The 72089-nt window shown below is 38.2% G+C and overlaps 2 protein-coding genes and 2 pseudogenes across 2 annotated transcripts; 2 read left to right on the top strand and 2 right to left on the bottom strand.

Moving 5' to 3' along the window:
* Positions 1-27015: 27015 nt before the first annotated feature.
* LOC119514149 lies at positions 27016-28783 on the bottom strand (annotated as a pseudogene).
* Positions 28784-46908: 18125 nt separating this feature from the next.
* Positions 46909-47835, bottom strand: LOC119514286 (annotated as a pseudogene).
* Positions 47836-55616: 7781 nt separating this feature from the next.
* LOC119514453 (histone H3.3A-like) lies at positions 55617-56140 on the top strand. Its single transcript, XM_037810220.1, has one exon. The coding sequence runs from the start codon at positions 55692-55694 to the stop codon at positions 56100-56102; it is 411 nt and encodes a 136-aa protein (XP_037666148.1). The 5' UTR covers positions 55617-55691; the 3' UTR covers positions 56103-56140.
* A 10097-nt stretch (positions 56141-66237) lies between these two features.
* Positions 66238-67197, top strand: LOC119514646 (olfactory receptor 1P1-like). Its single transcript, XM_037810457.1, has one exon. The coding sequence runs from the start codon at positions 66244-66246 to the stop codon at positions 67195-67197; it is 954 nt and encodes a 317-aa protein (XP_037666385.1). The 5' UTR covers positions 66238-66243.
* Positions 67198-72089: the final 4892 nt, after the last annotated feature.

The raw sequence follows: 72089 nt of genomic DNA, 5'->3' as shown, positions 1-72089 counted from the left end.
AAGGAATTAAGCTGGAGTTGCCCAAAAGAGGAGAGGGGAGATGGGAATAGTGCCCCTGGGAGACAGCTGGAGTTCCAAGGATTGGGAGAGTGGAGGGAGGTGTAGCTCAATTGGCAGCACTCCTTATGGTAACTCAGACCCCAGAGGCTGGAATTCAGATTCCAGTTTCAGTCAGCCATGCCCCTGACAGCCTCAGAGTCTGCAGAGAATTAAAGGTACCTCATCTCCTTATACTGGTGGGGAAAATGTGGGCTGACAAGTGCCACCTGCTGGATGGGATAGGAAAAGCACATAGTCCAGAGGCCTCACAGGAGGGTCTCATTCTAAGTGAAACTCCATACACTCCTCCTGAGACCTGGGACTCTCTAGACTGGGAAAACCCAACTGGAGTTGACCATATCTGAGCAGAGCCTCTCACAAAAAGCCTGCATAGAGGCAGGGCAAGAAACAGAAAAACAAGAGGTGAAAAATTCTGATAAACTAAATAGAACCTAAGTTAGATGTCTAGAATAAGTTGAACCAAACAACAAAGGTTAGAGAACAAAGCCAACCAACAAGAAAACTCTTGGCAAAAGAGTGGAAATGAGTTCCAGAAAAACCTAATCAAGAAAATCAAGGCCTAGACAACTTAAGATAATGAGCCACCATTATCCAAAAAACAGAAAATGACAAGTGTTGGAGAGGATGTGGAGAAAGTGGCACACTTATTCATTGTTGATGGGAATGCAGAATGGTGCAACCAGTCTGGAAGACGGTGTGGAGCTTCCTCAGGAAGCTAAATATAGATTTGCCATATGACCCAACTATTCCATTGCTAGGTATACATTCAGAGGAACTGAAACTTAGGATACAAACAGACATTTGTAAACCAATGTTTATTGCAGCATTGTTCATGATTGTCAAGAGATGGAAACAGCTCAAATGTCCATCAATGGATGAGTGGATAAACAAACTGTGCTATATACACATGATGGACTATTATGCAGCTGTAAGACAGAACAAAGACAGGGATCATATAATAATGTGGATGAACCTTGAGGACCTTATGTTGAGTGAAGTTAGCCAGAAACAAAAGGACAGATTCTGTGTGGTCTCACTAATATGAACAGATATTAATGATCAAACTTTGGGAGTTAAAAGCTGACAACACAGGTGACCAGGAAATAGAGGGTAGAGATCAGTCATTTCATGCTGAAGGACTACAGAATGTTTAGCAGGATTGATTGCATAGATCCAGAAATAGATAACATAATACTGTGTGATGGTAGTACAGTATTGTAAGTACACTGAACAAAGATGTCTGTGAGTAAAGCTGAAAGATGTGGGATAGGAGAATGTATGACACCAGAAGTAAAGATAGATGATAAAGACTGGGGCTATATAACTTGGCAAAAACTGGAGTGGCCAATGATTTTTATGAAATATGCAAATATAAAAATGTTTTTGCATGTGGGAAAGCAAATGAATGTCAAACATGTAGAGTGTTGAAAAAGGGACGGTATTTGGGAAAAAAACATAATCAAAGCAAACTGGAGTCTATGGTCAACAGTAACATTGTATATTGTAATATACCTCCATTAAATGTAACAAAGGCAATATGCCAATACCCCTGACAGGCTCAGAATCTGCAGAGTATTAAAGGCACCTCACCTCCTTACACTGGTGGGGAAACTGTGGGCTGGCAAGTGCCACCTGCTGGATGGGATAGGAAAAGCTCAGAGTCCAGAGGCCTCACAGGAGGGTCTCATTCTAAGTGAAACTCCATACACTCCTCCTGAGACCTGGGACTCTCTAGACTGGGAAAACTCGACTGGAGTTGACCATATCTGAGCAGAGCCTCTCACAAAAAGCCTACATAGAGGCAGGGCAAGAAACAGAAAAACAAGAGGTGAAAAATTCTGATCAACTAAATAGAACCTAAGTTAGATGCCTAAAATAAGTTGAACTGAACAACAAAGGTTAGAGAACAAAGCCAATCAACAAGAAAACTCTAGGCAAAAGAGTGGAAATGAGTTCCAGAAAAAACTAATCAAGAAAATCAGAGGCCTAGACAAGATAATGAGAGGGAGATATAGGGTAGGAATATGGGATTCTTGGTAGTGGTCTTATTTTCTGTCTTTACTATTGTATTGTATTGTATGACATGTATTTTTCTTTTTATCACCTTTTTATTATTGCTAAAAAGTTTTTCCTGTAGTAATCAATATGTTCAAGTGCTGATTGTGGTGATAAATGCACAACTTTATGATGATACCATGAACAACTGATTGTGCACTGTGGATAAATGTATGGTATGTGAATATAACTCTATAAAATTGTAGGAAAAATATATAGGATTAAAAGTGTCAGGGAAAACATGGTGAGAGGGATGTACCTATCTACTGTTGCTGAGCAGGTAGAATGGTGTAGCCTTTCTGAAAGTCAGTGTGATGGTTCCACAAAAAGTTAAGTATGTGGGAACCCTAAAGTTCTGCAACCTCATTATGGGGTATGTCATTTGAAGATCTGAGAGCAGAGACATGAATGGACATTTGCAAACTGGTGTTCATGGAGGCAGCAATCATGATTTGCAATGGGTGGAGGTGACCTAAAGGTACATAGAGTGAAGAACAGAATGGTGAACTGTGGCTTATGCATACAATGGAATATTGAGCAACTATGAGAAGGAGTGAATCTGTGAGACATACAAAGAGGTGAATGGATCCTGTACACAGTATTTGAGGGAAGTATGCCAGAAATAAAGGCAAGCACTATAATGCCTCACCAATATGGACTAACTACAATGTGTAAACTCAGAACTGAATCTTAGAACATAGCCTAATGTGGACTTGATTATTGTAATCAAGTCCCTAGATTGTAAGCTCTTGCAGTAGCCAACTATATTCCTGAATTGTAATGCCTATCCCTAAACTTTGAGATGCTGATCCCTTAGTGTATGACCTGATTGGTCTCTAGAAGAATGCGTATCTCTGAGACATCTGAAACTCGGAGCTAGAGCTCGGCAGATATGAATGTCAGTATTAGTGCATATAGCAACTGTTAAAAAAAAAGCTGAAAAAGAGCCCAGACTTCAATTGCAGATCTGGTTAAGACTGAGACCAAGGGAAGAGATGTCTATTTGGTGCAGGATCTATATTTTCTAAACAGTATAACTCTACAGTTTGTTCAAACACCACAATTGCATGGAGCTTTGAATAGGAAGTTAGATACAGTGGGTTGGTATAGGTTAGGGTGAAGTAGTGACACATCCCAAAGTAATTTGTGCAGAGAATAAAAAACATATTTACTGCCCCCCCTACAAGGAGCTGGGAGAAGGTGCAGAAGTGTTGGACTTCTTCACCTGGACTGGTGTTGATGTTGTCACAAACATTGGGACTGGCAGTTTGATGTGCCAATCCCTCTATCATGGGACTTGCCCTCGTGGGACTCGTTACTACAAAGGAGAGGCTAAACTTGCATATAATTGTGCCTGAGTCTCCTCCTGAGTACCTCTTTGTTGCTCAGATGTAGCTCTCTCTCTCTCTCTCTCACTGAGCCACCTCAGCAGGTGAACTCACTGCCCTCCCCCACTACGTGGGACCTGACTCCCAGGGGTGTAAATCTCCCTGGCAATGCAGGATATGACTCCCAGGGATGAATCTGGACCCAGTTTCATGGGATTGAGAATATCTTCTTGACCAAAAGGGGGATTCAAAATGATATGAAATACTTTCAGTGGCTGAGAGATTTCAAGTGGAGTTGAGGGGTCACTCTGGTGGACATTCTTATGCACTATGTAGATAACACCTCTTAGGTTTTAATGTATTGGAATAGCTAGAAGCAAATACCTGAAACTACCAAACTCCTGCCAAATAGTCTGGACTCCTGAAGATGATTGTATAATAATGTAGATTACAAGGGTGACAGTGTGATTGTGAAGGCCTTGTTTATCACACTCCCTTTGTCTAGTGTGTGGATGGATGGGTAGAAAAGTGGGAACAAAAACTAAATGACAAATAGGATGGGATGGGGGATGGTTTGGCTGTTCTTTTTAACTTTTATTTTTTATTCTTATTCTGATTCTTTCTGATGTAAGGAAAATGTTCAGAAATAGATTGTGGTGATGAATGCATAACTATATGATCGCACTGTGAACAGTTGGTTGTATACCATGGATGATTGTATGGTATGTAAATATATTTCAATAAAACTGAATTTAAAAAAGATAATGAGCCATACTAGGAGACATGAAAATATGGACCAAAGGAAAAAACTAATAGTTCAAATGAGATCCAGGAGTTGAGTAAACTAATGTTCAATCATATTGAATGAACTGAGGAAAGTTATGGCAAAAGAAATGAAGGATGTAAAAAAAGCCCTGGATGACCATAAAAAAGAATTCATAAACTTGAAAAAACAAGTGGCAGAACCTATGGAAATGAAGGGCACAATGGAGGAGATGAAAAACACAGTGGAGGGACACAACAGTATATTTAAAAAGGCAGAAGAAAGGATCAGTGAAGTTTAAGACAAGATATTTGAATTCATTTAGACAAAAGAACAGATGGTGAAAAAACTGGGAAAATGCCAGCAGGGTCTTAGGAAGCTGAGTGACAACATGAAATGAACAAATATATGTGATATGGATAACCCAGAAGGAGAAGAGAAGGGAAAAGGGGAAGAAAGAATAATAGAAGAAATATTCACTGAAAATTTCCAAACTCTTATGAAAGAGAGAAAATTACAGATTCAAGGAGTACAGTGTACCCCAAACAGAATATTTCCCAATAAACCTACTCCAAGACACTCACTGATCAGATGGTCCAAGGTCAAAGACAAAGAGTGAATTCTGAAAGCAGCAAGAGAAAAGCAATCCATCACATACTAGGAACGCTCCATAAGACTATGTACAGATTTCTCTGCAGAAACCATGGAGGCAAGAAGACAGTGGCATGATATATTTAAGATACTGAAAGAGAAAAGCTGCCAACCAAGAATTCTATATCCATCAAAACTGTCCTTCAAAAATGAGACTGAGATTAAAATATTTTCAGACAAAAAGACACTGAGAGAGTTTGTGAATAAAAGACCAACACTACAAGAAATGCTAAAGGGAGTGCTACAGGCTGATAGGAAAATACAGGAAAGAGAGGGTGGAGAAGAGTATAAAAACGAAGACTATCATGGGGTAAAAGGAGAGAGAGGAAATAATAAGGTATGACATATAAAATCCAAAAGACAAAAAGGTAGACAGAAGTACTGCCTTTAGAGTAATAACACTAAATGTTAATGGATTAAGCTCCCCAATAAAAAGACACTGAGTGGCAGAATGGATTAAAAACCAGGATCCATCTGTATGCTGTCTACAAGAAACTCACTTTAGACACAAGGACAAAAATAGCTGAAAGTGAAAGGTTGGAAAAAGATATTTCATGCAAGCAGAAATTAGAAAAAGGTGGGAGTAGCTGTAATAAAGCTATAATATTGGCTATATTAATATCAGAGAAATTAGACTTCAAAAGTAAAACAAGGAAAAGAGACAAAGAAGGACAGTATTAATAAAAGGGTCAATTCATCCAGAAAACATTACAATCATAAATATTTATGCATCAAGCCAGAATGCCCCAAAATACATGAGGCAAACACTGAGAACACTGAAAGAAGAAGTACATACCACTAGAATAGTAATTGTAGACTTCAATACAGTGCTTTCATCAGTGGATAGAACACCTAGACAGAGAATCAATAAAGAAACAGAAATGTTGAAATGTATGATAAAAGAACTGAATTTGACAGATATTTATGGAACACAACACCCCACAAGAGCAGGATATGCTTTTTTCTCAAGTGCTCATGGAACATTCTCTAGGATAAACCACATGTTGAGTCACAAAGCAAGTCTCAACAAATTTAAAAATGTTGATATTATACAAAACACTTTCGCAGCCCATAATGGAATGAAGTTGGAAATAAATAACAGGCAGAGGTCTGTAAAATTTGCAAATATATGGAGGCTAAACAACACCCTCCTGGAAATTCAGTGGGTAAAGGAAGGAATTGGAAAAGAAATTAGTAAATTCCTTGAGGCAAATGACAATAAAAACACAACATATCAAAACTTATGAGATGCTCAAAGGTGGTGCTGAGAGGGAAATTAATTGCACATAATGCCTATATTAAAAGAGAAGAGAGAGCAAAAATTGAGGAATTACCTATTCACCCAGAGGAACTAGAGAAAAAAACAGCTATCTAGCACCAAAGCAAGCAGAAGGGAAGAAATTACAAAGATTAGAGCAGAAATAAATGAAATTGAGAACAGGAAAACAATGGAGAGAATCAACAACACCAGAAGTTGGTTCCTTGAGAAAATCAATAAAATTGATGGACTGCAAGCTCAGCTAACAAAAAAAGAAAGAGAGCAGAAATGTGAAAGGAGACATGACTACTGATCCTGCAGAAATAAAGCAGATAATGAGAAGATACTATGAGCAACCACATGCTAACAAACTGGACAACTTAGATGAAATGGACAATTTTCTAGAAAAACATAAACAACCTACATTGATTTGAGAAGAAATAGATGACCTCAACAAACCAATCACAAGTAAAGAGATTGAGTCAGTCACCAAAAAGCTCCCCAAATTGAAAAGCCCAGGACCAGAAGGCTTCACATGTGAATTCTACCAAGCATTCGAAAAAGAATTAGTACAAATACAGTTCAAAGTCTTCAAAAAAATTGAAGAAGAGGGAAAGCTACCTAACTCATTCTAGAAAGCCAACATTACCCTAATAACAAAATCAGATAAAGATACTACAAAAAAAAAGAAAATTATAGACAAATCTTTTAATGAATACACATGCAAAAATCATCAGCAAAATACTCGAAAAATAAATCCAGTGACACAGTAAAGGAATTATACACCATGACCAGGTGGGATTTATTCCAGGTATGCAAGGCTGGTTCCACAAAAGAAAATCAATTAATGTAATATACCACATCAATAAATCAAAGCAGAAGAACCACGTGATCATCTCAATCAATGAAGTAAAGTCATTTGACAAAATTCAACATCCTTTCTTGATGAAAACACTTCAAAGGATAGGAATAGAAGGGAACTTTCTCAATATGATAAAGGCAACATACAAAAAACCCACAGCTAACATCATACTCCATGAGGAAAGACTGAAAGCTTTCCCTCTAAGATCAGGAACAAGACAGGAATGTCCACTGTCACCATTGTTATTCAACATTGTGCTGGAAGTTCTAATAGAGCAATTATGCAGCAAAAAGAAATAAAGGCAGTCCAAACAGGAACATAAAGGAAGTGTCTCCTGGGAGCGTTTATGTGTGTCTTTCTCCCACCACAAGACTAGCCACCCCTTAGGCTCTCCTGGGAATTTCTCAGAATCATTTAATATCCCTCAAATTCCCTAATACTTCCTTCCTTTGATGCTGAGGTTTGGAGATGATAATGTGGACGTTGAAATGACTGGAGAAGGAGGTCTAGGATTTCCAAAGTGAAGAAGTAGCCAACGGAGGAGGCGGGGCAAGATGGTGGAGTGGTGAGGAACAGAATTTCGTCTCTCCCCTAGAGCAGCTGGCAATTACCCAAGAACTATATGAAACAGTGTTTTTGGGGTCTCCAGTAACCAGTCACACATTGGACACAAGTTTGGAATTGGAGGAAAAGCTGAGATAACAGCGAACATTGTAAGTTCCCCGTACCAGGGGTCTGGCGCCCCTCCCCACCCAGACCTCACAGACTGTCTTGCTGCTGGCTCCCTGAAAGGGGGGGGGGTGTGTGGAAAAACCAAAAAACAGCAGTCTGCTGAGGGCAAGAAGGGAGGCTTAACCAAGCCTCCACTGCAGAATTAATTAACAAATTAATTAACTAACTTTGGGAGCTGGGGTGCTAAAGAAGGGCTGGGCTCCAAGAAGTGGGGTCACTTAAAAGCAGGCACCCATTCCCAGACTCCAAAAAAGCCACTTTTTTTTTTTCCCTTACATTTTGTCCCTTCTGGCTTCTCACTGATCCCTTATCTTTTTGCATTTCAATAGCCCCCAGCAGGGGTGGAACTGAAGCAGTTGGAGAGTAATTATCAGACAATAGCCCAAAGCATATCTTTAAATGCTCTATTCTGACACTGATAAAACTTCCAGGCTGGGGAAAGACATTTAAAAGAGACTCTTTTTTTTTTTTTCCTTTTTTCTTTTTCTTGATTTCTTTTCTACTTTTTTTTTTTTAATCTAAAAGTAATATATGTGGTTATTTTCTATTGGAAAGCCCAGGTTGAGGGACTAGGCTGGGCTTGAGGGGAGACAGAATATCCACAGTGTCTTTGAATTCCGTATTCACTACTGAAGGCCTCCAGCACCATCTTTAATTAGCAACTCAGGCTGACCAAGGAATCTACCTGGAGAGGCCCCAAAGAGGAGAGAGGAGAAGTGAATAGTGCCCCTGAGAGACAACTGGAGTTCTGAGGATTGGGAGAGTGGAGGGAGGCCCAGCTCAACTGGCAATCCTCCTTCTGGGAATTCAGATTCCAGCTTCAGTCAGCCATGCCCCTGACAGGATCAGAGTCAACAGGAGAACTAAAGGCTCCACACCTCCTTACACTGGTGGGGGAGCTGCAGGCTGGCCAGCGCCACCTGCTGGACAGGAGAGGAAAAGCACCAATTCTAAAGGCCTCATAGGAGGGTCTAATTCTCAGGAAAACTCCATACCCTCCCAATGAGACCTGGGCCTCACTAGACTGGGAAAATCTGACTAGGGTCGACCATATCTGAGGAGACCCCCTCACAAAAAGGTTACATGGAGGCAGAGCAAGAAACAGAAAAAACAAGAGGGGAAAAATTCCGATCAACTAAATAGAACCTAAGTTAGAGAGAGGTCTAGAATAAGTTGAACTGAATAACAGAGGCCAGAAAACACAGCCAACCAACAAGAAAACCACTAGGTAAGAGACAGAAAACAAGCTCCAAAATAAACTAATCAAGAGAATCAGATGCCTAGACAACTTAAGATAACAAGCCATACCAGGAAACATGAAAACATGGACCAGTCAAAGGAACAAACTAATAGCTCAGCTGAGACACAGGAGTGGAGGCAACTAATGCTAAACAAATTTGATGAAATGAAGGAAGATACAGCAAAAGAGCTGAAGGATATAAAGAAGACACTGGCTGACCATAAAGAAGAATTCATAAACTTAAAAAAACAAATGGCAGAACTCATGGGAATGAAGGCCACAATGGAGGAGATGAAAAACACAATGGAGGGACACAACAGTAGATTTGAACAGGCAGAAGAAAGGATCAGTGAACTGGAAGACAGGTCATTCGAATTCATACACACAAAAGAACAGATGGTGAAAAAAATGGAAAAATATGAGCAGGGTCTTAGGGAGCTGAGTGACAACATGAAACGCACAAATATACATGTTATGGGTATCCCAGAAGGAGAAGAGAGGGGAAAGGGGGCAGAAAGAGTAATAGAAGACATATTCACTGAAAATTTCCCAACTCTTGTAAAAGACAGAAAATTAGAGATTCAAGAAGTACAACGTACCCCAAATAGAATAGATCCCAATAGACCTACTCCAGGACACTTACTGGTCAGATTGTCCAATGTCAAAGACAAAGAGAGGATTCTGAAAGCAGCAAGAGAAAAGCAATCCATCACATACAAGGGAAAGTCAATAAGACTATGTACAGATTTCTCTGCAGAAACCATGGAGGCAAGAAGACAGTGGCATGATATATTTAAGATACTGAAAGAGAAAAAACTGCCAACCAAGAATTCTATATCCAGCAAAACTTTCCTTCAAAAATGAGGGAGAGATTAAAACATTTTCAGACAAACAGACACTGAAAGAGTTTGTGAATAAGAGACCGGCACTACAAGAAATACTAAAGGGAGCGCTACAGGCTGATACGAAAAGACAGGAGAGAGAGAGAGTTGGAGAAGAGTGCAGAAATGAAGATTATCAGGAAAGGTAAAAGGAGAGGAAAAAATAAGATATGACATATAAATTCCAAAAAACAAAATGGTAGTAGAAAGTACTGCCCTTAAAGTAATAACACTAAATGTAAATGGATTAAACTCCCCAATAAAAAGACACAGACTGGCAGAATGGATTAAAAAACAGGACCCATCTATATGCTGTCTACAAGAAACTCACTTTAGACACAAGGACAAACATAGACTGAAAGTGAAAGGTTGGAAAAAGATATTTCATGCAAACAACAACCAGAAAAAAAGTGGGAGTAGCTATATTAATATCAGACAAGTTAGACTTCAACAGCAAAACAATTAAAAGAGACAAAGAAGGACACTATATATTAATAAAAGGATCAATTCATCAAGAAAGCATAACAGTCATAAATATTTATGCACCAAACCAGAATGCTCCAAAATTCATGAGGCAAACACTGTGATCACTGAAAGGAGAAACAGATACCTCTACAATAATAGTTGGAGACTTCAATACACCGCTCTCATCAATGGATAGAACATCTAGACAGAGGATCACTAAAGAAACAGAGATGTTGAATTGTATGATAAATGAACTAGACTTGACAGACATTTATAGAACACTACATCCAACAACAGCAGGATACACTTTTTTCTCAAGTGCTCATGGAACATTCTCTAGGACAGACCACATGTTGGGTCACAAAGCAAGTCTCAACAAATTTAAAAGTATTGATATTATACAAAACACTTTCTCAGACCACAATGGAATTAAGCTGGAAATAAATAAAAGGCAGAAGGTCATAAAATTCACAAACATATGGAGACTAAACAACACCCTCTTAGAAAACCAGTGGGTAAAGGAAGAAATTACAAGAGAAATTAGTAAATACCTTGAGGCAAATGACAATGGAAACACAACTTATCAAAACTTATGGGATGCAGCAAAGGCGGTGCTGAGAGGGAAATTTATTGCCCTAAATGCCTATATTAAAAGAGAAGAGAAAGCAAAAATTGAAGAGTTAACTGCTCACCTGGAGGAATTAGAGAAAGAACAGCAAACTAACCCCAAAGCAAGCAGAAGGGAAGAAATAACAAAGATTAGAGCAGAAATAAATGCAATTGAGAAAAGGAAAACAATAGAAAGAATCAACAAAACCAGAAGTTGGTTCTTTGAGAAAATCAATAAAATCGATGGACCACTGGCTAGGCTAACAAAAAAAAAGAGAGAGCAGATGCAAATAAATGCAATCAGAAATGGGAAAGGAAATATATCTACCGACCCTGCAGAAATTAAGGAGATAATGAGAAGATACTATGAGCAACTATATGCTAATAAACTAGACAACTTAGATGTACTGGACAACTTGCTAGAAAAGCATAAACAACCAACATTAACTCAAGAAGAAATAGATGACCTCAACAAACCAATAACAAGTAAAGAGATTGAGTCAGTCATCAAAAAGCTCCCAAAAAGGAAAAGCCCAGGACCAGATGGTTTCACATGTGAATTCTACCAAGCATTCAAGAATGAATTAGTACCAATCCTGCTCAAACTTTTCAAAAAAATTGAAGAAGAGGGAAAGCTACCTAACTCTTTCTATGAAGCCAACATCACCCTAATACCAAAACCAGACAAAGATACTACAAAAAAAGAAAATTATAGACCAATTTCTTTAATGAATATAGACGCAAAAATCCTCAACAAAATACTCACAAACTGAATCCAGCAGCACATTAAAAGAATTATACACCACGACCAGGTAGGATTTATTCCAGGGATGCAAGGATGGTTCAACACAAGAAAATCAATTAATGTAATACACCACATCAGGAAATCAAAGCAGAAGAACCACATGATCATCTCAATTGATGCAGAAAAGGCATTTGACAAAATTCAACATCCTTTCCTGATGAAAACACTTCAAAGGATAGGAATACAAGGGAACTTTTTCAATATGATAAAGGCAATATATGAAAAACCCACAGCTAACATCACACTCAATGGGAAGAGACTGAAAGCTTTTCCTCTAAGATCAGGAACAAGACAGGGATGCCCACTATCACCATTGCTATTCAACATTGTGCTGGAAGTTCTAGCTAGAGCAATTAGGCAAGAAAAAGAAATAAAAGACATCCAAATTGGAGAGGAAGAAGTAAAACTTTCACTATTTGCAGATGACATGATTCTATATGTAGGAAATCCAGAAAAATCTACAGCAAAGCTACTAGAACTAGTCAATGAATACAGCAAAGTAGCAGGCTACAAGATCAACATGCAAAAATCTGTAGTGTTCCTATACACAAGTAATGTGCAACAAGAGGAGGAAATGAAGAAAAAAATCCCATTTACAATAGCAACCAAAAGAATCAAGTAGTTAGGAATAAACTTAACCAAGGACACAAAAGACCTTTACATAGAAAACTATAAGGAACTGCTAAAAGAAATTGAACAAGACCTGAAAAAATGGAAGAACATACCATGTTCATGGATTGGAAGACTAAATATAGTTAAGATGGCAATTTTACCTAAACTGATTTACAGATTCAATGCAATACCAATTCAAATCCCAACAACTTACTTTACAGAAATAGAAAAACCAATAACTAAATTTATTTGGAAGGGTAAGGTTCCCCGAATAGCCAAAAATGTCTTGAGAAAGAGGAGTGAAGTGGGAGGTCTCACACTACCTGACTTTGAAGCATATTACAAACCTACAGTGCTCAAAACAGCATGGTACTGGCATAAGGACAGATATACTGATCAATGGAATCGAATTGAGTGTTCAGAAGTAGACCCTCACATCTATGGACAACTGATCTTTGATAAGGCAGTCAAACCGAAGGAACTGGGAAAGAGCAGCCTGTTCAATAAATGGTGTTTGGAGAACTGGATATCCATTTCCAAAAGAATGAAAGAGGATGTCCATCTCACACCTTATACCAAAATTAACTCAAAGTGGATCAAAGACCTAAACATTAGCACCAAGACCATAAAACTCTTAGAAGAAAATGTAGGGCAATATCTTAAAGATCTTGTGAAAGGAGGTGGTTTCTTAGACCACACACCCAAGGCATGAGCAACCAAAGAACAAATAGACAAATGGGATCTCCTCAAAATTAAACACTTTTGTACATCAAAGGACTTTGTCAGAAAAGTAAAAAGGCAACCTACACAATGGGAGATGATATTTGGAAACCACATATTAGATAAGGGTTTAATATCCCGAATACATAAAGGAATCCTGCATCTCAATAACAGAAAGACAAACAATCCAATTAAAAAATGGGCAAAAGACATGAACAGACATTTTTCTGAGGAGGAAATACAAATGGCTCAAAAGTATATGAAAAAATGCTCAACTTCACTGGCTATTAAGGAAATGCAAATCAAAACCACAATGAGATATCATCTCACACCTACCAGAATGGCCATTATCCAAAAAACAGAAAATGACAAGTGCTGGAGAGGATGTGGAGAAAGAGGCACACTTATTCATTGTTGGTGGGAATGTAGAATGGTGCAACCACTCTGGAAGACAGTATGGATGTTCCTCAGGAAGCTAAATATAGATTTGCCATATGACCCAGCTATTCCATTGCTGGGTATATACTCAGAGGAACTGAAACTTAAGACACAATCAGACATTTGTAAACCAATGTTTATTGCAGCATTATTCACAATTGCCAAGAGATGGAAACAGCCCAAATGTCCATCAAACGATGAGTGGATAAACAAACTGTGGTATATACACATGATGGAATATTATGCAGCTGTAAGACAGAACAAAGACATGGATCATGTAATAATGTGGATGAACCTTGAGGACATTATGTTGAGTGAAGTTAGCCAGAAACAAAAGGACAGATTCTGTATGGTCTCACTAATATGAACAGACATTAATGAACAAACTTTGGGAGTTAAAAGCTGACAACACAGGCGACCAGGAGATAGAAAGAGGGCAGAGATCAGCCATTTGATGCTGAAGGACTACAGAATGTTTAGGATTGATTGCATAGATCCAGAAATAGATAGCATAATGCTGTGTGATGGTAGCACGGTATTGTAAGTACACTGAACAGATGTCTGTGAGTAAAGCTGAAAGAGGTGGGATAGGAGAATGTATGACACCAGAGGTAAAGATAGATGATAAAGACTGGGACTGTATAACGTGGCAAAAACTGGAGTGGCCAATGACTGTTACTAAATATGCAAATATAAAAATGTTTTTGCATGTGGGAAAGCAAATGAATGTCAACCATGTAGAGAGTTGAAAAGGGGATGGTATTCAGGAAAAAACATAATCAAAGCAAATTGGAGTCTATGGTCAACAGTAACATTGTAATATACCTCCATTAAATGTAACAAAGGCAATACACCAATGCTAAATGTATATGAGAAGGGGATATAGGGGAGTAATATGGGATTCTTGGTAGTGGTGTTATTTGCTGTCTTTAGTAATATATTGTATTGTATGACATGTTATTTTTCTTTTTAGCATTTTTTCTTATTGCTAAAAAAAAACAATTTTTCTTGTAGTAATCAGTATGTTCAAATCCTGATTGTGGTGATAAATGTACAACTTTATGATGATACCATGAACAACTGATTGTACACTGTGGATAAATGTATGGTATGTGAATATAACTCTATAAAATTGTAGGAAAATATTAAAAAAAAGAAATAAAGGCATCCAAATTGGAGAGGAAGAAGTAAAAATTTCACTGTTTGCAGATGATATGATTCAATATTTAGAAAAATCCAGAAAAATCTACAACAAAGCTGCTAGAACTAGTCAATGAATATAGCAAAGAGGCATGCTACAAGATCAACATGCAAAAATATGTAATGTTCATATACACAAGTAATGTGCAAGAGTAGGAAATCAAGAAAAAATTCCATTTACAATAACAACCAAAAGAATCAAGTATTTAGGAATAAACTTAACCAAGGCCACAAAAGACCTTAACACAGTAAAAGTGCTAAAAGAAATTGAGCAGGACCTAAAAAAATGGAAGAAGATACCATGTTCATGGATTGGAAGACTAAATATAGTTAAGATGTCAATTCTACCTAAACTGATTTACAGATTCAATGCAATACTAATTAAAACAGAAACAACTTACTTTGTAGAAATAGAAAAACCAATAACCAATTTTTTGGAAGGGCAAGGTGCCCCAAATACCCAAAAATATCTTGAGAAAGAAGAAAGAAATAGGAGGTACCACACTACCTGACTTTGAAACATATTACAAAGCTACAGTGGTCAAAGCAGCATGGTACTGGCATAAGGACAGACATGCTGAGCAATGGAATCAAATTGAGTGCTCAGAAATAGACCCTCACATCTATGGACAGTTGATTTTGATAAGGCAGTCAAGCCAAAGCAAGTGGGACAGAGCAGCCTTTTCAAAAAATGATGTTGGAAAACTGGAGATCCAGTTCCAAAAGAAAGAGGGCTTCTACCTCACACGTTATACAAAAATTAATTCAATTTGGATCAGAGATCTAAGCATTAGCACTAAGACCATAAGGCTCTTAGAAGAAAATGTAGGACAATATCTTAAAGAACTTGTGATAGGAGGTGGTTTCCTAGACCTCACACCCAAGGCACAAGGAAACCAAATAACAAATAGACAAATGGTATCTCCTCAAAATTAAACACTTTTGTAAATCAAAGGACTTTGTCAGAAAAGTAAAAAGGCAGCCTATGCAATGGAAGATGGTATTTGGAAACCACATATCAGATAGGGGTTTAATAACTCATATATATATATATATATATATATATATATATATATATATATATATATATATATAAAGGGATCCTACAACTCAACAGAAAGACAAACAATCCAATTAAAAATAGGCAAAAGACATGGACAGACACTTATCTGAAGAGGAAATACAAATTGTGCAAAAACATGAAAAAATGCTCAACTTCACTGGCTATTAGGGAAATGCAAATCAAAACCACAATGATATATCATCTCACACTTACCAAAAAGGCCATTATCCAAAAATCAGAAAAATACAAGTGCTGGAAAAGATATGGAGAATCAGGCACACTCATTCACTGGTGGGAATGTAGAATGGTTCAACCACTCTGGAAGATAGTTTGGAGGTTCCTCAGGAAGCTAAGCATAGATTTGCCATGTGACCAAGCTATTCCATTGCTAGGTATATACTCAGAGGAACTGAAAGTTAAGACATGATTGGACATTTTTAACCCAATGTTTATTGCAGCATTTTTCACAATTGCCAAGAGGTGGAAACAGCCCAAGTGTCCATCAATGGATGAGTGGATAAACAAACTGTGGTATACGTGCATGATGGAATATTATGCAGCTGTAAGACAGAGTGTTCTAGTTTGCTAATGCTGCAGAATGCAAAACACCAGAGATGGATTGGCTTTTATAAAAAGGGAGTTTATTTGGCTACACAGTTACAGTCTTAAGGCCATAAAGTTTCCAAGGTAACACATCAGTAATTGGCTACCTTCACTGGAGGATGGCCAATAGTGTCCAGAAAACCTTTGTTAGCTGGAAAGGCATGTGACTGGCATCTGTTCCAAAGTTCTGGTTTCAAAATGGCTTTCTCCCAGGACATTCCTCTCTAGCAAGCTTGCTCCTCTTCAAAACATCACTCACAGCTGCACTGAGTTCCTTCTCTTTGATTCAGCTCATTTATATGGCTCCACTGATCAAGTCCCACCCTAAATGGGTGGGGCCATGTCTCCATGGGAATATCTCATCAGAGTCATCACCCACAGCTGGGTGGGGCACATTCCAAGCAAATCTAATCAGCACCAAAACATCTGCCCCACAAGGCTATATCAAAGACAATGGTGTTTGGAGGGACACAATACATTCAAACTGGCAAACAGAGCAAAGATGTGGAACATATTATAATGTGGATGAACCTTGAGCACATTATGCTGAGTGAAGTTAGCCAGAAACAAAGGGACAAATACTGTATGCTCTCCCTAATATGAACTAAAATTAATGAGCAAACTTAGAGTTAAAAGCTGATAACATAGGATACAAGGAGATAGGAAGAGGGTAGAGGTTGGGCATTTGATGCTGAATGACTATAGAATGTTCAACAGGACTGTTTGTATAGATCCAGAAATGGGTAGCATAATACTGTAAACATAATATTGTAAGTACACTGAACAAAGCTGTCTGTTAGTAAAGCTGAAAGAGGTGGGATAAGGGAATGTGTGACATCAGAGGCAAAGATAGGTGATAAAAACTGGGACCAAATAACTTGGCAAAACTGGAGTGGCCAATTACTGTTACTAAATTTACAAATATAAAAATGTTTTTACATGTTGAAGAACAAATTAATGACAACTATGCAGAGTGTCTGGAACATTGGGTATCTGTGTGACACCTGAAACTCAGAGCTGGAGCTTGGCAGATATGAATGTCAGTATTAGAACATACAGCAAGTGTTTAAAAAGAAAAGCTGAAAAAGAGTCCAGACTTCAAGTAGAGATATGAAGGAAGCAGATCTGGTTAAGAGTATGGCAAATCAGGCCAAAGGGTAAATGTTGAAACTGTGTTTTGAAACTTCAACTTCCATGTGAGACCAAGGGAAGAGATGTTTATTTGGTGCAGGATCCATATTTTCTAAACAATATAACTTCTACTGTCAGTTTGTTCAAACACTACAATTATATGGAACTTTGAATAGGAAGTGAGATATGGTAGGATTGTATAGGGGAGAGTCAAATAGTGACACATCCCAAAGTAATTTGGGCAGAGAATAAAAATATGTATGCAGGCCTCCCTGAGGAACTGGGGTGAAATGCAGAAGTCTTGGACTTCATCCCCTGGATTGTTGCTGATGTTATCACAAACATTTAGAACTGACAGCTTGGTATGCCAAGCCCTCTGTTGGGGCTTGCCCTTATGAAGTTCACTACTGCAAAGGAGCATTTAAACCTGCTTATAATTGGACCTAAGAGTCTCCCCTGAGTGCCTCTTTGTTGCTCAGATGTGGCCCTCTCTCTCTAGCTAAGCCAACTCAGCAGGTGAACTCACTGCCTTACCCCCTATATGGGACCTGACTCCCAGGGGTATGAATCTCCCTGGCAATGTAGGATATGACTCCCAGGGATGAATCTGCAGCTGGCATCATGGGATCAAGAACATGCTCTTGACAAAATGGGATACAAAATGAAATGAAATAAAGTTTCAGAGGCTGAGAGATTTCAAATGGAGTTGAGAGGTCACTCTGGTGGACATTCTTATGCTCTATATAGATAACATCCCCTAGGTTTTAATGTATTGGAATAGCTAGAAAGAAATACCTGAAACTCAGACTCCAACCCAGTAGCCTTGAATCTTGAAGATGACTGTATAACAATGTAGCTTACAAGGGGTGACAGTGTGATTGAGAAAGCCTTGTGGATCACACTCCCTTTATCTAGTGTATGGATGGATGAGTAGAAAAAAGAGGACAAAATCTAAATGAAAACTAGGGTGGGAGGAATGATTTGGGTTTTCTTTTATAGTTTTTTATTCTGATTCTGATTCTTTCTGGTGTAAGGAAAATGTTCAAAAATAGATTGGGGTGATGAATGCATAACTATATGACGGTACTGTGAACAGTTGATTGTACACATGGATGATTGAATGGTATGTGAATACATCTCAATAAAACTGAATTTAATTTTAAAAAGTTTATCAGGATGAACAATTGTTTTTGGATGAGCAGGAATTTGGGGGGAAGCATTAGTTACTTGGCATTCCTTGCAATTGGCTACAACAGATCTGACTTTTTCAATCATATTAGGCCAGCAGTATTTATTTTTTTTAATTCAGGTGGCTTCCCATCCTCCATGAATAGTTCCAAATGTATTGTGAAACTTTTGGGCCGATTTTACTCTTTCCATAATTGAAGGAATAATCTGTTCCCCTTTATCTCACTTAATAATAACATTACTATTTTTCCAAAAGATAAATTTTTTTTACAGGATATCCCTTAGGGTCAGGACTCTTTGAGTCCAAGACTTGTTCCAGCTCCTCATCCAGGCTTGGTAAGCTTTTTACCTTTAGTATGAATAAAAGTACCTTGTTTCTCAAAATAAATTTTCAGTGGCTCAGAGATTTCAAATGGAGTTGAGAGGTCACTCTGGTAGACATTCTTACGCATTATATAGATAACATGTTGTAGGTTTTAATGTATTGGAATAGCTAGAAGTAAATAACTGGAACCTTGAAACTCCAACCCAGTAGTTTAGACTCTTGAAGATGATTGTGTAACAATGTACCTTACAAGGAGTGACAGTGTGATTGTGAAAATCTTGTGGCTTGTACTCCCTTTAGCTAGTGTATGGATGGAAGAGTAGAAAAATGGGGACAAAAACTGAATGAAAAATAGAGTGGGGTGGGGGGAATGATTTGGATGTTCTTTTTTACTTTTATTTCTTATTCTTATTCTGATTCTTTCTGATGTAAGGAAGATGTTCAAAACTAGATTGGGGTGATGAATTCATGACTATATTGGTAGTGTGAACAGTTGATTGTACATCATGGATGATTTTATGATATGTGAATATATTTCAATAAAACTGAATTAAAAAAAATGTACTTTGTTTCTGGTGCCCTGGTTCTTGTAACCATGTGGATACTGTGCTTATTTTGCTTACAATTAGCAATAACTTCCCATTTACCTGCATGTTGCAGAGAGTTTTTTTTTTAATATTAACAAACACATATTATTAACAAACCCATTGGATATGCAAATATCCAATTATTCCTTAAAAGTTTTTAGCTAAGTACATGCAGTCTGTAACTATTAAAATTGGCTCTTTGTCCATCATTGTTTTTTTGACAGCAAATTCTAGGGCACTTATTTCAGAATATTGCACAGTACAATCCCCTAAGGGAAATCTCCATTGTTAAGTAATGGAGATATTAGGGCCAAATTTACTTTTCACTATTCCCATACCAGTGGAATGTGTTTTTTGAGGATTAGGATTTTTAATAGCTGAACCATCAATATAATATACTGCTGTATATGTAGTTAAATCACATTTTGGGAGTACTTGTATTTTATTTAGCAGAGGCTGCATGTAGAAGTTTCAGGGCTGCAACAGTCTGTGACAAGCAGGGAATATCCAACTCCTGGGGACTTTGGCAAGGAAAATTTTTAAGAGCATATGCACCCATGGGCTGTTCTCCCCTCAGCTTCTACCTAGCTTGTTCCAGGGAACACAGCATTAAAATGCAGCCTGAGAGAGGATCTAAGATGGTGGCAAAGAGAGGAGTGGATGCTAAGTAGTCCACTTGGAACAGCTAAAAAAAAAAAACAGAAACAACTAGTAAATAATCTGTAATAACTGCAGGGGGACAAACATGACCATCCACTCATCATACACCAACCAGAGTTGGGAGGAATGCCCAAGATCACAGCATAAACTCTGTAAGTAAAAACTGTGGATCAAGTCAGGAGAACCATCCTCCCACAGCCTGAGCTGCAAAGCCTCATGGTGCCAGAGAGAAGCTCTCTCCCAGCAAGTGAATATAGCTCAGCTGAGCTCCAACTGTAGTTTTAATTAGCAAATGTGAACCACTCACTATGATGTATGAATCCCCAACAAGCAGACAAAGGCTTTGGGTGATGACTGACCTTGGAGAACTGCAGGACCACCTTGGGCTAGCTCTGAAGGGGACTTTCTTTTCCTTTTTTGGCTCAGTGGAAATAGCCTCAGCCATTTTCAGTTCCCAGTGCTGTGACCCAGACAAGGGTAGAGATAGCATAGGCAGAGAGAGACCATTGAGATGATAATGATGTCCCCTTAGGGGGTCTATCTTCTCTATGAGGAAAGGGGTGGGGCCCAGCTCTACTACCTGCCTTTCATTCAGAACCACAGAGCCTGGGGAAAAACAGCCACATCTCCTTACACCAGCCAAGAATTACAGGTTAACAGGTGCCACCTGCTGGGCAGAAAAGCACAGTGACCTGAGACATCACAGGGTGTATCAGTTTTCTAAGACATACCCTCAGGGAAACTGGAGACTGAATATTTCTTCTTTCTGGGAACTCAGCCCATTCTGGTCTGGGAAAACCTGATTGGGGTAACCAAGGGAACCATGCCTACACAAAAGAAAACTGCAACTTACACTAAGAAAAATGAAGTTATGGCCCAGTCAAAGGAACAAACTTACACTGCAACTGTGATACAGGAATTGAAACAACTAATAATAAGTCAATTCAAAAAGTTTAGGGAAGATATGTTGAAACAGCTGAGCCATATAATGAAAACACAGGAAGTACATAAGTAGAAATTGAAAGCTTGAAAAACCAACGGGCAGAATCCATGGAAATAAAAGTCACAACACAGGAGATGAAAGACACACTGGAAACATACAATGGCAGATCTCAAGAGGCAGAAGAAAACATTCAAGAACCGGAAAACAAGGCACCTGAAAGCCTGCACACAATAGAACAGATAGAGAAAAGAATGGAAAAACACAAGCAAAGTCTCCAGGAACTTAAAGATAAAATGAAAAGCAAGAATTTACAAGTCATTGGCATCCCAGAAGGAGAAGAGAAGGGAAAAGGGGCAGAAGCAATAATAGAGGAAATAATCAATGAAAATTTCCCATCTCTTATCAAAGACATAAAATTATGGATCCAAGAAGTTCAGTGTACCCCAAACAGAATAGATCTGAATAGACCTACACCAGGACACTTAATTATTAGATTATCAAACAGCAAAGACAGAGAATCCTGAAAGCAGCAAGACAAAAGTGGTCAATCACATATAAAAGAAGCTTGATAAGACTATGTGTGGATCTCTCAATAGAAACCATGGAGGCAAGAATGAAGTGGTGTGATATATTTAAGATACTGAAAGAGAAGAACCACCAACCAAGAATCCTATAGGCAAAACTATCCTTCAGATATGGGGGACAGCATAAAATATTCTCTGACAAACAGACAATGACAGAGTTTGTGAACAAGATACCTGCTCTACAGAAAGCTCTAAAGGAAGCACTAAAGATAGAAAGGAAAAGACAAGAGTGAGAGGTTTGGAGCACAATTTTGGGAGATGGTAGCACAGCAATGTAAGTTCACTGAACAAAGATGACTATGAATACGATTGAAAGAGGAAGACTGGGACCATGTGGGACACCAGAACAAAAGACGAATGATAAAGACTGGGACTGTGTAATTCAGGGAAACCTAGGGTGCTCAATGATTGTAATAAAAGGTACAAATATGTTTTTACATAAGGTAGCACAAATGAACGTCAACATTGCAAGGTGTTAAAAATAGAGTGTGATTGGGGAGAAAATACAATCAATGCAAACCAGAGGCTAGATTTAACAGAAACATTGTACTATGCTTCCTATAATGTAACAAAGGCAATATACCAAACCTAAATGCATATGGGGAGGGGGGTGGGGAATAGGGGAAGGGTATGGGACTCTTGGCATTGGTGATGTTGTCTCTTTATTCCACTTTAGGTTAATGCTATCTTTCCTTTTGTCACTTTCTAGCTATCAAATTTTGTTTTGTTTTTGTTTTTCTCTCTTTCCCTTTTCTTTTTCTTTTGCCTCTTTGCCTTCTTTGACTCTTCCTCTGCCTTTGTGGAAGAAATAGAGATGTCCTTATATAGAGAGTGACAGCAGTGCTCAATACATAAACACATGACTATATGGGGAACCAATGATTGTTTACTTAGGATGGAATGTATACTGTGTGAACAAAACCATCTCAAAAGAAATGGGTTGATGAAGAAATCTTCAGGGCACTATATTGAGTGAAATAAGACAGACACATAAAGGCAGATAGTGCAGGGTCTCACTGATATGAACTAATTATAATATGCAAACTCATAGACATGAAATATAAGTTACCAGGATATAGAAATGAGGCTAAAGAATAAGGAGTGGTTGCTTATTATGAGCAGAATGTTTAACTAGGGTGAACTTAAACATTTGGAAATGGACAGAGTTGATGGTAGCATGTAATGAGAATAACTAACAGTAGTGAAAGGTGTGTGAAGGTGATGGAAAGGGTAAGCTCAGAGTCACACATGTCACCAGAAGGAAAGTTGGAGGTTAAAAAATGGGAATGTATAAAACAGTGAATCTCGTGGTGGACAATGTCCATGATTAACTATACAAATATTAGAAATCTCCCTCATAAACTAGAACAAATGTATGTCACTAGAACTAGAAGTTAATAATATAGAGGCATATAGGGAAAAAATATATGCCTATTGCAAACTATATGCTACAGTTAATAGTATTTTAACATTCTTTCATCCGCGGTAACAAATGTATATATCAAAACTATGAATCAATAATGGAGGAGGGCATGGTTAGGGGTATGGGAGGATCTGAATTTCCTTTTTTTGTCTTTATTTCTTTTCTGGAGTAGGGAAAATGTTCTAAAAATTGAAAAAAAATAGATTGGGGTGATGAATGCACAATTCTATGATGGTACTGTGAATAATTGATTGTACACCATGGATGACTGTGTGGTATGTGAATGTATCTCAATAAAACTGAATAAAGAAATGCAGCCTGAGCTCTTTCTTACTTGTCTGATCCTGCATGCTGCACCGCTTTGAAAACTTGCAGTTATTCATGAACACAAGTCTGGCACAGAGGTTCTTTGGAGTCTGTAGATGACCTCGCTTCCCAGGGACAGTGGCTCTCCTGGTGGCATTGGTCAGCTTGGACCCTGAAGTGGCTGGATGGTGATTGGTCTCAGCCACCCCAACTCCAGTGATTGTTTCCTCCTCCACTACAAGGTGAAGGGGGCCCACTGGGCAGCCACTGCTCCTGCTTGCCCAAGTCCACTAATCTGCATGAGCAAAGTTTAAAATCCTCAATATACTATGTAATTGTTTCAAGGGTTTGGGAGCTGAGGTATTTAGAAGTTTTTCTCTAAACTCTGCAGTTAAAACATGACCTTCCTTAGTAATATTAAAACCAGGAAATGTAACTTCTTTGCCATCTCTGATTTTTTAAAGAAACAATATTCCCACTCTTTAATAAGATTTTAAGCACTTCTAGTGTAATTAAATGTTGTTTTTCAGTTACATTGGAAAAATATGTATCATCCACATAAAGTATTACAGCTGGTATTTCTTTTAATATATCCACTACATCAGCAGCAATAATGCTGGACTATTAGTGAAATCTTGAGGTAACCTTGTTCACATAATTGTTTTCCTTCCCATGTTTAGAGAGCCTAGAACTGTTAATAATATCACTTTTATATTCCCCAAGTGGCAATTTAATAGTAAGTTCCACTTCACAATTTGTTCATTGAATACAAGGCACAACCTTAGCAGCTATTAAAGCATAATCTACTTCTATGGGGATGACTTGTCCTACAACCTTATGTCCACCCACTTTATAGGTTAAATAGCACATAGGCATTTTTTTGTTTGTTTGTTTACCATGAGTAGTTTGTATTTCCTCATAGTCTACAGGATCATCATCATTTAAAAATTGTTTTGGAAAACAAGAAACCTCTGCCTTGGAGTCATAATGTCCTTTAAATACTTTGCCCCTGTGCTGGACCTGATGTCCCATCACAAGGTGAGATAGGAGAGGGAGGTGAATATGCTTGCTGCACCAACTATACAGTCCTATTATTTTCTCCTGACCTTTGGGTCTGTGAATTACTTTGAGCACTTCTGGCTTTTGATGGTCTTGTCATGGTTGTTGTTGTTCTTGATGTTCTCATTGTCTATAGGGATTTGGAAAGCTTTTCTCTGGTTTTTCAAACCTTCAAGGATGATTTACATTGTGTCTCAGATTATATGTCTCAGTTGTATGGGAGGATCTTCTTCATGATTCTGAAGTTGTTGATATTTTTGGACTTGTTATCCTTCTTGCTCATGTTGTCACCTATTACCTCCAAAGTTCCCTCTATTTCTAGGAATAGGGGGAGCTTGTGGAGATTGTGGAGGATTTTGCGATGGATGAGAGGATCTGAAGTCTTCTCTATTTTGAGTCCCTGTTTGTTGTTGTCTTCTACTGCCGCCCTGTTTATTAGGACATTGTTGAGACCCTTGTGGATGTTGCTTAGGTTGTCCAAGAATGTTAAGTCCAAGGGTTTGATATACTTTAGTGACAATTTCAGGGAAAACACTTGCTTAGCATTGTCATCTGGAAGTATACCTAACCGGGCTTGAACAGCAACTACTCCTGCTTGCCCTGGAAGCAATGGTTGAACTATGCCATTAACAAGGGCACAGTTATCATTAGAGAATGTCATCCCCATAGTAAAAGCCACCATAACACCATCAGAATTAGCAATATCCTTCAACACAGTGGGAAAATGGTGTAACAAGATTAGTTACCCACCACTTTTTAAAGCAATTCTTTATTTAGATAACAAGCTGGTTATGTTCACTGCATTGTATGAAACATCACAGTATTATACTGGGAAGGTACTATCATTACTGGGTTGGATCAGAGTTGGACAATTTGAAAAACAAACCATTTTGCATTCTTCATTGCCTGTCATTTAATAACCCACTACCCCCACCCCCAAATCCAGTAAAGGGACAAATAGCTTTTAATAATCATCATGTGAAGCACTTAAACTTAAAAGGCTAAAATCTAAAGAATAAATAAAATATATTGCAGCAATAATTTCTTTTAAATAAAAATCAGGTGTACAATGAATCAAATGATCAGGAAATCTCTCTATATTGAAATGTGTGGCTGTCCAGAAACAGTTTGAGGAAAATGTTACAGAAAATACAATGAATTCCATTTCACACACGACTAGGGGATGACTCACTTCAATTACACATGAAGACAATTACATGTTTATAAAGTATCCACAACATGTTCACCACATACAAATGGATACATTCATTGCTTCTCCTACCCCCAATAGCTTCTTTTGAATACTTTAGTCTTCATGTTCAGTGTTAATATACTTCAAAACTCAAAAGAATTCAAGAAATCAAGGTAATTGTAAAAATGGAACTAAACTAATAATCTTCAAGGACCTTATGTGACAGCCACTCTGTCCCATGCCCAGTGGTATAAAATGAAAGAACAGTGAACCCATGGAAACATCTCTGAATTATTTCTTTAGATCTAAAGTAGATAATTTTAATTGCATTTCTAGTGATGTCAATGTGAAATTCTGAGCCTTTAAGTAATGTAAACAATAAAAAATTATACCAAATTACACAAAACTTGTTTGAATCTTAAAAGCTGAAAAAATTTTAAACTACAGAAATCCACATTAAAAAATCACAATTTACATTATAAAGGTAAATTTCATCATTTAAAAAACTTGCAGCAGTGAGATGTCAAAGCAAATTATAAATATCCATTAATTGATCCATTTGGTTTCAAAAGATTTTCTATTAAGAGTTGAAGAATATAGTAGATACATGCATAAAATTCATAAGGGTTTATAATATTATTGCCAAATGCACTTTATCTTGAAGCAAGGCAACAGTACAAATTGGACACTATTAGAAAACCCAGTTTGGCAATACAGGTAAAATTGGAGAAAATTAAATAATAATAAATTCATATCCTCTAGTAAGTTGCTCAAATTAAATTCTAAGCCACAGAGCTGCAGAAGGCTTCCAACTCAGTGAATTGAAAAAAGGAATCTCATACAATTCTTTACTTTTACACACTTATATGGTTTGTGTGCATGTATTTTTAAAAATCAACAAAAAACTTGTCTTTGGAGTACAACTAACTGTATTCCCATGCACCTCAGACACATCTGTTGATTTGTGGTGAAATAACTCCAGTTGGTTTCTAGGGCCAATAGTTCAATACAGGTGTAACTGGTATGCCTGAGGTTGGCAAAAAAAAAAAAAAAAAAAAAAAAAACAACTGTAGTAAAGGCAATGTTATGAGTGGCAATTATCAGAAAACACAAATTATGAACAAAGATGGGAAATGTTAATGGTATTCTGCTCATATCACAAAAGGGTGAGAATCCGCAAGAATATTTTTCCCTTGTATTGAAGAAAACTGTGATTAAAAGTTCCCCCCACACAATTTTCAGAGCCAAAAGCATTTTAGAAGGTTTATAAGGCTACCATGGGTCTTCTAGATCTCCAGTACCCCCATCACTTTCTCTATGTGGTTTCAGTCTACTATAAACAGCTTCAGTGGCATTGTGCTTACCAGCAAGACCTCCACCAGGAGGCAAGTTTGGGATGTTTTCTGCAGATAAGATGTGCATGACATGGGCAAGATTAGGTATTCCTTCTTCACCAGACTTCTACATAATTACTTAAACCTGTGATTCCAAGTGCTTAACCAACTCTGAATCTTTTTTTACCACTTCATCTGAGATCTTTGGGGCACTTGAAAAGCAAACTAGTTCAATACTCCTGTTATCTTGACTTCCCATATCTAAACACATGTCCACTACCCAACTGTACACATTGTCTAGGTCAGCAGATACCTCAAGGCTAGATCTAACAAATTTAGAGGGCTTCTCATTACCCATGACATCCAAGATCCTATCACATGCCAAGATGATAAATTCATTCTCACCTGCTCTTAAAATTTCATAAACCACAGGCTCCAAAGAAACAAGTTGTTCTGTTGGATCCTTGCCATCAACACACTTGTAAACATAGTCCCCCAGAGCAGGAGACATTGCTAAGGAACCATTAACACTTTGTATCATTAAACTGCCTCCTGAATTTTAGATTCATTCTATGCCACTTTCAATGTATTATGTCCCCCAAAATGCCATGTTCTTTAATGCAATCTTGTGGGGGCAGAGGTATTACTATTGATTATGTTGGAATCTTTGGATTAGATTGTTTCCATGGAGATGTGACCAACCTAACTGTGGATAATACTTTTGATTAGATTATTTCCATGGAGGTGTGGCCCCACCCTTTCAGCTTGGGTCTTGATTAGTTTGCTGGAGTACTTTAAAAAGAGCCACACAGTCCTGGAGGCTGACTGCAACTGAGAGAGACATTTTGGAGACAGCTATTGAAAGTAGGCTTTTGCTACCCCAGAGTTTGCCTGAGAGAAACTTAAAGGACACCCCCAGAGGCCTAGAGAGAAACATCCTCAGAGAAAGCCATTTTGAAATGCAACCTGGGCACAAGCAGAGGCCAGCAACATGCCTTCCAACCTAACAGAGGTTTTCCAGATGCCACTGGCCTTCCTTCAGTGAAGTTATACTTCTGTTGATGCCTTAATTTGGACATTTTCATGGCCTTCAGACTGTAAGTTTGTAACCAAATAAGCTCCCTTTATAAAAGCCAATCCATTTCTAGTATTCTGCATAACAGGCAGCATTAGCAAATTGGAAGATGCTCCTTCTCCCTTGGATTGCAAGGTTTGTCATCCTGGTAGAAAAGCAGACTTGTCCATTCCTATATAGAAGAGCACATGAATCACCATAGCTGATAAAGTAAATATGTTTAGATGAAATCATAACTCCCACTGCAGTTGAACCACTGCTGTCCATCCCATTTCTGAGGTCTGAAAAGTTATGCATGTATTCATCAATTTTCAAAAAGCTGGTTCTGATACCATTTTTGATATTTTCCTCTGAAGGCTCAAGAGCAGATCCTGATTTTCCAGTTGCCCTATAGTCTTCATTATTAGTGATGTGTTCTAACAAATGTATTGAGAAGTAATTTGCCACTCAGGATCCAGCATGACCATCATAAAGTGCAAAAAATGACCAGTCTTCCAAGCCATGAGGCTGTGTGGGCATCTTCCAATTCCACTCTCCATCCTTGCATGCTGCTCAGGCCCTAATGTAAGCCACCCCCAGCACCATGAGCATTATGTTTCTCAGTTTTGGAATTATCCAAAAATGCACCCATATTTGGTAATGGATCCGGAGAGAGAGAGGGAAGTGAGAACTAGGCCCCTCATGCCACCGCTGCCACCTTCTCTCCACCTTTGTGCCACTGCCAATTCTATCACAGTCTCATCACTCTGGAGCATCTTCCAACCACCCAACCCTGAGAAATAGAGACTTCAACCATGCTGTCAGGAAATTGCCCCACAAATACTAGGGGGACCAATCCATCAGAGTGCCAGCAGCTTTTCTGCCATTAGCCATTAGTTACCCACCACTTTTGACTCTGGTGATCAGCTTTCTCACTCTTGGGGTCTACTAAATTCAGAGTGTGCCCATATACAGGTAACAAATCCCTGTTGGTCAGTTTGACTAAATGTCAGTCACCCCTGGACACTCATGTGTAGGATATGAGCAATTTCTTCATCAGAGGTGCCCATTATCTGGTACCTCAGCACCACCACCTAAAACAGCTGAGTTTTAGTCATTTAATATATCATCAAATTTTCATTTTCCATGTGCTATCACTTTATTAGGCTCATGGAAAAAATCGTATGTGATAAATACAGTTTATTCATCCATTTATGGTTGAGACTATAAAACATAGTCTCAATTCTCATTACAACCTAATGAAAAGCCAGAATCACACACTAATCTTCTTATCCATGAAAGGGAAATAAATCATTGGGATTCTTTGAGTGAAGGCTCCTGTGCAATGGATGCGTAAGTACAGGTACCAGCCCTGACAATTAGGATTCAGCCCACTGATCAAACTCATATTGGCCCAGAACCCAGGAGGCAACTGGTGTCTACACTGCAATTCAGAGATTGTAAATCACAGGAGCCATTTAGTTTATTTAGATCCCAGTAAAACCAGCCCAGTGAGTGTCCTCTCCATGTGTCTCAGTTTCAAAACAGACTTTTACCATCTCTTTGATAAGCTTTACTGCTTTTCCAAAACCTTAAGCAGTATGCTTTTCTGTTTGGTCTGTTTCTTCTCTTTGATTGTTTCTTTTGATGACTCATCTAACTCCATAGTGGCTTCCACTCCTGCTTTGACTCTCAGGTCTGTATACTTGATCTGTATTTCCCGTATTTTCACATTCAGTCATCATGCCAACATATATGAAGAAATGATGAAACCCCTTTTTCTGCATATTCAAACTAAGTAAGTTTTTCTGAGGAGGTTCCATATATTATATATAATGTTATCACCTCAGGAAAAATTAATGTGAAATATTGTTCATTATATGCACCAAGGATATTTTAAAAATTGTTTTTTATTAAAGAAGTTGTAGCTTTACAGAATTATCATTCAGAAACTATAGAGTTGACCAAGAGGTTAGCACTCACTGTTTGTTGATTTGAATCCAGGTGTATTTCATAGTTTCCCCACATGTGGGATGCTCACAGGCATTCATCCAGTTTATTCCTCAACTCTACATCTGATCTTGTTGATTCTTCATTTAAAAGAAATCTTATAAAAGTTAACATGTATATTTATTAACTCAGTGCTTTAGCTTAGACAATCATCATTTTTGGTCAATGTACTGTAATGCCCTCTTAACTGCTTTACTACAGACTCCCTCTTTGTTGATGGGTCTTGCAACATCAGTGCATATTATTTGCAGCAGACACTTCTACCTGCTCATGCAGGTTGTTCTTTTCTTCCTGGACACTCAGTTACACTGCAATTCCCAGGCACCCTTGCAAAGAAGTGTAGGCATATGTTCTAGTTCTGTCTGTCCATTGATATGCTCCTATTCTGGGAAACTCCATACTCTCTTTCCCCTTCTTTCTGCTGGATACAAATGGCAGGGATGCTGAATAGGATGGTGGAGACATGTGGTGGAATGTAACTGTGTTCCTCTTTCTCCACATCTTGGAGTGCCACACCTACTATGAAGAACACCTCTTGGGGCTTTTACAGAGGAGAGAAATAAACCCTTTTATTTCTCTTTTTAATTGTTGTTTTTACTTTTATTTATTTTATGACTTTTGTTTATTTTTAAATATTTAAAAACAACACTCTTGTTTGCATACTTTTTATCATGTAAACATTGGAAAAGAAAATTTAAAATGGATAAAATTGCACAAATATGATTGTATGCAAAAATACCCAAGGGTATCTGTAGCTAAAGTAACAGGTTGAAGCAAAATTAGGGGATATAAATTAACATGAAATAAATCAATACTGTACCTTTATTAAGAAATGTTAGAAAATGTAATTTTAAGAAAGATCATCATTCATAATACTATGATAATTTTATTGAATTAAAAATAAATCCCACAACAGGTCTAAGACCAGTAACCAAAAATTACACAATTTTAGTAATGATTAAAAAAAAACTATATAAATGAGAGATATGCAATAGTAATGATTAGAAAGATCAATGTGGCAAAATGTCAATTCTCCTCTAAATCAATCCATGAATTTTTTGCAATCCCAAACAAAACCACATGTTTCTTATCAATGTGGAATGAAAACAACTGATACTAAAGATTAGTGTAGGAGAATAAAGAGCCAAGAAGAACACATACAATTTGAGGAGAAAGAATAAGGAGGGTAGAGTTGTCCTCTCAGTTATTGGAGTGTTTTCCTAGGGCTTTAGCTGTGATAATTCTAACTGTGGAGTAAGACAGCCCTAGGGACTTCCAACTTTCCCATGTAACAGACTAGAGAGCCCACCACAGACCAGTAGAAGTCAGTATATGATGTGCTTTGATTTTAAAACAGGCAGGGATAGGATGGACTAAGCAGTAAAATGTGATGGGACTACTGGGCACCCATAGATAAACAAATACAGAAAATAATTTCTAACTCTTAATTGTGAAAAGAAAAGTTTCAACAATTTTAAAGGAAAACATATTTATGGTACCAGGGTAAGGAATTGATTTCTTAACCTCAATGCAAATGCACAAATCATAATAGAAAATACTGTAGTATTTAATTACCTTAAAATAAAAATAAAAAAACAGCTGTATGAAAAAGATAAAATGAAGAAGTATAAAGACAAGGAATGGACTGCAAGAGACTTGCTACATATAATCCAATAAAAGATTTATATTTGGAATACATTATGTCTTATACAATAATAAGGAAAAGACCAAAACCAAGTAGGAACAATTGAGCAAAGACTTAAGAGGCAAGTGACAGAAGAAACTGTTATGGCCAGTAATTTAAATTACAAATGTTAAATTTCATTAGACATGAGAGAAATGCAAATTAAAACAAATTTAATTTATCTTCCTTCATCTTGGAACACATGTAAATGTCTGAGTATTTCTAGTGTAAGGAAGAAAGTGGAAAAATGGAAAATTACGTGCCCTACCAATGGGATTCTAAATTAGTAGAACCAGTTTGAAAACAATTAGGCAATCTTTCATTAAGTTGAAAATCCATACACCTTTGACCCAGAAATTTCACTTCTAGATTTGACCCTAGAGAAACTCTAGAACATGTTAGGTGTATTTCACAAAGATGAGTAATGTCATAAAGAATTCTTATAAAGTGTCTAACAAGTAAGGGATGGATAAATGAATTGTGTCATTTACTTATAAATGAGTTCTGGACAGGGTTCAAATGAATGAATGCACATGGATATATATATATATATATATATATATATATATATATATACACACACATATATATATATATATATATATATAATATGATAGAAATGAAGCAAGTTGCAGGAAGATAAACACAGTATCACTTAATATATGTAAATGCTAATATTTAATGTAATGCACACATATGTAGTAAAAGTATAATTCTTGAATGGGAGTATACTACTAAGTTCAGGATAGCAGTTATCTCAGGATTGAAAGGGGTAAAATAAGATGTGGATAGGAACAAATAAAAGTGGATGGATCTCAACTAGATCTTTAGTATTTATATTAAAAATCTTTTGGTACAAACATGACAAAATGTCACCTTTCTTAAATTTAGACAATGAGTTCTTGTTATGTTATTCTCTTTTTCTTTCTGGTGTTTTAGCAATATCATTAAAAGAACTTTAATTGAACATAAAGGTTTCACAGGTTTGGGGGATAACTGAGTCCAGAGTGTGGCCTTGAGCTGGGAAACTCAATCATGTTACTTTGAGGAAAGGAGACAGAGGGTGCTTGTAAACAGGTTAGAATAAATGGGAGTTTATTTACACAGGGAAGAGAGATTCAGGGGGCATTATATCAGGTGAAGAGGAAAGGATTCAATGGAAGAGAAATTCAGATTAGAGAAAGCAAGTTAATAAGTAGATGGAAGTAGGGGTAGAACTTAATCTTTTGTTACCATTATTTAGTTGTCTAGGCCACTCTTCCCAGCTTATTATTTTGAGTGTCCCCTCTCTTTAACCCAGTGATGATCTCCAGCATTTCAACATCTTGTTTACAACTCAGGTAGTTAGCCCAGTTCTGGCAGTTTTCTCTCTTTCCATCTGGTCATCCATCTTCCAACATAACCTCAACACAAGACAATCTATGCATACTTTCATTTCCCTGTTCCTGGGTAGCAGAGGGTTGTCAGAAAAATCACACAAACTTGGGGCTGAATTCATGATCCTCAGTTCTGTTTGTCTCCAGAAATTTCTTCTGCAATCCTACTTCTCCCCATTATCCATTGCCACGCATTGAAAGATTTGCCTCTCACATGAAACTCCCCACAGCCCTCTACAAGGAAGCTCTCCCAGGATCCTGGGTGTCCCTTCCCTCAAAACTGAGAAGAATTACTCCAGTGAGGGAATATTTCCTTTACATTCTCCTCTGCACATAGTTTCCACAACCTCCTTCCTTCAGAAGAAAAGTGCATATCTACCCAATATACTCTCATTCTCTTTCCCTCTGTTTCTTCTGCAATTTTGCCCCATCAATTCCCAGTGGCTGCCTTTTCTCTTTCTCCAATATCTTCCTCAACTCCTTTGCCTTCCCATTAACTGATCAACATATTATAGCCTGTCAATCATTAAATGAGTCTTCCCTAGTCTTGTAACCCTTTTTAACTAGCACCCTACATCTTAGTTCTGTCCTTCCTTTTTCAGGCAGACTTCTTAGAGATGTCTGCTATTGCCATAATCATAGTTATAAAATGCAAATTGGATTTTGTTTATCTCTTAAAATCACTCCTTGTCTGCCAATCAGATAATAATTGAAGTGCAAATTCATTATCGTGGAGAAAAATTCAAGGACAATGAAGTTCAGACAGTGGAGGGTACATTTAGGCAAAAATGAGCTATGTATTGTTATCAACAGTGGAAGTGTCAGGCAAGGGAGCAGGCAGAAAACAGCCTGGAAAAGAATTTCAGCTGTATATTTTGGAGAGTTTTGAACCACAGCAAGAAGTCTGTGCATGTTTCATTAGGTACTAAGAATTAATATAGTGGATGTGAGATGCACAAATGATTTCTGATAATGGAGAGATAAACATTTGTTTATTATAAACCCACATATTGGAACATATAAAATAAATTCCTTATGAGTGTGGCAACCTTTGGAATGACAATCTGGTGCACAAACTGATTAATAAAAAAAAAACAGCAAAAGATTGTAAGAAAAAGCACCACCATAAAAGATGTGTTAGTATAATCAGTGTGGGAAGTAAAAACACAGAAAGGGACTCAGATAAGGGGGTTTCCGAGCACAGGCATGTGGAGTGGAGATCCATAGGGTTCATGTCAGGGCTTGCCATGCGCAAGGATGATTTCAGCTGAGACTGTTCAGAAGAGGTAAAATACTCTTAGGCTTCCAGGGAGAGAAGCAGGGGGCACAGCCACATGATGGAGAGGCAGAGTGAGAGCCTTGTTTGAATGTCACTTAGGAAATGCTAATAGTTACACCACTGCCTCCTATACTAAATTTAATTATTGGATGAGTCTCCAAAATTTTCTAGCAGACTAAGCACACAGTGTATATTTGAGCTTTTGTTAACTTGTATTTTCCTCTCAGTAAGTTCCAGGTCAGGCTTTTGGGTCCTTTTGTTACCTGCTCTACTTCAGAGCAGCTTCCATTTCCCAGATGTTTCTGTTTGCTAAAGTTCTCAAAGTGCATCATAAAAGATATAGGTTGGCTTTTACAATGGGGATTTGTTAACTTACAAGCTTAGAGTTCTGAATTCATGAAAATGTCCAAATCCAGGTGTCATCAGACAATACACAGCCTCCTCTGTCAGATGGCAAGGAACATGGCATCAGTTGATCTCTCCCTTCTCTTCCAGCTTTCATTACTTCCAGCTTCTGACTTCAGTAGTTTCCTCTCCATTTTCTGTAGCTTTCTACCTCAGCTTCTGTGTGTGTCCTTCTCTCTCAACTTGTCTGTGTTTCTCTCTCTGTTTTTCATTCTGTTAGGAAGGTTCCCAGTAAGAGGATTAAGACCCCCATCCCCCATGATGAGGTAGGTCACATCTTAAATGAAGACCCTATTCTGCAAAGATCCTACCTGCAATGGGTCCACACACACAGGAATGGATCATCTCTAAGAACATGCTCTTTTCTGGGGTCCATAAAACATCCAAACTATCACACCAGGACAGCTCTGTTCAGACATGGAAATGGTGACAGCCCATAAAAAATGATTTCTTCCTAGTAAACAGATATTTTATTACTCAGAATATGTTACTACTCTTGTGTTTATTTATTGCATACAAATTAGATGTAAGGAATCATGTGAGGGTATAGAAGAGAACTATGATTAAAATGATGCTTTAACTCTAAATATTTTCAAATATATTCCATGTACAGTGACTATAGTGTTCACTAGCTTCTCATGGTAATCTCTGAGACCCCTACACAAAAGGACAAAAATTCTGAATGGTGATAGATGATACATTTACTTGTTTGCAAATTGTAGGCCTGGTTATATTCCTTGTTATTTGGGACATTTTATAAAAAGAAATAACTTATGAAATATATTTCCATATTAAGAGAAAGGTAGAACACTTTAGTTACTTGGATGAAAAATTTATACTTGAAAGCAATTTTTAAAAGGGAATAGAGAATTTTGTAGAAATTATCTTTATTATTAAATTATTATTATTTATTATTAAATAAAGAAGCACTATACTCAGAGACACAGAAGAAAATGAAAAGAACCTGGAAATGGCATAGAGCAATGAATATATAGCACAAAAAAGAATAAGCTGGCATTTTAGGTAGAATTGACATTTCAGAAAATAAATTAGTAATGTAGTAGATGGAATTCAGAAGTCTTTCCAGAAGGAATATTCAAAGGGCAAAAAGTTTAAAACAAAGGAAAAGTCATATTAGAGAAAATGAGGGTCTAACATAAGAGTAATAGTAGTTCCACATAAAGTAATCAGAATAGAACTAAAGCAAAAATTTAAGTTAAATCAGAATATAATATGATAGAGAATCAGAATCCTGAGATTGTAAATTAAAGGCGTAACCAACTGTGGAGTATATTAATGAAAATATCCATAGTGGTATCCTGGTGGTATTTGGAATAAAAATTTCAGACTGAGACTAACATTATCTCAAGAAAAAGAGAAGTTCACATGACTTCAACAATTCATCCTACAAAACACTAAAATTTACAAAACAATGAAGAATTATCATAGAATTAAGAGACAAATTTCTCAACTCAAAATTCTGTCCCCAGCTAGATCATTCATGTTATAAATATGTTTACAAAATTAAATGAAAAATTATGTCTTAAAAATAATGCTTTATTGCAATTATAAAAATTGTAAATAATCTGTATTTCAAATCTTGGAATGAGTTAGTATGTGAATTTGAAGACTGGGAAAGAATGTGCTTTTTTTTTAATGGACTTTTTATTATATCTTAATATTCCTAGAAAGTGCCTTTTTTGTGGTTTATAATGTTTTAAAGATGGTATCTACAATACTATTTGAGATTTACATTTTGAAAACCTAAATTTACATTACTAGATTCAGCCAAATTTACATACCATGAAGGTCATCCAGAAAAAGTGATTTCTCTGCTGCTCAGAGTGATTGGCCTCAGTTACAAAGGGAAATGCGTGTTCTGCACAGGGGTCTGGATCTCCAGAGATTCTCTGGAGTGATCTTATTATTTCCATGTTCAAATGTAAAGATTAATAGATTCTTCCACATCCAAAATTAAAAAGCTTACCATTGAGGACCCCAGATCCTCAGGAATGAAAGTTTGAGTCACTTCAGTGATTCTGGTGTCACCACCTTTTCCCCTTTGGTCCCCAGTCTTAGTGGAAATGACTTCTTCCTGATACTATAAACTCTGGGTTACCTCAGCATCTTGTTTTTTTCTCTTTCAATCTTTCAGTGCCTGTGTGTCCAATTCCCTGTATTAGATCTTCTTTTTTAAAAATATTTGGTGGGATTTCTGTTTCCTGACTGGACTGACATACAAGTTATTTAATATTTTTAATATTTAGCTGATCCTGGGGCATTGCTACATGCAGTAAATTAGATTAAATTATACTGTTAAAAAGTACTTCAGGAGTATGTGTTAGGCAAAATCAAAGGAAGACAGCTAAGGCAAACGATGATTGAGTTGACATAGAGGAGCAATGCTTTTGTTTGCAGTTAGGGTATAAACATACTCATAAATTCTTTTTATTATAGAAAGTATACTAGGTGAGGACAACTCTCCGTTTCTAACACTTCAGTACAGAGAGGAATGATGTGAGATTGATTCTGAAGTTAAGAGATATTGAATTTTCCAAAGATGCTATATTTCCTCAGCTCTTCTTTTTTACTAACCTCTCTAGTACTTATTATTTCACTACAGGAAATATATTATTTGGCCTTCTTGTATTCATCCACACAGCATAGTTAATCTCTTTTAATTATTTAGGCATAAACTGCAGGATTCATTTACTTGTTTATCAAAAAATTATGGAATAACTATTGTATGCCAGCACTGTTTTAAGTGTACCTCAGTAAACAAAACAGACCTCAACTTCATATTCTCTTGAGGAAAGCCAGGCAACAGATAGATTAACATAACATTTTTTTTGGCCAATCTTAAACATGCTTGCATGAAATGCCTTTATTCCATCCATCCCTTTGTGATCCACTCCACTCACATAGAATCATATTCATTTTCAATAATCCTTTTGCTTAAAAAGGTGATAATTGTGATTGTTCTCATTCTTGGTGTTTAGGGTCTCAGAAAACATTAAAACTAAATACAGAGAACCTAAGATGGCAGCTAGATGAAACAGGGCAAAAAACCCCTCTGTGAAAAATACTAGATAAAAACCAGAAAGTGACCCAGAACACCACTTCCAGCAATGCACCAGCCAGACATGGTCTGCTAAATCCACAGGGAACATGCATTTGGTGAAACCAGGATTCTGCATTCTGAAATGAGTGAGTGATTTGGCTGAAACTCCTGTGGCCTTGTTGTGGTATGGGGAAATGGTGGGCTGGTGTTTGGAGATGGACTAGTTCTTTTTAAAAAAAAGCCCGGGAGTGGCTGCAGATATGACAGGGAGAGCAACGCAGTGAAGCACAGCAGGAGTGGGCTGGGCTAATGCATCAGTGTTTGGCCTGGAGGATACCCCTTCCCACACCCACTGCTGATTGTCTCAAGATCAGAGGAGCAGAGGGGAGCCAAAAGGAGAAAAAAAAAATACATTCCTTGCAGCCATTTCCCCAGCGGGTGGGGGACATTCCTGCCTGGGACCAGACCAACAGCCCAGAGCCGCACCAAGAAACCCAGTGTGATGGGGAATCTTTCCTGCATCACTACACACAAGTACATGGACAGTGGCCTTTAATACACCCATGGCTGATTGTCCCAGAGCTGGGAGGGTGGAGTTGTGCATAAAGGGGGAAGTTAATGCATCCCATTCAACTATCTTTGAAGCAGGTTGGGAGCACCCCTGCATGGCCCAGTGACCCAGGGCTTCCCTGGTGGGCTGGCATGCACAAGTGATGTGGCATGGCCCTCCCTCAGCAGAGGTCCTGGAAGAACACAGCTGGGAAGGGGGAACCACTCGGAAATCCCAGGGACCCTACACAAATACCAAGGACTTGTGCGCCAGTGGCAGAGACAATCAGTGGAAAGACTGAAATGAAGGATTAGGCTCTTGCAACATCCCCAAATCTCTGGGAACACCTGAGAGGTTTGATTATTAAAGCTGTCCTGCCTGTTTAACCACCCAGACACATGCCCCACATTCAGGGTGGAGAGCAACAGCAACACACCCAAACTTGGTGCACCAATTGGACCCCACAAGAATCAGACCCCCACACACCACAAAGACAAAGTGGGGGAGAACAGACTTGAGAGGAATAGGTGGCTCACAGACACCATCTGCTGGTTAGTTAAAAGTGTACACCACCAAGCTGCAGTTCTGTCAAATTAGGGATCAAGTAAAGCAAATGCCAAGAGGCCAAAAACAACAGAAAATCTTAAAGCATATGATAAAACCAGATGATATGGAGAACCCAAACCAAAACACCCAAATCAACAGATCAGAAGATACACAGTATTTGGCACAATTAATCAAAGAATTACAGACAGGCAACAAGAGCATGGCTCAAGATATAAAGGAAATGAAGAAGAGCATGTCACGGGACATAAAGGACATAAAAAAGACCCTAGAAGAGCATAAAGAAGAAATTGCAAGAGTAAATAAAGAAAAGAAGACCTTATGGAAAAAAAAGAAACTGTTGGCCAAATAAGAAAGACTCTGGGTACTCATAACATAAGATTAGAGGAAGTTGAACAATGACTCAGTCTCCTCATGGACCACAGAACAGAAAACGAAAGAACAAAAGAAAGAATGAGGAAAAAATTGAAAAAATCAAAATGGATCTCAGGGATATGATAGATAAAATAAAACATCCAAATTTAAGACTCATTGGTGTCCCAGAAGGGAAAGAGAAGGGTAAAGGTCTAGAAAGAGTATTCAAAGAAATTGTTGGGGAAAACTTCCCAAACCTTCTACACAATATAAATACACAAAGCATAAATGCCCAGTGAACTCCAAATAGAATAAATCCAAATAAACCCACTCCAAGACATATTCTGATCAGACTGTCAAATACTGAAGAGAAGGAGCAAGTTCTGAAAGCAGCAAGAGAAAAGCAATTCACCACATACAAAGGAAACAACATAAGACTAAATAGTGACTACTCAGCATCCACCATGGAGGCGAGAAGGCAGTGGCATGACATATTTAAAACTCTGAGAGAGAAAAATTTCCAACCAAGAATACTTTATCCAGCAAAATTCTCCTTCAAATTTGAGGGAGAGCTTAAATTTTTCACAGACGAACAAATGCTGAGAGATTTTCCTAATAAAAGACCTGCCCTACTGGAGATACTAAAGGGAGCCCTAGTGATAGAGAAAAAAAGCTGAGGGACTTCACCACCAGTAGATCAGTCCTATAAGAAATGCTAAAGGGAGTTGAGCAGGCTGAAAGGAAGGGACAGTAAACAATTGACTGAAACTACATGAAGAAATAAAGGGAACCACTAAAGATCACTTGGTAAATATAAATACCAATACTAGTGTATTTTTTATTTGTAACCACTATTTACTTCCTACAGGATCTAAAATACAGAAACTGTAACGATAAATCAGTGGTTTTGGACTCAATGTAAAATATGTAATTTTTGACAGGAACTACATAAAAGTGGGAGAATGAGGGAGTACAGGAACATAGTTTATGTGTCATATTGAAGTTAAGTTGGTATTAAAGAAAAACAAGATTGTTATAGATTTTAGATGTTAAATTTAAGCCCCGTGGTAAACACAAGGACGTATCAGAGAATATGACCATAGAGATGAAAAGTAGAGTAGTGGTTCCGAAAAGTGGGGGAAGGGGCAATGGGGAGTTAAGAAATGAGTGTAGGGTTGCTGTTTGAGGTGAAGGGAAACTTCTAGAAATGGAATGGGAAGGTGATAGCATTGCAACATTCTAAATGTGATTAATCCCACTAATGGAATTCTAGGTGGGGGGTGGAATGGGAAGATTTAGGCTGTATATATGGTTCCACAATTGAAAATTCAATGCCAAGGATGATCCTGGATGGGATCTGAGGATGGAGGAGAGGAGGATTAAAGGGACACAGATGGGACATAAGGTTAAAAAAAAAAAAAAAAAAAGGAAATATAGAATGTAAGCTTTGTATCAAGGTTGAATTTCTTGAACTTCTTAGCTGTGTTTAATGGGATTGCATAAAAGAATGTTCTTGTTCATGGTAAATGTATATGTGAATTATATTGTTTTTTCAAGGATGTGTGCAGCTTGCTCTCATGTTCAGAATACAGAGCAATAGGTGATGGGGGATAGGAAGGGGGAGAGGGAGGGAAGGAGTGAGGGAAAGAAAGAAAGAAATGGTGGTGTGACAGGATGTTAAAGGTGGTGGGTCAGGGTATTGGGGGAGGGGGTTGGGGTATGCTGGAGTTCTATGTATGACGTTTGTACTGTTTTTGCAACTGTTTCTGAAAGTTTGAATTTATCTCAAAATAAAATTTCTTATAAAAAAAAAAAAAACTAAATGCAGTTACCTTGTACCATGCATGGACAAGTTCTTGGCCATGTCAACTATCAACAGAAAATAGTAATTTTATGGTTTTACTGCAATTAGAATTAGTAAATAATGGAACCACTCCTTATCTGCTCTAAGATACCTTCAATTTATTTCTTCAAACATTATTTAGTTTAAAAGATAAGATTTATGAACAATCACTTATATGTTTTTGATATTTTGAAACACATTGATAATTTTCACATGAAGAGAATAAGATGACATAGTGGAGTTCCCTTTGGGGATGTATATTGATCTGTTGGATAAACTGTAGGTTGTTGGGCAATATTATCTACATAATCAGGGCTGATCACCAGAATCAAAGCCTTATTTCTTCTGAGCTACACTGGAGAAACATGGTCACACAATTTTCAATAAATTTATTTTCTTTCATCATTCATTTCCACCAAATATTCTGTTAATTCAACTTCATTTCATATTAAAATTAAAATAGTGTCACAACATTACTACTTTAAAATGCAATGTCAAGGGAAGAAGATGGCAGCATAGAGAGGAGTGAAAGCTAGTCAGTCCCCCCAGAACAAATAGTAAACAACCAGGAACATCTAGTAAATATTCTGGAATAACTGCAGGGGGACAAACAAGACCATCCACTCATCATACACCAACCAGATTTGGGACAAAGGCCCAAGATTGCAGCATAAAATCTGTAAGTAAAAACTACAGCTCCAAGCTGGGAGCCCCCTCTCCCCATGGCCCAAACTGCAAAGTCTTGCTGTGACAGACAGCAGCACTCTCTGAGCAAGCACGTATAGCTCAGCTGAGCTCCAACTGGAGTTTTAATTAACAAATGCAGATTGTTCAATACAAGCTACAAATCCCCAACAAGGAGACGGAGGTCTTTGGTGATGACCGACTTTGGGGAGCCAGAGGACTTCTGGGAGGGAGGGGGAGCCCAGAGGACCAGGAGCTATCTCTGGCTGATTGGTGAAACTGAGGGGGGCTGCAGACAGACCCTGAAGGGGGGCTTTCTGTCCCTTTTCCAGCTCACTGGAGAAAGCCTCATCCATTTACAATTCCCAGTGTTCAGACCCAGACAAGGGTGGAGATAGCAGAGTTAGAGACTTCAAATGCAAATGACCTCTCCCTAGGAGGTGTATCTTCCCTAAGAGGAAAGAGGTTGTACCAAGCTCTACTACCTGCCATCCATTCAGAATCAGACCCCAGAGCCTATGGGAAAACAACCATGGGCCACACCCCCTTACACCAGTTGGGAGTAACAGGTTGACAGGCACCACCTGCTGTGCAGAAAAGCACAGTGACTTGAGGCCTCACATGGTGTATCAATCTTCTAAGACACACCCTCAGGGAGACCTGATACTATTGTCTCCTTCCAAGACCTGAGCCCATTCTGGTCTGGGAAAACCTTATTGGGATAACTAAGGAAACCAGATGCCTAGACAACAGAAAACTACAATGTACACTAAGAAAAATGGGCTATAGCTGAGTCAAACCAACAAACTTAACACTTCAACTGAGATATAAGAACTGAAGCAACTAATGCTAAATTAATTCAAAAAGTTTAGGGAAGATACGGCAAAAAAGATGAAGTGTATAATGAAAACACTGGGCGTACATAGGTAGAAATCGAAAGTTGGAAAAACAACTGACAGAATCTATGGAAATGAAAGGCACAACACAAGAGATGAAAGACACAATGGAGACATACAAGAGCAGATCTCAAGAGGCAGAAGAAAACACTCATGAATTGAAGATCAAGGCACCTGAAAGCCTACCCACAAAAGAAAAGATAGAGAAAAGAATGAAAAAATATGAGCAATGTCTTCAGGAATTTAAGGACAAAGTGAAATGCAGGAATGTACATGTCATGGGTGTCCCAGAAGGAGAAGAGAAGGGCAAAGGGGCAGAAGCAGTAATAAAGGAAATAATCAATGAAAATTTTCCATCTCTTATGAAAGACATAAAATTACTGATCCAAGAAGCACAACATACCCCAAACAGAATAGATCTGAATAGGCCTTTGCCAAAACACTTAATAATTAGATTATCAAAGGTCAAAGATAAAGAGAGAATCCTGAAAGCAGCAAGAGAAAAGAAATCCATCACATATAAAGGAAGCTTGATAAGACTATGTGAGGATTTCTCAGTAGAAACCATGGAGGCAAGAAGGAAGTAGTGTGATATATTTAAGATACTGAAAGAGAAAAAACAGGAACCAAGAATCTTATATCCAGCAAAACTGTCCTTCAAATATGAGGGAGAGCTTAAAATATTCTCTGACAAAAAGACAATGACAGAGATTGTGAACAAGATACCTGCTCTACAGGAAACACCAAAGGAAGTACTAAAGACAGAAAGGAAAAGACAGGAGTGAGAGGTTTGGAACACAATTTTGGGAAATGGTAGCACAGTAAAGTAAGTACACTGAACAAAGACGGCTGTGAGTATGGCTGAAAGAGGAAGGTTAGAAGCATGTGGGACACCAGAAGGAAAGAGGAAAGATACAGACTGGGACTGTATAACTCAGTGAAACCCAGGGTGCTCAACGATTGTGATAAAAGTACAAATATGTTTTTACATGAGGTAGAACAAATGAATGTCAACATGGCAAAGTGTTAAAAATGGGATGGGATTGAGGGGAAAGTACAATCAATGCAAACTAGAGACTATAGTTAACAGAAACATTGCATAATGCTTCCTTTAATATGACAAAGGCAATCTACCAAAGCTAAATGCATATGGGGGTGGGGCCTAGGGGAAGTGTATGGGACTCTTGGCATTAGTGATGTCATCTGACTCTTTATTCTACTTTAGTTTAATGCTATCTTTCCTTTTGTTGCTTCCTAGCTGTCGTGTGTTTTAGTTTGTTTTTTCTCTCTTTCATCTTTTTTTCTTGTCTCTCTATTTTCTTTGACTCTTCCTCTTCTTTGTGGAAGAAATGGAGACGTTCTTATATAGATAGTGGCGATGGTGGTGAATATGTAAATACATGACTATACAGGAAACCATCAATTTTTTACTTAGGATGGAATGTATGGTGTGTGAACAAAACCATCTTTAAAAACATGGGTTGATGAGTGTTCTACTTTGCTAATGCTGCCGGAAAGCAAAACACCAGAGATGGACTGGTTTTATAAAAGAGGGTTTATTTGGTTACACAGTTACAGTCTTAAGGCCATAAAGTGTCCAAGGTAACATATCAGCAATTGGGTACCTTCACTAGAGGATGGCCAATGGTGTCCAGAAAACCTCTGTTAGCTGGGAAGGCATGTGGCTGGCGTCTACTCCAAACTTCTGGTTTCAAAATGGCTCTCTCCCAGGACGTTCCTCTCTAGGCTGCAGTTCCTCAAAAATGTCACTCTTAGTTGCACTTGGGATATCTGTCCTCTCTCAGCTTCTCTGGAGCAAGAGTCTGCTTTCAATGGCCATCTTCAAAATGTCTCTCATCTGCAGCTCCTGTGCTTTCTTCAAAGTGTCCCTCTTGGCTGTAGCTCCTCTTCAAAATGTCTCTCTCAGCTGCACTGTACTGAGTTCCCTCTGCCCTTCAGCTCATTTATATGGCTCCACTGATCAAGGCCCACCCAATGAACGGGCCAACACTCCATGGAAATTATCCAATCAGGGTCATCACCCACAGCTGGGTAGGGCACATTCCAAAGAAACACTCAAAGAAATCTAATCAACACTGATAACATCTGCCCACACAAGTTTACATCAAAGATAATGGCATTTGGGGGACACAATATATTCAAACTGGCACAACAAGGAAAGCTTGAGGGCACTATATTGAATGAAATAAGATAGACATATAAGGACAAATATTTCAGGGACTCATTGATATGAACTAATTACAATATGTAAACTTATAGACATGAAATATAAGTTACCAGGATATAGAATGAGGATAACGAATGGGGAGTGGTTATTTATGAGCACAATGTTCAACTAGGTTGAACTTAAATGTTTGGAAATGGACAGAGGTGATGGTAGCATGTTGTGAGAATAACTAACAATGCTGAGTGGTGTGTGAATGTGGTAGAAAGGGGAAGCTCAGAGTCATGTATGTCACCAGAAGGAAAGTTGGAAGTTAAAAGAGGGGAATGTATAAAACAGGGAATCTTGTGGTTGACAATGTCCAAGATTAACTGTACAAATATTAGAAATCTCTCTCATGAACTAGAACAATTGTATGACACTACAACTAGAAGTTTAAAATAGAGAGGCATATAGGAAAAAATACACCTATTGCAAACTATATACTACAGTTAATAGTATTTTAATATTCTTTCATCAACAGTAGCAAATGTACTATACCAATACTATGAGTCAGTAATGGAGGGGGTGTGGTTAGGGGTATGGGAGAGTTTGAGTTTCCTTTTTTTGGTCTTTATTTCTTTTCTGGAGTAATGAAAATGTTCTAAAAATTGAAAAAAGTTAATTGTGGTGAAGGATGCACAGCTTATGATGGTACCACAGGCAATTGTTTGTACACTTTGGATCTTTGGATAATTGTATGGTATGTGAACAATCTCAATAAAAAATGCAAAGTCTATTGATGATCATTATTCTAGTAGATTTTATAGAGTATCTTATGAGGTAGAGATAGTCTAGTTTCATTAACTATGTAGTAGTATCAAAAATATCTCCTGAGGTGTGTTCCTTTAAGAGTTCAATGTGTGGATAAATAATGTTCAGTGTAATTATGTCTGATCACCATCAGATTATATTTGGGTTCTGATATCATCCATTCATCCAACTTTCCACTAATGGTTACCGGATGCATTGAGGGAGTTACAGAGATGTATTAAGACATCTCCTGCCCTCAAAAGCTTGCAAGCATAGAAGGGAGTCATATAAGTTCATAGTCCAGTACAATTAACATTTGGATAGGGATTTTAAAAAATGCTTTACTAAATATTTATTTAAACATTTGCTTTTGTGTCACAAAGCCCACCACTATTCTTTGGTCACTCTTGTAGCTTATGTCCAATGTATCAGATGGTTTCAGTCTTTTTCTACCTACTTTAGGGCTCTTGGACACAGCACAGACCAGTCAGCATTGAGAGAGAACAAAAAGAACAAAAAATGTGGGTAAAGATGAGGACCAGAGAATGTCAACTTGTTCTTCATGGAGGGAAGCTGCTAATCATCAGGTGAATCACTGTCCTTTGCAGCTGTTCTCCATATCTGGCAGGAGGGTATGCCCTGGTGTCTCACAGTTTCTTCAATTCTTCTATTTGACTGTCACAGTCCCATTGAGGGAATGACCCAGATAGAGATTTATATCCTCAAAGCACAAGCTGATGTTCTCTTCTCAATCCTTTGACAGAGCAGAGTAGATATTTTTATTCCTAATGTGTAGATTTTGACAATGAGGCCGAGACTCTCCAAACTTTACTCTGCTACTCATTAGCACAGCTGGGACATGAACCCATTGTTCTTGTGCTGCTGCTCCATCAAAGGAGCAATAATGCATAAAAAGTGGTCATTTCACTAAGACTGCAGACACTTCAAACTGCTACAAGATTTCTGAGAATTGGGATTTTCTGTCTGGAAAGATCAAAGCCAGATTTTTGGAAAGGGGTGACATTGGGGCTGGATTCCCAAGTGCATCCTAACTGGGGACTGTACTGTCTAAAGCATACATGACCTAACATTCTTTATGAGGACCTTCTCTTGCTAATGAGCTTCCCCAAGGCAGCCTTCATGTCCTGGTTTCTCAGACTACAGATGAAAGGATTTAACATTGGGGTCACTGCCATGTAAGTCATGGTTATCACTGCATCCTTCAGGCTGTGACTGATCAGAGGGCAAAATACATGCCCTTCACTATCGCATAATACAAAGAAACAACTGTGAGGTGAGAGCTACAGTTGGAGAAGGCTTTGAGAACACCCTTGGTGGATGTAACTCATGAGACAGTGGTGAAAACCCAAACATAGGAGATGATGATGCATATTAATGGCATGGAGAAAAACCCAACCCCTAGGTACATCATCTTCATGTTAAAGTGGATGTCAGAACAGAACATCTTGAGCAAAGTGTAATGTCACATTAGAAATTGGCCACATCCTGGTTGCCTCAGAAGGACAGACCAGCTGTGAGTAGAGTGTGGGGGAGGGCATTGGCATTTACAATCACCCAAAACCCAACAACAAGCAGGAAACAAGACTTCAGGTTCATAACTGTTGTGTAATGAAGTTGGCAGCTGATGGCCATAGCCCAATCATATGCCATCACAGCTAAGATGTAGCTATCAGTGTTACCCAAGGAAATCATGAAACACGTCTGCATGAGGCATCTCCCAAAGGAGATGTCTTTCTGTCCAAGAGATGGTTTGTGAGCATCTTAGGGATGGTTACAGATGAGAAGAGGATGTCAACAAAGGAGAGGTTGGCAAGCAGAAAGTACATATAGTTGTAAAGGTGAACATCAGAGTGAATGACCCAGATGATGAGCAGGTTTCCCATCACTGTGTTGGGGTAGATGAAGAGGAAGAGGATGAAGAAGAAATCTTCCTGTGCCTGCTGGCCGCTAACTCCCAGGAGGATGAAATACAGGGAAGAGGACTGGTTTTCTTTCCTCATGGCTCCTTCAGCATTAATGGGAGGAGAATCCAGAATTATTAATTTGCTGTGTGTCATGACTTCCTTACCCATCACTTTTTACTCCAGCAGTCAGCTTTCTCTCTCCCCAGAATTACTAAATCCAGACAGAGATAATGTACGAATGAAAAAATCCCTGTTCAGTGGGATTCATCATTTACTCCTGGACACTCATGTTAAGAAATGAGCATTCTGTGAATTAGCGCTGCCCATTCTCCCACATCCTAGCACTACCACCCAGATATTAGCTTTTAATCATTTAACAAACAAATGGATTTTCATATTCCTCATGCCACATATTTATTTGGCCTCATGGAAAAGATCACAAATATGTGAAAATACTGTTTATTTATCCATTTCTTGAACATCTATGACATAGTCTCTGCCCTCAATTTAGCTTAATGGTTAAGCCAGAATCACACCCTAATTTTAACACATGTGATAAGGAAGAATCTGCATTTGGAGTCTTTGACAAAATACTCCATTTCAAAGGATGTATCTGTCCATACAATTAGGAATTGGTCCTCTGACCAAACTCAGAGTGAGTCAGAGCCCACGGGATACCTGGTGTCTGGATTAGCATCATCAGACTGTAAATGATAAGGAACATTGGGTTTTGGTCCCAGGAATTCAGCCTAACGAATTTATTTCCTTGGTGTCCCATTTTTAAACCTGACTTTCAGCATGTCTTCTGATAGGCTTTATATCTTTTTGAAATCCTTTATTATATGTCATCACAATGCTTTTCTCTTTGATCTGCACTTTCCTTTCTTCATTATTTTTTAGTGTCTTATCTAACCTCATATTGGCTTCAACCATTGCTTAATCAATGACTCTGGGGTCTATATATGCAGGCTTGATGTATCTTTACCGTATTTCTGTGCTCAGTCATATGCCAGCACATCTCACCAAACCTCATAGTCTGCACATTTAACTTAAGCAGGCTTTCTCTGAGGAGGGAAAATATATCTTGTTTATTTTTATCTGCTCCAGAAAAATTGTTGTGGAGTATTGTTCATTATATGCACTGTAAGTTTGCACTCAATATTTCTTGAGTTGAATCCAGGTGCATTTCACAAGTTCTGAAGATTTGGGATATTCATACGCACTCACCCAGTTTATTCCTCACCTTTACATCTGACCTTGCTGAGTCCTCATTTATAATAAGGCTTACTAGCTCAATGTTTGTGTTTACTATCTCATTGCTTTAGTCAGACCATCATCATTTTCTACCTGAAATATTATAATGTTCCCTTAACTGTTTGACTACAGGTACTCTCTGTCAAGCAGAAGACAAATTTGAAGAATTTAGATGAGAGAAACCACTTATTTATCCCAGTGATAAAATTTGCAATTTGGGGAACACCCAATGTCGAGACAAAAGTGCTCCTTCTTCTCCCAAGAAAGCAGCAACTTAAATAGCAAACATAATAAGGTTATACAAAGAAAAAATGTGATTGGTTAAGGGAAAAAAAATGTAAGTAAATCAAACCCTTGCTGATGGACAACTGATGAAACTTATTTCCCACTCATCATCTGCCTCCACCCCCACATTCATTTCTCAATGAATTCCTAGTTTGGGGTAAATCAAGGCTCAGGTTCAAAGAATGTTAGAACATCCTAGCAGTTGTGCTAGTTCTGAGTGTGCCAGATAACTTGGTTAGGCATGCATATGCAATTTGAATATGCACAAACAAGTTAACTTCAGATAATTGACCTTTGCTTGACACATATATAGAAAAGTTGCCTCCAGGCCCTTGCCAATTAATGTAACACCTCCTTTTTGATCCCACTTGTAATCTGAGGCCATATTAATTGCATCAGAAATTACCAGCTGTTCACCAATATCCATGTTGTTCTCTTCTTTCTGGACATTCAGCTACACTAAATTTCCCAGGCACCCTTGTAGTGAGGTGTGGCCATGTGACAGAACACTAGCCAATCCACTGATGAGGTCCAGTTCTTGGTTTCCTCTGTTCTCTCTCCCTCTTCCAGCTGATACAAATGGCCAGGAGGCTGAGTGAAATTCTGGAGTCTCATGGTGGAATGTGCCTGTATCCTTCATTCTCCACATCCAGAAGGGCCATATACCACCAAGAACACCCACTTGGAGCTGTTACATGGTAGAGAAATAAGCTTTTATTCTGTTTAAACTATTATACATTTTGTGATCTATTTATCAATGCAACCCAGGCTACCCAAGTTATTCACAAATTTTTCTATAGAGATCTCTACTCAATGATTAAGTTGATCTATAATTAATTCAAGCACTAATTCTCAGTGTCTACTATCATACACTTGTGAATTACATGCCAAGCACAGAATGCAGGACTAATTATCTTCCCTCCAACATGATGTGCTTTCTCACATCTGTACCTAAAGGGATGTGGTTTCCACTCCTGACATGCCCTTTCCCATATCCACTCACAGTCATAGTAGCTCATGGTTGGAAGGATTTAATAAATTTGGAGGGTTCAGAGACTCTGGTTAGCCATATGTTATGGAAATGTAAGATTTCAGAGGTAAGGCTTCTGGCCACCTGGCAGACAAAGCTGATATTGACAGGTTACATTAAAACCCATAGACTTTCAATAAAATTATAACAGAAAAAAACACAGAGCCAAACTTAAAAGAAAGAAATATGAGTACCTAGATATGGGAAACAAACAAAAAATTCAAAAGAATAGCTGCAAACCTAGCTGAAGTCGGAGTGACCTCATGATTTCTCACCAGGAATTCTGTGGAAAGGGCTGAGTTTTGGGGGAGTATTAATGCCCCTTTTGTACAGGAGATGTGGTCGAGATCTGCTTGAATCAGGGAGCTTGACTTAAGTCCTCAGAATAAAACATTTGAAATATTGCCCTACTTGTGAAAAGAGCATAGAAAAAAGTTTTTGCCATAAGATAATTGGAAAGGAAAGAACAAAATGGATAGAATTCATGGGAAAAATGTGGTTGTGTACCAAGAAAATCCAAGGGAATTTATATATAGATTAAGATCATTAAGCAAGTTTTAGGGATATAAGTCAATATTTTAAAAAATCATATGTTTCATATATTAAAATCAATTAGTTAGAAAATATGATCTTTAAAAGGATCCTTATTCAAAATAGCAATGTAAATTGAAAGATTGACTCTGTGAATAATTCTAACAAGAGGTCCAAGAATGCTATCAAAATATTACAGAACTTCACTGAAGTTAAAATGAGAATATCTAAATAATTGGGAGATATGCAATGTTAATGGTTAGAATGACTTAATGTGGAAATGTCAATTCTCCTGTAATGAGTCCATGGATTTGATGCAAATCCAAACAAAATGTCACAGGTTTCTTTAAACATGGGATGAAACAAACTGTTACTAAAATTCATGTGGGAGAATAGATAACCAAGAAGAGCTAAGGCAATTTGAGGGAAAAAATGAGGATGGCAGAATTGTCCTCTCAGGTATCTAAGTCTTTTTCCTAGGGCTTTAGCTGAGGTAATTCAAACAGTGGCGCATGACGGGCTTAGGAACTGACAACTGCCCCATGTAACAGACTAACGAGCCCACCACAGACCAAGTGTATATTACAAGTTAGTATATGGCATGGGTTGCTTTTATAATAGGCAAGGAAAGGATGGGCTACTTAGTAAATTGTACTAGGACAAATGGGTGCACATATATTTAAAAAATACAGAAAAACAATTCCTAAAGGATTAATTGTGAAAAGCAAAACTTCTAAAATTTTATAGGAAAATGTTCTAGTTTGCTAATGCTTCTGGGATGCAAAACACCAGAGATGGATTGGCTTTTATAAAAGGGGGTTTATTTGGTTACATAGTTACAGTCTTAAGGCCATAAAGTGTCCAAGGTAACACATCAGCAATTGGGTACCTTCACTAGAGGATGGCCAATGGTGTCCAGAAAACCTCTGTTAGCTGGGAAGTCATGTGGCTGGCGTCTGCTCCAAAGTTCTGGTTTCAAAATGGCTTTCTCCCAGGACGTTCCTCTCTAGGCTACAGTTCCTCAAAAAATGTCACTTTTAGTTGCACTTGGGGTATTTGTCCTCTCTTAGCTCCTCCCGAGCAAGAGTCTGCTTCCAGCGGCCTTACTTCAAAATGTCTCTCATCTGCAGCTCCTGTGCTTTCTTCAAAATGTCCCTCTTGACTGTAGCAGCTTGCTCCTTCTGTCTGATCTTATATAGTGCTCCAGTAGTTTAATTCTGACCCACCCTGAATGGGTGTGCCAACACTTCCATGGAAATTATCCAGTCATCACCCACAGTTGGGTGATGTGCATCTCCATGGGAACACTCCAAGAATTACAATCTAATCAACACTGATACCTCTGCCCACACAAGATTACATCAAAGATAATGGAGTCTGGGGGACATAATACATTCAAACTGGCACAGAAAAGCTGTTTATGATACCAGGGTAGGAATTGGTTTCCTAAACCAGAAACAAGACACAAACATAAAACCAAACATTGTAAAATTTGACATTAAAATTTACATTTTTCTGTATAAGACATCATAATGAAGCTGGACAGATTCTAGACTGGCAAGAGGTATTTTCTACACACACAGTCAATAAAAGATTTATATTCAGAATACAAGGAGGCTTACACACTAATAAGAAAAGAACAGAAACCCAGGAGGAAATAATGAGCAAAGACTTGAGTAGGCAAATCAGGGAGAGGAAAGTGCTGAGGCAAAAACAAAAAAGATATCCAATCTCATTAGTAACCAGACAAATGCAAATTAAAACAAAAATCAATTTAACATCCTTCATCTTGGACAAATGTAGAAGGCTGACAATTTCAAGTGTTAGAGAAGAAGTGGAAAAATGGGAATCTAAAGTAGCATAACCTCTTTGGAAAGCAATCAGGCAATCTCTTGTACATGTATTGATGGTAAAATAACTGTCCAAAGAACCCATTAATAGGCACCATTGAGTGTGGAGTGAAAGGTGGCTTTGTAACTCCTCTAAGAGGAAGTGCATGCACACACACACACACACACACACACACACACACACACACATCCACACAATAATGCTTCAAGAGGTAGAGCTTGAGACTGAGAAAACCAAATCAGAACAACCCTTTCCTGATCCCTTTTTCATAGACAAATGCCCCAAAAGAATTGTCATGTAGGGTCTACATTTTCATTATTGGTGTTCTTTGGTCAATGTTATGATCATGGGTATTGGACTGTATAAGGAGTTGGGGAACCCAGGAAGGGGTGGGTTCTCACTCCACCCCCATGTGTTTATCCTCATCTCTCACCTCTTTGAGATCTTGGGTTCTGGAGTCATGATAAGATTCGAGTCCTGGCCTTGGCATTGCCTCTCTGTGACTTCAAGAAATTCATTTCACCTTTTTTTTCAACTGAAAAAATGACATATTCGTTCTGCTCACCTGTTGTGGGTTTTGTCAGGGTCAAAGAAGACGATGCATTAATGCAGTTGTGGACAAACAGTTGTACTCAGTTAAAAGCTGACTATTCCTCCATATCACTGCCCTAAAGATGCTTTTCTCCAATATCCACAGTCCCTACCAGGTGAGTCTGTGCTGAGCTCAGGTGAGGTCAAAAGTGTCCTGTGGCCTTCACTCTTCTTCCATGAATGGGGGATTTACAGTCAGCTGGTGCAGATCCTGCTAGAACTAGTTTTGGAGGACAGGCAGTAAGTTGGCTTGGAGCACAGATCCTGGTCATCTTTTCCTGAGGTGGAGAAAAAATAGGACTGGATGATTGGGAATGATGAGTTCTGAGATTCCCAAACTAAGAACAGATAGGGCAGCCAGGGCAGCAGAGTCTGGGGCTGTTGTGGATCCTGAGGATGGGGAGGGTTGTTTCCTCTTCAATGAAGCAGGCTTTGTCTTAGCATAGAGGAAATTAGGAAATATCCACCTGGTTATAAAGTCTTTAGAAACCCACCTCCCCTGGGTCTTCATTCAGGCCAAGTCTCAGTAATTTCTGGGACTCATTTCACTCTCCTCCATCTGTGCCCTCAGGGAACACAGTGCCTGTCAAGAGTAATCATTACCAGAGGTTTTTTCCAGAGCAGAGAGTGTGACCCCAGTGTCCAAGCTCAGGGTGACCTCTCTAGGATCTTTGTTGGATTGTTGGCCCCTCTCCTCTGTCCTTCAGCATAAACTTGGAAATGCCCCTTTGGAGCTCCAAGGACTACAGTGTAATTGAGTCCTGGCCTTCTTTCCTGCCCATGCTGAAGCCTTTCTCTTGTTAACTGTGGCAAAGAGAAAGAATTTATTTCATCTTTGTTTTCAGGTCTGATTTGAGGAAGGTTAAGGTGGGAGTTATACTTTCTCTTATCTAGCATGCTGATAGAAGGTCTCCTAAATTTTTAGATTCTGAGAGATGGAAAGTGTCTGAACATCATTTAATCCTCTTCTTGAATGTGTCACTGTTACAACAGCCCTGAAGAGGAGTCATTATCTTATGCTTTAGCACCTGTGGTGGCAGAGAGGGGTGACCTTTGCATGAGGACCATGTTGAAGACTGTGAGCTCTGGGTGTATCAGTCCCTGACACTTATCAATTTGAACAGTTATTTTACTTACTTATCTGTAAAACAGAAATAACAAGAATAATAATAACGTTATCATATAGTTATTTTGTGGATCAAATGCAATAATACCTGAAAATTTCTTTAAGCAGATCCTGGAACATAGTTCAGTTTGTTTTGAAAGTCAATTAGTAAACATTAATTGTTATTTCACTGCCACCTGCGCTAGTCATTTACTTGTTGGACATGCCTCCAAAATTATCTTTTTACATTGTTAAGACATCAAAAATAAGAGACAGTATACACAGAGAAATATTTGCTAAATATTTTTTAAAAAAGGAATTATCCATGAAATATGTTTGCAGTATAAGAGAAAGGTAGCAACAACTTAAGTATTTGGAAGAAAAACGTTTACTAATTGACTTTCAAAACAAACTGAACTATGTTCCAGAATCTGCTTAAAGAAATTTTCAGGTATTATTGCATTTGATCCACAAAATAACTATATGAAAATGTTATTATTATTCTTGTTATGTGTTATGCATGTGGTCGATGTTGAAATATTTGCTAAATTACCTTTTCCTCTCCACAAGTTTCAGGTCACACAGCCCTAGGGGTCCTGTTGTCTGTTGCCCTGTATTCAAACAAACTCCATTTCCCAGGACACTGCCTGCCCAGATGACACTCCATGATACATATTTTCTTCCTAGTAATTATATTTTAGACAAATATAATTTATATTTATAAAATATATTTTCCTACTCAGAATTTTTTACTACTTGTCATGTTTTGTTTATTGTATGGAAATTAGGTATAAGGAATTAAGTGGGGGTATAGAAGAGAACTATGAAGAAAATGATTTAACTTTCAAAAATTTTCAAACAGTATCTGCAGATAGCGACTGCAGTATTTGTTAATTTATCAAGAGAATTTCTGACTGATCTCCCCCAAAGGAGAAAAATCTCTGGATGATGAGACAGGGTAAATTTAATTGTCTGTTGGCAAATTCCAGGACCAGTTAGATCCCTTCTTATTTAAGGACATTTTTTAAAAAAGGAATTATCCATGAAATATGTTTGCAGTATAAGAGAAAGGTAGCAACAACTTAGGTATTTGGAAGAAAAACTTGCACTTGAAAGCGATTTATATAAGGGACCATAAAATTTTTAGTAATTATCTTTTTACATTGTTAAGACATCAAAAATAAGAGACAGAATTGTGTTCGCAGCCGCCGCCGCGCCGCCGTCGCTCTCTAACGCCAGCGCCGCCTCTAGCTCGCCGAGCTCCAGCCGAAGGAGAAGAGGGGTAAGTAAGGAGGTCTATATACCATGGCTCGTACAAAGCAGACTGCCCGCAAATCGACTGGCGGTAAAGCACCCAGGAAGCAACTGGCTACAAAAGCCGCTCGCAAGAGTGCGCCCTCTACTGGAGGGGTGAAGAAACCCCATCGTTACAGGCCTGGTACTGTGGCACTCCGTGAAATTAGACGTTATCAGAAGTCCACTGAACTTCTGATTCACAAACTTCCCTTCCAGAGTCTGGTGCGAGAAATTGCTCAGGACTTCAAAACAGATCTGCTCTTCCAGAGTGCAGCAATTGGTGCTTTGCAGGAGGCAAGTGAGGCCTATCTGGTTGGCCTTTTTGAAGACACCAACCTGTGTGCTATCCATGCCAAACGTGTAACAATTATGCCAAAAGACATCCAGCTAGCACGCCGCATACGTGGAGAACGTGCTTAAGAATCCTCTTAGATGGGAAACATTTCATTCTTTAAAAAAAAAAAAAAAAAAAAAAAAAAAAAAATTTTTTTTTTCTCTTCTTCTTCCTGTTATTGGTAGTTCTAAACGTTAGATATTTTTTTTTCCCATGGGGTCAAAAGGTACCTAAGTATATGATTGTGAATAGAAAAATAGGGGACAGAAATCTGGTATTGGCAGTTTTTCCATTTTCATTTGTGTGTGAATTTTTAATATAAATGCGGGGACATAAGCATTAATGTAAGTCAAAATGTTTCAGTGAACAAGTTTCAACAGTTCAACTTTATAACAATTATAAATAAACTGTTAAATTTTTCTGGATATGCCAGCATTTGGATTTTTTTAAAAACAAATAAATTTCTTATTGATGGCAACTAAATGGTGTTTGTAGCACTTTTATCATACAGTAGATTCCATCCATTCACTATACTTTTCTAACTGAGTTGTCCTACATGCAAGTACATGTTTTTAATGTCTGTCTTCTGTGCTGTTCCTGTAAGTTTGCTATTAAAATACATTAAACTACAAAAAAATAAAATAAAATAAAATAAGAGACAGTATACACAGAGACATATTGAGATGACAACAACATTTATTTGGAAACAGGAATGAATAAAGGCAGAACAAGATTTAAATTGGCAATTTAGGCAGAAATGATGTTTCAGAAAATAAATTAGTGATGTGGAGGATGGGCTTCCTTCTAGAGGGATGATTAAAAGTACAACAAATTTAAACAAAAATAGAGAAGAGAAATGTTGGGGAGAATGTGGAGATCTGACTTAAGAATAATAATAGCTCCACAAAAAGAAACCAGAATGGAACAAAGGCAATGATTTAACTTAAAATAAAAGATAATATTATAAAGAATCAGAAACCTGAGATTTCAAATTTATTGCCTTACCATATTCTCGAGAATATTAGTGAAAATATCTCTACTCGTATTCTAGTGATATTTTGTGTTTTAACAATAGAATAACTATTTAAAAATGAAATTTCAATGACAGAGAATTACACATTACTTAAAAAGAAACAGAAGTTCAAATTGGCTTCACACTATTCCCTAAAATACACCAAATGCCACACACTAAAGGATTAATCAGTGTTGTAAGAGGACAATTTCACAATTCAAAATTCTATACCCAGTTATGTTAATTCTTTTGTAATTATTTCTACAAAAATTAAATGAAAATACTGAAAATATTTCTTTAAAATACCATTTTCAAATATTTGAATAAGTTAAAAATACCATGAATTTTAGACTGCTAAGATTAAAAAAGAAACTAGACCCATCCCTCATACCACACATACACAAAATTGGCTGGAAATGGATCATGAAAATAAATGTGAACAGTAAACTACAATACTTCTAGAAGAAAACATGGGAGAATATCTTCATGACCTTGGGGAAGGCAAAGATTTTTAACAGAACATGAACACAAAACTCATCATAATAAATGATAAATTGGCCTTTATTAAAATTAAATCTTTATTCATCAAAATACATTAAGTGAAAAGACAAGCCACAAAATAGGGCAATCTTCAAATACATACATTAGACAAAGAACTCATGTCCTGGGTAAAAAAAAAAAAAGTATAAATCAATAAGATAATTGACAACTCAATTAAAAATGGGCAAAAGACTTAAATAAGCCATCATAAAAAATGACTCAAATGGTCAAGAAGCATATGAAATATATACTCAAACTCATTACCTGTCAAGGAAGAGCAAAATAACACTACAAGGACACAGCACTGTATATACTCACCAAGATGGCTTAAAGTTAAAGGACTGACAGTAACATGTGTTGACAAGGATATTAAGTAACTGTGACTCTTACATTGTTAGCTGGAATTTAAACTGGTATGTTGCAGTTTGCTAAGGCTGCTGTTATGCAAAATACCAGAAATGGATTGTCTTTTATAGAGAGGATATATTAGGTTACAAACTTACAGTTCTAAGGTCATAAAAGTGTTCAAATGAAGACATCAGCAAGAGGATACCTTCAATGAGGAAAGGCCTATGGCATCCAGAATACCTCTGTCAGCTGGGAAGGCATGTGGCTGGAATCAGCTGTTCCTTTGCTCCCAGATTCTGGTTTCAAAACGGCTTTCTCCATAATGTCTCTGGGCTTCTGTCTCTCCCAGCTTCTCTCTCTCAGCTCCTGTGCATCCTTGTTGTTCAACCAGGGTGTTTCTCTCTAAGAGTCTGGGGGTCTTTCTTAGCTTCTCTAAGGCAAACTCCAGGATTCATCTCTTAGCTTAGCATCCCCAAATGAATTTCTGTCTGCATCTCCAAGCATCTGGCATCTGTTTTGGTACCTGAGCTCTCTTAAGAACTCCAGTAAACTAATCAAGACCCACCTTGAATGGCTGGGGTCATAACTCCACAGAAATAACCTAATCAGATGTTCCCACCCATGATAAGTCTGCCTCCACAAGATTCCATTAAAGAACATAGTCTTCCCTGTGGTACATAACAGTTTAAAACTGGCACAGGTACAATCATTTTGGAAAACTGTTAGGCAGTATCTATCTATCTACCTTATGACACAGCAATTCTATTCTTAGGTGTAGATCCCCAAAAGCAGGTTAAGGTGATGTATACCAGGTCTCTCTATTGAAAAGATAATATTTTTCCTTTGTAATTAATAAATATCTTGTGGAGAGATACATTAAGCTAAGTAAGTACCCTGTTGCTTGTCACACTGTTATCGACTAAAATTGGCATCCATTAGCGAGTGCTGCCTACCACAATTATTACTGCAGTGTTTGTCAAATGTTGATTATTTCTAATTCATCCCGTCTTTTACATTTATTAGTTTAAATTCTATCCCAAAAAGCTTTTCTCTCTCCTTCCCTCCTTCCTCATTCCTTCCTTTCTCATTCATTCATTTCTGTCAATATGGTAACATGAATACTTACTTTAGTGTTATCCTATGTGCTATCATCCACTACTCTCATTATTTTGTTGCTTGAATTGTTCCAAATTTGGCCAGTGGGAACATTTCAAGTTGGTTTCTTTGTTCTTTTGAATTTCTTTGAGCACTTTTTTCCTTCTGGCATAACAAGATGTACAGGCTTATCTTTTATTTTTCCTATCCCAGACTTGTAATTAGATATTTCTCCAATGAGCCTTCATTTCTCATGGAATAGAGTGATATTTCAAATCTAAGATCTTGGTGATAGGCATCCTCATTTCTTTTGAGATGTCATTGCTTTTAAATTCTCTCAATGGACAGAGTTAGGAGATGTATGTAGCATTACCACATAACATATTTACACATGTCTACATCTATCTACTGTCTATTTACTATCTATGTAATCTATATAATCTATATCTATCTATCATCTGTCTTCAAAACCATGAGACTACACTGATACCTCCATTTCCTGTGCAACACCATTGGCTTCATTTAGCTTTCCCCATTCCCATGCTTGTAACTCCCTTCTGCGACAATAGAACACCTGGTTCTTATTATTCACAACATATTCACATAACTGCTTAATTATAGAGTATATATAAAATAGTTTGAGAAGGCTAACCCATACCAATGTGAAGAACAAACCAATAACCAGAATAAATGTTTGTTTTTAATTTTGTCTTTAGGCTGAAAGTGTATTGTAAAAATAATTTGTTCAAGAGTGACCTGGGTTAGTTCTTTCCCCACGATTCAGTGCAGTTTGGTTATTCATTTGAAACATAGTTATTTGGTTTTTTGTAGTGTACCTTGATCTTGGACTTCCTCTGGTTGGAATCTCACCACACATTATGACCTAGTCTTTGTCCTTCTTGTTCTCCCGTGAAGCTTAGAGTGAACTACTCATGAAGAATTTGAGAAACCATCTACACTAATGTGAGAATGACCATGATTGCATACATTTTCTACTTTTCAAGGGGTGACTAGTTCTACACTTGAAATTCAAATTCTAGAATAGGCCTTTTGTAATTAATTAAAATAGTTGTCATTTCATATAGCAGGGACCAAAGAAGATATTTTTGATGCTGGGGGGGGGTTTCTAGTTCAGCCCAAGACATAGGCAATTTTTCTTGGAGAAAATCCCAATACAGCTGGACCGCATCCTTTATACCTTCTCAGAAACTGCTCCCAAGGGGATGCATAGAATATAGGGCAATTAATAAGTTCCCATTTCTCACAACACACCCAAGAGAGCTCACACCATGGCCACCTAGGAAACAGACAACAAGTCTCCCTATAGCCCAGGGCTAGAGAGCCTAAGGGTTATGTCAGAGGTCCAGATGTTAATGAACAGAAAACTCCCCATCTGCACCCCTGCTGTGTTTGGGATGTCGGAAAGACTTGCTGCATCAGAGGCTAAAAAACCAGCCATGAACCCATTGTATTCTTTGCTCCAGGGAGTGGTGGCCTCCGAATACTCAGGTAGCTCTGTCATATTAATTTCCAATGACGTAGAGGACTGAACAAGAGGCAATAGGTCACAGGAGACAGTGGGTGAGATGGACACAGACAGGGAGGTAAGCTTTATGGATGGGAGGGGACTCAAGCTCTGAGCTGTCCCTGTTCTTAACAGCAAACATGACCAATCATGTACTAGGAAGTGAGAGGAACATGCAGGTAAATGAAGCAAGGTCTCCATCTCCAAAGAGTCCAAGTAAAGTAAGGCAAATTTTTGACAATGAAAGTATAACAAAATCTTGACACTTGCACTGTGTAGGTGGAAAGAAGCCTTTCCAACCAGAAGGCAAGAGATTCCCAGGCAGTCTATGGGGGTACAGAATAATGAGTACAGAAATTACGTGATGGAGGAGAGTGGACAAAGGAGGATCCCTGTAGCTTGTATGGCCAGGGAAGAAGGGGTTTTAGGATAGCTGTGGATTTTAGTCTCTAGCCCAGTGGGCAGACTCAGAATGCTGGGAATTTGGAAAAGGGATTTGTGCTTTGACTGAGAAATTCCTTCTAGCTGGACTTTTCCTTTGCATCAGGGAGTCACAGGTTTGGGTGGAAAGAGAACAGCTGCTAATCTCTTGCTCTAAATCATGCATTCTTCATTAGTCCACCATACCAAGTTGCAGACAGTACATGGTTCCAGACGTCTAAGAAGATAGGGTCAAATGGAAGGCAACACAGAAATTCAAGGAGACTTGTTTTTGATACAATCCTTCACATTTCTGTAAATTTCATGGGCCTCAGTTTCCTGGCTGTAACATGGAGGGAATGATTTGTACATCTGCTAGTGTTCACTCTACAACTTTGTTCTTTAGGCATCATATGTTTATGGAACAACTCTTTTTTGCCAGGCATTATCTTAGGCACCAGGAAATCACACTGGTGAACAGAACCACAGGGGCCTGATTTCTTGAAGCTTTCAGTCCAGTGATGAAGCTGACAATCATTGGAATGCCCAGTAAAATGCAGAAAACCCTAGAAGATGCCTTTTGTGATATTTATGCTGGAACCTAAGGGATGAGTAGGATTAAATGGCAGGGAGTGGCTGGTGGTGGAGAGAGAGTGCTCCAGGCAGAGGGGAGAGCAAGTGAGAACATCCAGAGGTGAGGATTGAGGGTGGGGTGGGGGGAGGCTCTTTGTGACAGAGGGATTATGGTGATGATATGAACAGGTCATGGGGAGGACACCAGGGTCAGGCTGGGCACTGGTGGAGGAACTCATGGGACATGGGATAGGGTCTGTTGGACTATCAGAGAGAGATCTATTGCCCTAGATGAGAAGGGACAACCAGCTGGCCAGATGTAGCTATTTGGGTCTGAATGTTTGCTTTGCACCACTATTCTCCATTCCAAAATAAGCAATGGATTTGGAGTCAGCTGGGTAAAGATCAACTCCAGATTCTTTTACTTGTCAGTATGTGACCTTGGGTCAGGTCCTTCAGTCTCTTTGAGCCTCAATTTCCTCATTTATGACAGGCCAATAGCAACATCTACCTCCAGTGAGGGGGTTTAGGAGATGGCAATGGAAGATCCTGGGTCAGGACCCTGGAAGGGACTCACTGAATTTGAGTTCCCTTCCCTTTTAATGCCATCCTCCCCTCACCCCCTGCATACCCTTCTCAGCAATGAGGCTCTGGTCGAAATAAACTTGCTTAGATTAACTTTACACAAGATGCCCCTTTCCTTAGGTGGGGATCTTTCCCTGAATCTGCACACTCAGGTATGGCAAAGCCAGGGATCCGGCCCAGTTTTCCCAGCCCCACATTGTCCAGGTGTTGGACACAATACCCAGAAACCTCTGTCTAGCTCCAAGGGGTCCAGGCCCCACTCCCCTTGGCTCCCAGAGCACTGTTCTCCCCTCTTTCCTGCTCTGCTCCTGTCTCTTGCTCACTGTGACATGTTCCTGTGGGTTGTTTTTTCATTTTCTTGACAATGCCTTTGGCATGTTGGATGGCATATTGTGTTGGAATTATTCTCAACAATTGTTTCTCTAAAGTGACTTCTCTTCAGATGGGAAGCTTGAATTTTCAGGCCTCTTTTAAATGCAATTTTACTGAGATATTTTCATATACCAGATAATCATCCAAAGTGCACAATCAGTGGTTCACAGATTCACCATATACTTGCTCATTCATCACCACAATTTTTGAACATTTTCATTACTCCAAATAAAAGAATAAAAATTAAAAAAAAACACCCAAAACATCCCATACCCCTTATCTCTCCCTATTACTTATTTATTTTTTGTCTTTATTTTCTTACTCATCTGTCCATACACTAGATAAAGGGAGTGTGTCAGTTTCCACGATCACACAGTCACATCACATAAGCTCAATAGTTATAAAATCATCTTCAAGAATCAAGGCTACTGGATTGCAGTTCAACAGTTTTGGGTATTTCCTTCTAGCTATTCTAATACACTAAAAACAAGAAAGGGATATCTACATAATGCATAAGAATAACCTCCAGAATGACCTCTCAACTTTATTTGAAATCTCTCAGTCACTGAAACTTTATTTTGTTTCATTTCTCTCCCCATTTTAGGTCAAGAAGTCTTTTTCAGCCCCATCATTCTGGGTCCAGGCCCATCCCCAGGAGTCATGTCCCATGTTGCCAGGGAGATTTACACTCCTTCAGGTGTGACATTTCTGTGTAGACCTAGCAATTTACTCAGTAGTTATTATTCACATTTGAATGATTTGCATTTTTCTAGATCAGAGATTTAGCAAGAGTATCCTTTGACTGGTTGCACAAGGAAGGGGGAAAGAATTAGGGAAACTTGCCCAAATTTTCACCTCAAGGACTCCCTTGCCTGAGTGATGGATGCTTCTTTAATATCTACTGCTTTGGTTTCCTGTACAATGGTCACATCTTTTCTCATGATCTTCTCTCATGCTTACTGTACTGCACTGTTACTAAACCCTTTCTACTGCACTCATCACTCTGGATAAGGCCTTCTTTATAGGCATGAATATTTGTGGATTCTGGCAATTTACCACCACTTATCTACTTTGATTCATGGCTGTGGCTTCCCACACTGGTTATGTTCATATTCATTTGGAGTATTTTCTTCCCCTCATTGACAAGGTTTTTAGAGTTGTGGAATGTCTCTGTCTCCCTGTTTCATTGAAAGTATAAAAATTTGGGAGCTTTTATTCCTCCTCCTTGTCACATTATCACATTATGGTTTTCTTTTGTTTGTTTTTTTTTTTGTTTTTTTGTTTTTTTTAGTGGAGAAAGGCAAAAATTAGGATCTAGGCTGTCACTGCTTAGGTACCAATATCTAATTCAAATATAATTTTTTTCTCTACATCCTCTTCATAGCTTAGCTTCCTTTGCATCCCTTCTCTTTTTTATTAGTAGATATGCAACTTTGCATTTTTTAAAATGAGACAGGAAGCTTCTGAAAGTTTATCGGTTTTTAAAATAAAGTTAATTTTACAAATATATTGTCCACATCCACCTGATGAAACCCTGACCTATCTCTGTGGCACAGAGCCCAGCCTCTCCTGCCTCATTCTGCTTTGTGTATCCTCTTTCACTGTATCCTCAAGGCCAACATCACCACTCAACATTTTAATGCTCCACTCCACTCAACCCAAGAGTATTAAGTCAGATGTAATTTAGTGCATATTCAGAATTCACTCCCTCTCTATAGTAAAGGGATAGGTGAGATGCACACATAGTGGGTGAGGAGGGTGACCAGTGCCTCTAGGATTGAATTGAATTAAATTGATTTCAACTCATATTTGTCTGTGTATCTAAAATTCTTGACCATGCAGAAGAATAGATTCAACAAAGAAAGGGAAGCCACAAGAAAACAGAACAGGGAATTGAAATTTTAATCATTCAGTTAACATTTATCTAAATCTTTCTATATTAAAGGCACTATTTTAGGTACTATGTGAAAGACAAAAATTATAAAAGAATATCTGGGTTTCTTTTATAAGGTCACAAAAATATTCAATTCAAGTACTGAAAGAATAAAACTCATAGATGATTTGTAAGGGAAGTATTGTGGAAGTTAATTATAGGGATAACTTTTTTGCTTAGAAGGATGAGTGAAATTAAATGTGGTAGGTGACAGTAAATATATGTCACCTTGCTAGTCAGAGATGGAAAGAAATCCCATCCAAAATTGTTTCCTTCACTTCAGGGAACACTTACTCCCACTGCCTGGTGTTTCTTTCCATGTGAAATGTTTATCCATCAGATGAATATCCCTGGCCCCACTCCACTGCTTTTGTTTAGCTCTATCCTGGAGGGCTTCTCTGACTGCTGAATTTTGATCCTCAGCTTCTCCTTTCCCTTTAGGAATCATGTCATTTTCAGAAAATACACGTTCTGCTCTGTTCCTCCAAGTTACAAGGGCAGCTTTTCTCCAGTGGGAGGTCTGTGATTGCCCAACTGAGCCCAGAAAGGGAAATATATTTAATTTTGGAAAAGTAATAAAAAATTCATGTAGTGAACACAGCTAAGACACATTATACAACCTAGTCTTTTTCAGTAATAAATGTGATTTTCTTTTCTCTACCTGATTGATTAACCCCTGTGTCTAATTCTAAGCTGGTTCCACACATGGAGGGAACAGCAATTTTTAGGTATTGTGCCTACTCAAGCACTAACATCAGTGACCTACACAAACATCTTCAAAACTTTCACTACATAGGCCCTCAGTTCCCTACGTAGGCCCTCAGTTCCTGTCCATCTTTATAGCAGCCTCCAATCTCTTCTCCCTTCTCCAAGATCCTGTTTCCCCTCTCTGAATGTGACCTAGTCTTCCAACCTCCTGTTCTGTGCTCAAAAGCTTGTCTCTAAACATATTGTCCACATCCACCTGGTGAAACCCTGACCTACTTCTGTGGCACAGAGCCCAGCCTCTCCTGCCTCATTCTGCTTTGTGTCAGAAATGAGTGTGTGTGTGTTTGTGTGTCTGTATGTGTGTGTGTGAAAGAGAGAGAGAGAGATTAAATATTTTCATTTCTTCTTCATACTTTCCCTGAAACCTTGAAGAGTAACATGTACATATGCACCTTTAGGAAATAGCTGTTAGACCATTGAATTGCTTTTCGGGAAGAAGGGGCAACATGAATCTGTGTCTTTGGAATAATGATTTTGGTGTCCTGGGCACAATGGATCAAAACAGATACAGTGTGTGGTCTGAAAGAGGTTTGGAGGCAGATGAAGGTGTGGAGAACCCCAAATAACCACTTTTGTAGGATTTTAATATGGACAGTCCATCCCATTAGATTAAAAATTGTCCGCATTTGTTATCTGTCTTACTTACCTTGTGCTGCAATGGGTGCAACTTGGTACTTACACAATCTGTGGAATGAATGAGTGAATGAATGAATGAATAAACAAAGGAAATTATCTTGACTCCACTGAGAGTACAGCCACAGAAAAAGAAGCAACTAAAGAAATTGTGGACAGAAAGGAGTGCAGAGACACCAAACAAGAAACCTATTTTAGTTCTCTTAAGGTGTGTCTTCCACACTTCCTAGCATTGTGTATTTAGGAGGATTTGGTCAATATTCATGGTGCATATAGTGGGTGGTCCATACACATACATTAAAGCCATTCTTTATTCTTCTCTAGAGTTCAGAGACTGGCATGTTCCCCAATCATTAGGAGTGAAATAGTCTAGAGAATTTTGTTGTGTCTGACTCAAGGTCTGTCTCTCTGACCTCGGGGCTCATGGCAGGTGGGAACCAGACCAGTATCTTCAAGTTCCTACTCTGGGGACTATCAGAGCAGCCAGAGCAGCAGCACATCCTCTTCCTGCTGTTCCTGTGGATGTACGTGCTCATTGTGACTGGGAACCTGCTCATTGTCCTGGCCATTGGCACTGACAGGCATCTCCACACACCCATGTACTTCTTCCTCACCAGCCTGTCCTGTGCAGACATCCTGTTCACTTCCACCACTGTTCCCAAGGCCCTGGTGAACCTCCAGACCCAGAGCAGGTCCATTTCCTATGCAGGATGCCTGACTCAGCTCTACTTCTTCCTGACTTTTGGGGACATGGACATCTTTCTCCTGGCAACAATGGCCTATGACCGCTATGTAGCCATCTGTCACCCTCTCCACTACATGGTGGTCATGAGCCCCCAGTGCTGCATCCTCATGGTCACTGCCTGCTGGACACTTACGAATCTTGTTGCCATGACCCACACCCTCCTCATTTTCCATCTTTCCTTCTGCTCAGAGAAAATCATTCCTGACTTCTTCTGTGATCTGGGCCCCCTGATGAAGGTGTCCTGCTCTGACACCAAGGTCAATGAGCTTGTCCTCCTCTTTGTGGGGGGAGCAGTTATTTTAATCCCCTTTATGCTCATCTTGGTGTCTTATATTCACATTGTTTCAGCCATCCTCCAAGTCCCCTCTGCACAGGGAAGGCGAAAGGCCTTTTCTACCTGTGGTTCCCACATCACTGTTGTTTCCTTGTTCTTTGGAACAGTGATCAGGGCTTATCTGTGCCCCTCATCATCTTCCTCCAGCTCATTAGAGAAGGACACAGCAGCTGCTGTCATGTACACAGTAGTGACACCCCTGCTTAACCCCTTCATTTACAGCCTACGGAACAAGGACATGCAGAATGCACTGGGGAGACTTCTCAGGGGCAAAGTCTCCTTCTTGAGGGGCCACTGATGTCAGCAAAGAAATGCAAGTGTCCTCCCTCCCCTCCAGTGAGGGACTTACAGACATTTCTACCTTGAGGGTCTCATTCTGAATCTCAAATGTGCCTTATCACCAGTCCCCTCCCTGAATCCCCACCAGGGGTTTGGTATTGTCAGGAAAAACAAGATTCTATATTGTGTTTAAAGTTAATCTGAGTCACTTACTCATTTATCAATTTTACTTATTAAATAATTTTTACAATAGAAGAATGCCTTTTGCAATGTTCATCATTCTAATAGTCTGTACAGCCTTTATGACATTTATTAAAACTAGACAAGTGGTGTTATGGAAATCAAGATATATTAGCAAATGTAAGGTTGAATTTTTTCTACCAAAAAGATCTGTTTCAAGCCTAATCCCCAGAATCTCAGGATATGACTTTATTTTTTTAATTAAATTCACCTTTATTGACATATATTCACGTATACAATCATCTATGTTGTACAATCAACTGTTCACAGTACCATCATATAGTTATGCATCCATCACCCCAATCTATTTTTGAACATTTTCCTTACATCAGAAAGAATCACTATAAGAATAAAAAATAAAAGTAAAAAAGAACACCCAAATCATCCCCCCATCCTACCCTATTTTTCATTTAGTTTTTGTCCCCATTTTTCTCCTTATCCACCCATACACTAGATAAAGGGAGTGTGATCCACAAGGTTTTCACAATCACACTCTCACCCCTTATAAGCTACATTGTTAAGCAATCATCTTCAAGAGTCCAGACTACTGGGTTGGAGTTTCATAGTTTCTGGAATTTTCTTCTAGCTATTCCAATACATTAAAACCTAAAAGGTGTTTTCTATATAGTGCATAAGAATGTCCACCAGAGTGACCTCTCAACTCCATTTGAAATCTCTCAGCCACTGAAACTTTATTTTGTTTCATTTTGCATCCCCCTGTTGGTCAAGAAGATATTCTCACTCCAATGATGCTGGGTCCAGATTCATCCCTGGGAGTCATATCCTGTGTTGGGAGGGAGATTTACACCCCTGGGCATCAGGTCCCATGTAGGAGGAAGAGCAGTGAGTCCACCTGCCAAGGTGGCTTAGAGAGAGAGAGGCCACATCTGAGCAACAAAAAGGTACTCAGGGGGAGACACTTAGGCACAATTATATGCAAGTTTAGCCTCTCCTTTGCAGTAACAAGCTTCATAATGGCAAGTCCCATGATAGAAAGCTTGGCACATCAAACCACCAATACTCAATGTTTGTGACAACATCAGCATCAGTCCAGGTGAGGAATCCAACACTTCCACATTTTCCCCTGCAAATACATTTTTATTCTGTGCCCAAATTACTTTGTAATGTGTCACTATTTCACTCTAATCTATACAAACCTACCATATCTCACTTCCTATTCAAGTTCCATGTACTTGTGGTGTTTGAACAAACTGACTGTAGAGTTACACTGTTTAGAAAATATAGATCCTGCACCAAATAAACATCTCTTCCCTTGGTCTCACATGGAAGTTGATATTTTAAAGCACAGTCAGTTTCAACCTTTACCCTTTGGCCTGTTTTGCCTTCATCTTAACCAGATCTACTTCATTCATATCACTAATTGAAGTCTGGGCTCTTTTCCAGCTTTTTTTTTTTTTTAACAGTTGCTGTATGTGCTAATACTGACATTCATATCTGCCAAGCTCTAGCTCTGAGTTTCAGGTGTCACACAGATACCCAATGTTCCAGAGACCAATCAAGTTATACACTAAGGGATCAGCATCTCAAAGTTTGGAGATAGCCATTACAATTCAGGAATAGATTTGACTGCTGTAAGAGCTTACAATCTAGGGACCATTACAATAATTGTTCCCCTGTTAGGCTGTGTTCTAAGATTCAGTTCTGAGTTTACACATTGTAATTTGTCCATATTGGTGAGGCATAATAGAGTTTGCCTTTTTTTCTGGTGTACTTCACTCAAAATGCTGTGTACAGGATCCATTCACCTTGTTGCATGCCTCACAGCTTCACTCTTTCTTGTGGATGCTCAATATTCCATTTTATGCATACACCACAGTTGGCCATTCTGTTCCTCAGTCTATGTACCCTAGGGCACCTCCACCCATTGCAAATCATGAACACTGCCTACATGAACACCAGTGTGCAAATGTCCATTCATGTCTCTACTCTCAGATCTTCCAGTTACATACTCCATAATGAGGCTGAAAGACCTTATGGCCCCACATACTTAGCTTTTTGTGGAACCACCACACTGACCTCCAGAAAGGCTACACTATTCTGCCTGCTCATCAACAGTAGATAGGTACATCCCTCTTCTCCATATTTTCTCCAACAATTTTACTCTTATTGATATTTACAAATGGACATTTGTAAACCAGTGTTTATTGCAGCATTATTCACGTTTGCCAAGAGATGGAAACAGCCCAAATGTCCATCAAAAGACAAGTGGATAAACAAACTGTGGTATATACACAAGATGAAATATTATGCTGCTGTAAGACAGAACAAAGACATGGAACATATAATAAGGTGGATGAACCTTGAGGACATTATGTTGAGTGAAGTTAGCCAGAAACAAAAGGACAGATACTGTATGGTCTCACTAATATGAACAAATATTAATGAAAAATTTTGAGAGTTAAAAGCTGACAACACAGGCTACCAGGAGATAGAAAAAGGGTAGAGATTGGGCATTTGCTGCTGAAAGATATGACTTTATTTTGAAATAGAGTCATGAAGATGGAATTAGTCAAAATGAGGCCACAAGGGATTAGGGTAGAGCTTACTCAGTATGTACCAGGTCCTCATAAGAAGAGGGAAACTTGGACACACAGACAGACACATGGGAGAAGGCCATGTGACAGATGAGGCAGAGATTGTGCTGCTGCAGCAGCAAGCCAAGAAACACTAAGAATTGCTGGCATATTGACAGAAGGAAAGAAGAGTCAAAGCATTCTCCCTTACAGGGTTAGAGGGAGCAGGGCCCTTCCAACACTGTGGTTTCAGACTTCTAGCCTCCACAAATAAATTTATTTAAAATAAATTTCTGTTGTTTTAAGCCACCTTGTTTGCAGTACTTGTAATGGCATTCCTGGGAAACTAAGACAACAAGTAACATCAATATCATATTGCAACGATTTTACAATTTTAAGTGAGCAAATCCAATTCTTGCCCTACATAAATAAGAAATTATAGACATGTGTTGCCTTAAGGATGCAAGTCAAATATCTTTGCAAACATGAAAACAAATCATTCAATGATACCAGAGGGACCTATGTTCCTTTTAGTAAGTCACTTATGTTCTTTTTTTAACTCTATTTATCAAAAAATTTAAAAAAACTTTTCAAACAAAACAAAACAAAGAAAACCAAATAGCATAAAATAACTACATTGTTTCCAACATGTCCTTACCATACCTCAAGAAAATTAACAAAACATAACAAAACAAATGAATAAGAAAAATAAAGAAGTTAAAATAACTGCATTGCTTCCAACTTGTTCCTACCATACTCAAGAAAATCTACAAACTGTAATCATTCCTAAGCATTCCCATAACATTAAGATTACCCTCAATAACTTATCTCTTCTTACTAGATTATTGTTCCCTCTTCACTAGTTGCTATCTCTAGGTCTCCAATATTCTATAATACAAAACATTTTTTTACATTTCTTCACAGAGTTCACTTTAGTGATAACATGCAATCTCTCTCTTTTTGTGTCTTGCTTATTTTACTCAGCACTATGTCTTCAAGATTCATCCATGTTGTCATATGCTTCACAACCTCTTTCCTTCTTACTGCTGTGCAGTATTCCATTGTGTGTATATATCCATTTTGTTTATCCATTCATCTGTTGAAGGACATTTGGAATGTTTTCATCTCTTGGAAATTGTGAATAATGCCACTATTCACATCAGTGTCATCTTTGTGTCACTGCTTTAAGAACTTCTGGGTATATACTGAGAAATGAAATTGCTGGATTGAAGGATAACTTGATATCTAGTTTTCTAAGGAACCACCAGACTGTCCTCCAGAGTGGCTGTATTATTATACAGTCACACTAGCAATGAATAAGAGTTCCAATTTCTCCACAACCTCTTTAGCATGTGTAGATTCCTGTTCATTTAATGACAGCCATTCTAATTAGTGTGAGATGATATCTCATTGTGGTCTTAATTTGCTTCTCCCTAATAGCTAGTAAAGATGAACATTTTTTCATGTGTTTTTTAGCCATTTGTATATCCTCTTCAGAGAAATGTCCTTTCATATCTTTTGCCCATTTTATAATTGGGTTGTTTGTACTATTGTTGTTGAGTTGTAGTATTTCTTTATATATGCAAGATATCAGTCTCTTATCAGATACATTGTTCCCAAATATTTTCTCCCATAGAGTTGACTGTCTCTTTACCTTTTCGACAAATTCCTTTGAGGTACAAATTTTTTTAATTTTAAGAAGTCCCCATTTAACTGTTTATTCTTTCATTGCTGGTACTTTGGCCATAAGGTCTAAGAAGCAATCACCTAATACAAGGTCTTGAAGATGTTTCCCTACATTATCTCTAGGAGTTTTATGGCACTGCCTCTTATATTGAGGTCTTTGATGCACTTTGAGTTAATTTTTGTGTAGGGTGTGAGGTATTTTTCAGGCCTCAAAAATAAATTCCAGTTAGATTTTTTTTGAGGCCTCAATAATTACTGGAAAATTTTATGGATCAATAAATGGCTACAGATAACTAAGTCAACCTCAGAAAAGGGGGGGTGGTGGAGGTCTTGCCCTAGCAAATAATACTTTCTACAAACCTGTAATAGGTAAAACATTATGATGGTGTAAGAACCAAGAAATGGGATGAATGGAAAAGAATAGATTTAAGTCATTTTTCCAATGGAGTCT

Source organism: Choloepus didactylus, chromosome 18, assembly GCF_015220235.1.
Source record: "Choloepus didactylus isolate mChoDid1 chromosome 18, mChoDid1.pri, whole genome shotgun sequence".
NCBI lineage: Eukaryota > Metazoa > Chordata > Mammalia > Pilosa > Megalonychidae > Choloepus > Choloepus didactylus.
Note: the sequence above shows the minus strand (reverse complement) of the source record. Positions and strands in the feature narration are given on the sequence as shown.

What these genes read in the sequence shown, in the direction of transcription:
- LOC119514646 (XM_037810457.1), top strand. Translation starts at nt 66,244, where the DNA reads ATGGCAGGTGGGAACCAGACCAGTATCTTCAAGTTCCTACTCTGGGGA.
- LOC119514453 (XM_037810220.1), top strand. Translation starts at nt 55,692, where the DNA reads ATGGCTCGTACAAAGCAGACTGCCCGCAAATCGACTGGCGGTAAAGCA.